Source organism: Podarcis vaucheri (genome assembly GCF_965113315.1).
Source record: "Podarcis vaucheri genome assembly, chromosome: 11".
NCBI classification, from domain to species: domain Eukaryota; kingdom Metazoa; phylum Chordata; class Lepidosauria; order Squamata; family Lacertidae; genus Podarcis; species Podarcis vaucheri.
In genome coordinates, this window is record NC_138749.1 from 54,618,311 (window position 1) to 54,690,399 (window position 72,089).

The following is a 72,089-nucleotide window of genomic DNA, read 5'->3' on the forward strand; positions in this document are numbered from 1 at the left end:
GGATCTAAGAGTTGAGCCAAAATTTCTCAGAACAAAATTTCTTAGATTTCCCTTTTTCTCACCCTCCTAGATACAGATACTGTCAGCATCGCCCTTGAGCCAGTGCCACCGACTGGACTCATCCACTTCAGCCCCGACTGGGCCAGGCGAGCTGGGGCAGCACTTCCAGAGACCTTCTTCTGCAGGAACAGGTCTAAGTGCTGTGGACTCACAACTCAGAGTTGTGAGCACCAGATTCACTCCAACAAGAAGACAATCATCGCACAGCAGAGTATAGCAGAGCATAAACGACTCGGAGAGCAGCTCTGTAGAATATCTTCTTTATTCCATCTACAACTATAACACACAACTATGTACAGAGCTAAATGAGGTCTAAATGAAAATGCTGAACTGCACTGAGTGTCTGCAGCTGCTCTTAGCAGCAACCTTATCTATACACACGATCTCTCTCTAACACTCAGTCTCTCTCTCTCTCTTTGATGTGAGGCTGGAGCGGAATAAGTAGAGAGCAAAAATCGCCCCCTCCTCTCTGGAGAATCAGCAGAGAACATCAGCAGATTCTTGGATATGGGAGGGGTGAAATCTCCTCAGATACTGCTTTGCAGAATTTCCTCCAATTATTATCCCCCCCCCTTTTGTGGTGGCCACCGTCTTGGGGGATACAAAATGGTGTCATGCCACCAAAACGCTTGCTGCAGTAGCGGAAGCATCGCAGCATCAAAAATGAAAACAACTGCAAATGGGGAGCCTCGCTACTCAGAAATCATTGAAGAATTCCTCCTCCCCCTGGATAAATCTGGAGAAATGGTTTCCCTGATTTCTCTGTCCCCAAATAGAGGGAAAGTACTCAGGGTTGTTTGTGCACAGCTCTAGTTGAATCTGAATTGACCGTTCTGTAAGCAAATGGACCCTTCCATTCACAGAAGGCAACAAGATTCAGCCCAGGCTCCCTGTTGGAGGTGGGGGACAATGTTTAAGATATTCTCCTCCCTGCAGCTCCTCTCATGCTGGTCTAGAGGACTACCCAACCCTCTAGAGCACCTTCTCCAGAGGCACTGAGGGCTGCAAGGCAAGACCTGCTTCCTCAATCTATCCAGTAAAAGTGGAATTCCATTGAGTGGGTTCCACCTAATGTTATATCTGGTAATAGAGCCTAGGAAGTGAGTGATGGGTACCTGTTTTCCCAATCAGTGTATCTATTGAACTAGATCAATTAGTTATCTTAGTTATCTAAATCAGCGAAATTATTACATTTGTGGAAACTGTATATCTGTCCTATTTAATTCTTACCTACACGTATTCTGCCAAGGGTGGACTTGGGTCTTTTGATTTCAGTGGTGCCCTGTGCAAGGCCAAAATTGGGCGCCCCCTGCCTCTTGCCCCTTGTCAGACTTGAGGGACTCTTTCCTCCCCTGGTAGCCTCCAGGATCAAAGAAGAAACAAGGAAGTTTGTTTTTATGGTTTTATTCAGCAATCGTGGAGCAGAACAACGAATCTAGACTTGGACGCCATTATGACATTGCTTCCTCTGAGCCCCTACTTTTCCTTCCCAGACAACATCCAGTGTCCTTATGAAAAGTGTCAGGAGTCTCTGCATTCTTTGCTCCTGAATCCTGATTGACCGGTGTGTCCTTGGAGAAGTGGGGGCGGGTTGTGAGGAGAACCTGAGCTTACAGGGTTAAACAGCTCAGAGTGTACGCCCTGCCTACTGTTGGGAGGGGGGAGGTTCATCATTTCCGAGAGCCTCAAGCCTTTGTTCTCTCTCTACTTTCGCTTTTGAGGAGAGTGGACGTGTTTTCACGATGCTGTTCACTGTGATAGATAATGGATAGTCTGCTGTAAATAAAACTGCTTTTAGCTGCTAAGATCCTGAGTGGACTTTATTTAAGCACACTGAAGCATGCACTGGAGTTTTTTGCAGCTTTCTCTTACCGCTGTTGATCTCTGCTTTGCTCAGAGCATCAGAATGTGGAGTTTGGAATGCAGAGGCCTGGCAAGAGCTACGCAGCCGAAGCGGGCTGGACTTCAGGATTTATCTGAGCAATAAATCTCCCTTTCAGATGGGTTCCCAGGCTCTCTAGAGCCCGTGTGGTGTAGTGGTTAAGAGCGGTAATCTGGTGAACTGGGTTCGATTCCCCGCTCCTCCACACGCAGCTGCTGGGTGACCTTGGGCTAGTCACACTTCTCTGAAGTCTCTCAGCCCCACTCACCTCACAGAGTGTTTGTTGTGGGGGAGGAAAGGAAAGGAGAACGTTAGCCGCTTTGAGACTCCTTCGGGTAGTGATAAAGCAGGATATCAAATCCAAACTACTCTTCTTCTTCTTCTGATGTGTCTGCTATCTGTTCTCCAACTCCCCCTCCTTCTCTCAATACCTCAAAACTTGGCAGTTCTCTGTCCTGTCATAAATCAGTCCTGTCTCCGTCGCTTCTTGCAGTTACTGGAGAATGGGGGAGGCACTCTTCCCATTCCCCCGCTTCCTCTGAAAGAGGCAGAGGGGAAGGAGAGGGCATTTTGCAGACCCCCTCTTCAGACCACTCCCTGACACCCCTTAGACTAAGCATCCAGTACAGCACAATAGGTTGCACTGCCCTAAATCCACCTCTGATTCTGCAGGAAGGATGGAGCAAGAAGAAACACTTATTACGAACCTCTTTCTATCCAGTCATATGAACAGGTGACCTTGTGGAACTTACGAAAAGGGTGGTGTACCTCAAACTTGAAACTTCCCTCTGCCAAGCTCAGGTTGGCTCAGGCAGTAGTAGCCTCACAGGGGTGACTTGTTGTTGTTGTTTAGTCGTTTAGTCGTGTCCGACTCTTTGGGACCCCATGGACCAGAGCACGCCAGGCACTTCTGTCTTCCACTGCCTCCCACAGTTTGGTCAAACTCATGCTGGTAGCTTCGAGAACACTATCCAGCCATCTCGTCCTCTGTCGTCCCCTTCTCCTTGTGCCCTCCATCTTTCCCAACATCAGGGTCTTTTCCAGGGAGTCTTCTCTTCTCACGAGGTGGCCAAAGTATTGGAGTCTCAGCTTCAGGATCTATCCTTCCAGTGAGCACGGTGTAAGGGGTGACTTACACAGGCTTAATTTAAGTCAACCTAAGTTCCTCTAACTTACTATACTTAGGAAGCATGTATGCATACTAAGAACGGATTTACGTATAAGCTAAACAAGCTATAGATTAGGGCCCCACTCTCTTGGGGGCTCCCAAAAAATTTAAAGGAAAAAAAAACCCTGGATGTGCATTTCCAAAATATAAGATAAAAAACAAATAAAATAAAACTTACATACAGCAACAGTGTTTTGTGTTGTGTAGGCTCCTTTGATATATGTAATGGGCCCCGCCTGCTAGCCTGCTCCCTAAAATATCACTGGTTTGCTCATTTCTGTATACAGCGGTACACAAAAAACAGTGACAATTTGTTGCTGACAAAGGACAGCTGGACATATAAAGGGCCCCATTACCTTCAGTAGCTGAGGGCCTCATCAAACCTAAATTTGGCCCTGCTAAGGACTACAATACAGCATTCAATGTCATTCTGGAGTGTTCTGACTTTCAAAATATTGCCTCAAACCAACAAATTACGCTCTGATAATCTGTCTTGCTCAACTGACACACACAAAAGCCATACCTCCCCATCCCATTTTTCTCATCTCTTGCTTCTTTTTATCCTTGTCTTTCTTAACTATTACCAGGTAACATTTCCCTGAAAACAAACACAGAATTTCCATAATTCTACAGAAACTGCAGTCTGTAAGTGCAGATACATAATGTAGTTATTAGAGGTATCTTTTGTTCCAGACAGATTTTACCCACATGCTGCACCTGTTTTTCAATAGTTTTCGTTCTAATTTTAGTTTTATTTGTTTTGTGGCTATCATTATAAAAACCTGGGGGGGGGGGATACCAATAGAAAAGTAAAACCCACACAATAATACAAAAGATCAACAAGCTTTTTACGGTGGTTCTTTCTTAAATGCAAAACAAGGTATACGGAATAGAAACGAGGAAACAGTATTAAATGGGACAGATATAAAGTTTCCATAAATGTAATAATCTCACATGTCATTGATATGGATAACTCCTTCATTTAATTACCTTATAAAAGTTCTTCACTTCTTCCTGATGAAGGACTAAGAAATAGCAGACATTGTAATAGAAGCATATGCCATAATAACATTTGTTGGTCTTTACAGCCCCCAAAGACTCTTAGTTGTAATAGTATCAGCTGCTATATATTGACTTAATTACAGGCTCAAGCTGCTGCCTTGTGCCCTTATCTCTGCAAGTTTTGCTAGCAACAAAAAAGTTAATAGCATTGGAGAATCAATGCAAGTTACCTTTTGTCTGCCTTGAGGAACCCCTACAAGATCAGAGGACCGCAATACAGAGGCCCAACTGGCCTCAAAAAGTGCTTCCTTGCTTTTCACATTTTCTTGCCTGTTGAAGTCTTGTTTGTGATGATAGGCATGAAAAGGTTGTCATTTTAAAGTAAAGATTGTTCTGTCTTGTTTTTATGTTTTTATATTGCTGTACTCTATCCTGATATTTTATGACAGGGCAGTATATAAATACTGAGATAGATTAAAGACGGGTGTTATCTAGAAATCTTCAGACTGAATTGTTGGTTAATGCCACATTTTGAATCTACGTTATTGTTGTTTAGTTGTTTAGTTGTGTCCGACTCTTCGTGACCCAAGGGACCAGAGCACGCCAGGCACTCCTGTCTTCCACTCTCTCCGAAGTTTGGTCAAACTCATGTTGATAGCTTCAAGAACACTGTCTAGCCATTTCGTCCTCTGTCGTCTCCTTCTCCTTGTGCCCTCGATCTTTCCCAAGATCAGGGTCTTTTCCAGGGAGTCCTCTCTTCTCATGAGGTAGCCAAAGTATTGGAGCCTCAGCTTCAGGATCTGTCCTTCCAGTGAGCACTCAGGGCTTGCAGACCACGGGACTCTCAATAGTCTCCTCCAGCAGTCCAATTCAAAAGCATCAATTCTTCGGCAATCAGCCTTCTTTATGGTCCAGCTACATACATCACTACTGGGAAAACCATAGCTTTAACTATACAGATTTTTGTTCTATACTTCATTTCATTAATCAGACAGATCAGATCAGGTACACTTTTCCCTCTCTAATGCTCTTCAGAGAGAAAACTCTGGTGATGCTTGCTCATTTTATTGTTGGATGCCACCTTGAACATTCTTTGCATTAAAAGATGAGGTAAAAAAACACACCCATAAAAATAATGCTGCCGTATATCCCTGGTAACTCACTGTCTTTATTGCTCATTTCTCATATTAGATGTGCATCCTCTGAGCACAATTCTCCATACTGTTGGCTTTTTGCAGTATAGTAACACTGCAGAGAGCTTGCTGGGGAGACCATGCATTAAAAAGAAAGGACTCAAAAAGTACTTAAAGAAGGTTTTAATAAGAAAAACAAAAACTCCATTTACACTAAATATATTAACAAACAAACATGACCCAACCACCAACCCATCCCCCAGGGTCATGGGAGAGCTAGGTGCTGCTCCTTATATACTACACCCAGATGCTGACACACCTTAATCAAATACAACTCAGCAGCACCTGCTATGTTTCACAGCTGTAAAGCTGGGTCTCGTTATCTTGCTCTGGCCCTTGCTCTGGCCCCTTAAAGACATACACATGGAGTGGAACAATGATGAACCTTTACATTTAAAGAAACCATTCAACATTTCCCCTGCGGTTCATCATTGTGGAACAAAAACATAAAGCATACTTTGTACATGTTTTTCATGTGTAACCTTTGGAAGTGCTTTTGTAAAAATGTCTGCAATTTGATTGTCACCTGGAACATATTTAAATACAACAATTTCATCAGCAATTAGTTTCTTTACAAATTCTAAACGTAATCTTAAGACTCTAGTGCTCTGCGTATTGGTCTCTGAACACAGGATAGCAAGTCCACTCTGGGAATCAAGGTAAACTTTTACTGGTAGTGTTACTTGCATCTGTAGGTCTGCAAATACTTGCAGATACCATTCTACATCACGAGTGGCCTGAACGCATGCACATAATTCACTCTCTGTTGTGGAGAGACAAATAATGGTTTGTGTCTGGGACTTCCATTCAAATGGACAACCGTTATAACAAAACACCATACCAGACACACCCCTGCAATTATTTTGTTCTACTGCATGAGATGCATCGCAGAAAATTTCAAAACCTTTGTCAATACTTGTTGTAAACTGCAACCTATAATGTTTGGTATGTTTAAGGTACATTACCACTCTCTTAAGAGCAGAGAAACATTGCATAGTGGGCTTTTCCACAAATTGATGCATCTTTTAACAAAAGCTTAACTGTTTCATATTTTACACTTGGTGAATAGCACAAATCATAATCTTCGCCTGGAATTTGTTGAAAGCCCCTAGCAACTAGTCTTGCCTTGTACCTTACAACTTCATTTTTGTCATTCATTTTAACTCTATAAACCCATTTTGAATCAATAAGTCTCATATCTGGGGTTTGTGGTACAAGAGACCAAGTGTTATGCTCTTTTAAAGAAGCTATCTCGGAGTTCATAGCTTTATACCAATTTACAGCTTGATGCTTAGGTAAATTCTGAACATCATTGTAGCTTTTTGGCTCAAAAACCGTCTTATTGGCATACACAGTATTAAAATGTTCATCTGCAAAACGTTGTGGCTTCTGCCTCTTTCTATCTGAACATCTCAGTCCAGAAGGAGAGTCAGACTCCTCAGACTTAATGGGACTAAGTGAACTACTAGTTTCAGGTTGTAAATCATCATTGTCAGATTGAAGAGGTGCCTGTAGGCTAAGCTCACGGTCAGAAAACTCAAGAGAATCTAACCTCCCCTCGGGTGCCTGTGACTTTAAATCCTCAAACAAATTATCAGATTCAACAGGCTTTTTGTCTTTTCCCATTAATTCAGAAGCACCATTTCCTGCTCCTGCTGCTCCTGCTTCCTCTTCTTCCTCAGTATCATTTATACCATCAGTATCTTGGAAAACAGCAACTCCATTCCAATTTACAGTTTGTATCATGCTTCTGGTAATATGAAATTTGCCAGTTGCTGGTATGTAAATTCTGTACGCCTCCTGCTGGTAGCCCATTAATTTTCCCTGGACACTACGCTCACCCAATTTCTGCTTAGCAGGATAATGCATAATTACATCTGAACCCCAAATGCGTAGGTATTTCAGATTAGGGCGTTTTTTAAACAACTTCTCATAGGGGGTGACATCTAAACCAGAATGATAACTGCGATTTCTAACATAACAAAAGGCATTGAGTGCTTCAGCCCAAAAGACTTTGGGCAGATTAGCATCGTGCAGATAAGTTTTAACCCCTGCCTGCAGGTCACGCTGCACAACTTCAACAAGCCCATTTTGCCAGGGACTTCGGGGGCAAGATAACTCATGAGTAGTCCACTGCGCTTCCAGGAATTTCTCAAAATCCTCAGAGACAAATTCCCCGCCCCGGTCAGAAAACAGGTTCTTAATAGGTTTGTTAAAGTGTGTTTTTACCCAGTTGCAAAAAACCTTGTACTTCTCAAATGCCTGGGACTTCTCAGCTATTGCATAAGTCCAACAATATCTACTATACTGGTCTATCAGGGTAAGCCAGTACTTCGAACCTCCTAATGATGGTGGGAGTGGCCCAACTAAATCACAATGTACACGCCCAAATGGCTCAGTTACTTTCCTATCTGAGCACCTACCCTTGCGTGCAACCTTGATCTTATTCTTGCAACAGGATAGACACTGCAAAAAGAATTTACATGGTTTTACGTTGAGGCCATTAACAATATTCTTTGTCTTAATTACATCAGCAAAATTCAGGTGTCCTAAAAGTCTGTGCGCCTGAGGGACACACCCGGATTGTGGCCTTACATTCCTCAACCTCTGGCTTGACTGTGCTACTCTGCAATTTATAGGCGATTGTGAGTAGGTGCGAAAATACAGTCTATATAAACCATCAGATTCCCGGGCATGCAATAGACGTTTGTTCCCATCGAAAAACTCACACATTGACTTTAAGAAACGCACAGTTATGCCTTGACGAGCAAAACCCCTTACTGAAAATAAATTGTCCACTGATGGGCAGTAAATGCAGTTCGCTATTGTAATGTTTAAAGAGTCAAGTTTAACAGTACCCCTGCCAAGCGACTGCAGGACTTGTGAATTGGCTAAATGTACATTACCAATTTCCTCTTCGAAAGAAATAAACAAGCTTCGCTTGTTGCAGACGTGCTGAGATGCTCCTGAGTCAACAATAAAAGAATTCCACTTGGCACCTTTAATTCTTTTATGATCTGTAGTCCGAGCGTGAAAAGCTCGCGGTTTGTTTCTGTCCCTACTATACGATGCCGGCTGCTGGGCTGATGACCGTGATTGACGAACAGAAACAGACTTTGCTTTCTTTTGGATCTGCAGTCCTTTGCAAAATGTCCTTGCTTATTGCAGAACCAACAACGCTTTGCAGCTTTAAATGCAGTTGTATCACCACAGGTTTGCATATGGTGTTCCTCATTCTTTCTGGAAACAGGAGTGCTTATGGCACAAGCCTCCCTTCTATCCAACTCGCCCATTAATCTTGCCGTTACCCCTTCCACAGTTAATTGTGCTGGTGGAACGGCAGATATCTGGCTAGCTATACCATCAAAGTCATCATTAAGGGAACAAAGGATGATAAAAACATACTGAATATCAGGTACCTCCATGTCCCTTCGAATTAACTCGCCGCGTATTGCCTCCAGACGTCTCAAGTGTGCTGCCAAATCACCACCAGGCTGCAACTTCGTCTGGTACAACTGCTTGAAAAACGTCAATGCAGACGCTGACTCTTTTCTAACATGCACTGCTGCAAGACTGTCCCACATTTCTTTGACAGTTTTCTTATTTCTTATATAGACTACTTGCTGGTCGCTGACTGCCAAATTAATTATCGCCCTGGCTTTTGCATCTCCTTTCGACCAAGCATTAGTTACAGGGTCAGGAGGGTCATCAGTTACATAGGTCCATACTTCTCTAGAGGTCAAAAGCGCCTCCACCCGAAAAGACCATAAACTATAGTTCTCATCTGTCAGCTGTGGGAAGACCAGAGCCTTCTCACCTTCAGGAACCCAGTCAACCATTCTGGAACTCTTCCAGACTCACAAAAACTATGCTAACAGGAGAAGGAGTTTTCAAACCTTTCTCAGAGTCCAAAAATATGCAGTCATCCACTCAGCAGCTGGGCCCATAACCAAAGATGTTGGCTTTTTGCAGTATGGGAGCGCTGCAGAGAGCTTGCTGGGGAGACCTTGCATTAAAAAGGGACTCAGAAATAACTTAAAGAAGGTTTTAATAAGAAAAACAAAAACTCCATTTACACTAAATACATCAACAAACCAGACCCAACCACCAACCCATCCCCCAGGGTCATGGGAGAGCTAGGTGCTGCTCCTTATATACTACACCCAGATGCTGACACACCTTAATCAAATACAACTCAGCAGCACCTGCTATGTTTCACAGCTGTAAAGCTGGGTCTCGTTAGTTTGCTCTGGCCCTTGCTCCGGCCCCTTAAAGACATACACATGGAGTGGAACAATGATGAACGTTTACATTTAAAGAAACCATTCAACACATACTAGTCAGATCCTTTGGGCAACCTAAAAATTTCAGGGAGAAAGGGGACTTCCGGGTTGGTGCCTCCAGCAATGGCGGATTTCCTCTGACCGGGAGGAATCTGCTCCGTGGAAATTTGGGTCTGGCCGCCATGGTGGAGGTGGAGACCCGTAAAAATCACAGGCGGGAGAAGCCTGTGAATATGGGATTCGGCGGGCACCTTTTGTGCCTCCCCTACTCGCGGGGAAACTCGGTTTCGGGGATCCGGAGTGACATGGGGTGAGCGGCGCGGTGCTTTGAATCGTCTGCTTCTTCCACGGAGCAAAGCCGCATAGCTGTTGCCGGAGAGCATTGACTTTTTCCTGTGGACAATTTGACTCCAAAGTAATTACCCGTGAGTAGAGCTGAGACGGGAGAATCGGATTTTAAACGTTTAATTTGGCATCGAAACGGGGAGGTTCAAAACAGGAAGTCCGCCTTCCCTATTTGTAAACAGACTGAGGCAAGGAGGCTGTAGGCTGAAGTCTTGGAAAACCTTTTGTAAAAGTCTAAATTTCCATCGGTAAAGAGCATAAAAACCCCCTTGGAGGTAGGAGAAGGGGGGGGGAGTTGTGGACTGAGTATGCTTGCAGGAGAGAGTGAAGGGAGTTAAAATACCACCGCTCTGACCCTGGAAACAGGCTGCCAGTAGGACTGACGTTTTGGAATGTTCATTGACAGCACTTAGAACGTTCCTTGACAGCTAGCAAAGGAAGAGAAATACATTGTTTCTATTGTCTCCGGCTGCTTCTAAAAAGGAGTAAAAAGTAACTGAAATCTGAAACTAACTTTGGGTTGTATGAGTTGCGTTTAAAGGGGACATTGTTGACTATTATAAATAGAAACTGTTTCCCCCTAGTGGAAGTCTCTGAAATTGGTTACTTTATAAGAGCTGGGCTAGGGGGACTTCCAGCTGCAAGATAAAAACTGTGAGACTCTGAGATTGACCTTGAATCTCTCAAGTGTTATGCTAAATGGAAAGGAAAAAACAGATGAAATGTCGACAGAAGAGGCCTTAGTGGTCGCATTAGTGAAAATAAACGATTCGCTGGAACAGCTTCACAGGAAAATAGACAATCTGGGACAAAAGGTGAACACCAACACAGAAACCATCCAGAGATTGATACAGGAATTTACCTTGACACGGCAAACTGTGGATGAAGTCAGGGAGAAAACCCTTGCTGCTGAATGTAAAACAATACAACTGGAGTGTGAGAGAGCCCCATCCATTCAAAGGCAACTTGATGTGACATCTGTTATGATGGAACTTAAAGAAAAGCAGATGAATTTGAGGACCAGAGCCCTACCTGAATTGGGAAAGGAAAGCTTGACAGAGCTTCAGGAGGAGACAGGACTAACATCGGTTGAGAAAGAGAGGCTTTTGGGGGTCAGTATGACCTCCAAAAATGTGAATTTATTTAAGGGTAACTGTGAAGGACGTTGGATTGAAGAGAAGGGGGATTAGGAAATATGGACAAATCTGAAGTTGTTATTGTTGGGCCGAGCTGTTGTGGTGGGGATGAGGGTTGCTGTGTTGCCGGGGATGTTGCTTTTGTTCCAAATATTGCAAGTTTTGGATGGGATGGATTGTTTCAGGAGGTGGCAGAGGGATGTTTTTGGATTTGGTTGGCAGGGCAGGAAGCCTCGAGTAAAATTTAAGATATTGACGGATGCTAAAGAAGGAGGTGGACCTGCCCTGCCAGACCCCTAAACTTTGTTGTGAACCATCTGCTTTTTGCTGGCTGAGAGAATGGTTGTCTCTTGGAAGTACTGAAGTGTTGGATAATGGCAGATGAAGTTGATGGACTAGATGGAATTGGCGGAAAAGACTGGCAAGATCCGAGACCAGGGAGAAGAGTCGGTGGAAGAAGACTGGGAAAGTTTAAAGATTATTTATAGAAATATTGTAAAATTAATGAATGTTAGAAGAATGTTGGAATGAAGTTATATGGCTTCAGTAGAAATGTTATAAGGAATTAAGTATAAATAGATTAAAGGAAAGTAAGTATTAAAGGAAAATAAGGTTAAAATGTGTTAAGATAATTATAGGATAGAAAACAGGGGAAGATGGAAAGGAATTGCTGAAATAATTAATAGAAGTGGAATACGAAAAGGGAGGTGTGAGGAGGCCGTGGAAATATGTGAAAGAAAGATAAGATATTGGAAGTTTCTTTTTTCCCCCTTCTCTTTTGATGCGTTTTTAAATTGTTTTTGTTTTGTTTTGTTAATATTTATGTAGTGTTTTTGTATTGTAATGTACTGTTTATTCTTTCTCTTTTCTGTAAGTGTTTAAATTGCTGTAAAAGGAATAAATATTATTATAAAAAAAAATTCAGGGAGAAAGATTCAAAGAGATCTTTAAATACAGAACAGGACTGTGGAGACCAGAGTCAAAGTGGCTGGAGGCTCCTTGTACTGGCACAAAATGGGATTCTGCAGAACACTTCCTTCTAAACTATCAGTGTCCACATGCAGACTTTCTGCAAACAGTTTCACACAGACAAAATCTCTTGTGTGTAGCAGTAGGGCTGCCATACGTCTGGATTTCCCTGGACATTACCAGGATTTCAAAGGTGGAATTGATGTCCGGAGGGTAATTTCCAAAAGATGGCGCTTTGTCCTGGATCGTAGGCAAGTCAATTGAAAAATCACTCAACAAGTTTCAGGGTGTCTTGGTTTTTAATTTTTGAAATATGGCAACCCTGGAGCAGGGGACCATTTCTTCATTGGCATTATGATTATACAATGGAATGCAATTTATAGTTATCTAAGTGTATTGATAACTATCTAAGTGTATCTAAGTGTATTGAGACTCTTGAGAGTCCCATGGACTGCAAGAAGATCAAACCTATCCATTCTTAAGGAAATTAGCCCTGAGTGCTCACTGGAAGGACAGATCCTGAAGCTGAGGCTCCAATACTTTGGCCACCTCATGAGAAGAGAAGACTCCCTGGAAAAGACCCTGATGCTGGGAAAGATGGAGGGCACAAGGAGAAGGGGACGGCAGAGGACGAGATGGTTGGACAGTGTTCTCGAAGCTACCAGCATGAGTTTGACCAAACTACAGGAGGCAGTGGAAGACAAGAAGTGCCTGGCGTGCTCTGGTCCATGGGGTCACGAAGAGTCGGACACGACTAAATGACTAAACAACAACAAAGTGTATTGATTTGTGAAAGGATAACATCTCTGGAAAGGAAGAAACTGCAAATGTCCTATGGTAAAAACTGATTTGTAGAATATTGGTATTCACAGCTGTATTGAGGTCCATTGTGAAAAGAAGGAAGGGCTACAACTATCCATGAATAAATAGGTACAGGGGGCTACATTTAAAATAAACCTCAGTGGTCTGTTTAGCATGTCCATTCTTTCGCATATAGTGCCAAGGTTGCAGTAAGAAGGTTTATTTAGCAATCTATATAAATATGTACTTTTCCAATATGCTGCACAGTTTATACTGTTATGACAGGCCATGAAGAAAGACATAAATGCATTTTGTGGGTGGTTTTTGTCCCCCTCGTTTACATTAGAAGCATTTTCATAATGATGAGAAATTATATAATAAACCTAAGAGCACCAAGTTGTTCCATTCCAATCAATGCTTTATGGTGGGAAGGATAATTTCAGAGAAACAGCAAAAGGAATGGGAGGGGACTACTTACATTATCTTAATGGCATGTGTGCATGGTCTTGTCTACAGAGTATACAGATGGACTGAAGGTGTTTATCTGACATCATTTTTATGGTTCTGCATTATGGCAAATGCTTTTGCTCCTGAGTTTCTTTCTGATTTCATCTCAACTTGTTGAAATTACTTGTAATAAGACCTGAGTTTTCAGAAAAAAAGGCTGAGGAGGGAGAAGGGTGGTTGCATTGCCTATACTGTAGGTGAGAAATCTGTGCCTCTCCAGCATACCCTCAACATTTCTCCAATGAAAATAGGGACCTATTATTATTATTATTATTATTATTATTATTATTATTATTCCCTGCCCATCTCACTGGGTTGCTGCAGCTATTCTGGGCAGCTTCCAACATACATAAAAACAGAACAAAACATTAAACATTACAAAATTTCCCTATACAGGGCTGCCTTCAGATGTCTTCTCAAGGTTGTAAAGTTACTCATCTCATTGGCTTGGGGATCACTTAACTCCATACCCTCCAACATTTCTCCGATGAAAATAGGGATGTCCTAAGGAAAAGCAGGACATTCTGGGATCAAATCAGAAACTAGGACGCCTTCTGTTTTCTCTTAAGATCCTATAAATCTTTCACCTTAACATAGAGGTTAGGTTATTTGTTGTGGTTGTAGGCCCAACAGAGCAGCTGATCAATGTTGCCTGAATCTGGACCATTGTACTCAAAGCTGGCAAAGATATGGAAAATGCCAAATTAATTATACTGATTGAATCTGTTGAATCACTTGGTTCTGCAGACTTCTTTCTTTTCATTTTCCTGCAAGTTTTTACTGAACTCTCTTAAAATTTATCCATTCACTCACACTTTGCCTCCATTGCTTCTACTGAAAGCTCTGAATGCCTATTCCCCAGATTCCTAAATTTCCTTCTAAAATGTCTAAATAGTTCTTCGCTTTTTTCTCAGTTGTAAAAAAACAAACAAAACCATCTTACAGTAGAGAGAGACTAATGAAGTGCGTAAATAAACTCAATATCCAATCTTCATCTGAAAAACTGCAGAGCAAGGAAGAAATAGAGGTGGCCAGAAGTGAATTATTTGCTTTATGCGGCTGTTGCTCAGTAACTGAGGGGGGGGGGACAACCTTCATTGAATGTGAGGGAGGACCTTACATTAGGCAGGAGTCTGTTTATGGCTTTTGAAATCGTAGTTTTAATCGTAGTTTTAATTATTAATCAGAAACTTCAGCCCAGCATTCCTAAATTTGGCGCATTAACTGCGGAAAGATCCTTAGCCAAAAAGTCTAAAGACATTAACACATTTTCAGTTTCCCTTCAAGTATTCGCCGGCAGCTTTGCTGGCTATACAATGTTAACATTCACATCAGTCGTTTTCCTTATGTTCCGCTTGTAATGAAATCTCTAAAGGTGTCTAACCGTGGCCTCTAGATGGTGTCTTACATATATCTAATTGGAATGGCATTTGATGTTTATTATTATTAACATTTCTATACGGCCTTTCCATTGAACGACTCAAGGTGGTTTATGTTCTCGTTATGACAAAACACGCAGCCTTCCAATCAACCGCCAACAATATGGAAAAAGTAAAATTGTGTGCATATTTAAAAATGAATGAAGCCAAGATTTGTGTGTGTGTATTTCAAAGCTAAGCTCTTTTAAAGAAGAAAAAGACCAAAGAGCTAAAAGGTCTGAAAGCACTGAGTAAGTAGAAATGCTTTAACCTTGCTAGTGGAGGTATTTCAGCACCTCTGCCACTGCAGTCACTCAGCGGTGACTGCCTCACTGCCTCGCCTCTTCCAGTAGGCCGCAGTGACATTTAGCAGACCCAAGTCAGAGGAGCTGTCCACTCTCAAAAGGGGATGAATCAATACTGTGATTGGTGCTGATCTTTGTGAAGTGGTGCTGATCTTTAAAGCCCTAAACAGCCTCAGTCCTGTATACCCGAAGGAGCATCTCCACCCCCATCGTTCTGCCCGGACACTGAGGTCCAGCACCGAGGACCTTCTGGCAGTTCCCTCCCTGCAAGAAATGAGGTTGCAGGGAACCAGGCACAAGGCCTTCTTGGTAGTGGCACCCAACCCGTGGAACGCCCTCCCGTCAGATGTCAAGGAAATAAACAACTATCTGACTTTTAAAAGACATCTGAAGGCAACCCTGCTTAGGGAATTTTTAAATGTTTGATGTCCAATCGTGTTTTTAATATTCTGTTGGGAGCCGCCCAGAGTGGCTGGGGAAACCCAGCCAGATAGGCGGGGTATAAATAATAAATTATTATTATTATATTATCATTATTTTTATGTGAGTATTTACCTGCTTGCATATGTCATGGTTCCTGCTGGATCCTGCCTACATACTGGGGTGAAGTATGCAACAGATCTTAGGGCGGCATTCACTGATAACTCTTGAACATGTCAATTTATGAAAATCCAGTTGAGCAAAACTAGCAAACATTTCTTAGTTGGAAAATAGGGACTGCTTTCTAAGTTTTGCCAGCTTAAATGTGCTCTGATTTTATTTATGCTGGCTTGCTTCAGCCCTAGAAATCAGAATACTTTATTCTGATTTTGTGCTCTTTAATAATGCATATCATATTATAGCACACAGTTTATTCTCTTTTCAGCTTAACTTTTGTTTATGAATATTAAAACACCCATTCATTTTTCTGCTGTGACCTGAGAGACCCCTTCAATTTACTCTTTGCAGCGTATGCCAGAAAGCTGTCCTTTGAGATAAAGTGCTCAAATGCTTTGGGATTTGTGTAGTAATTCGGAAACCAGGCAGATAACTAGACCTCGTGACACCCCCTCTTTTTACAGCAGCAGGAGTTTGAATAAGGCTTAGCTCTTTCTGAGTGTGAAGAGGCCAATACGATTGGCCTCTGCGACAACAGACTTCAGTCAACTTTTTCTGTTTATTCTCATGAGGACTGCTTGTGATCAGTGTCACCCCCGTCATGAGAAGCTGATTCACTGCTGCAGAGACAGCCTGCTGAGCAAAAACCGATGGGGCAGCTTCAGTAATCTCATTATTCTGTAGCTCCCAAAAAGAAGAAGGTAAGTTCAAGATATTAGAGAATGGAACTAGCACTGCGGAAATCTCAAGGCAACCTCTGAGAGCTTACAGAATGAGGAATGCTGTTGTTCCTTTTAATCAAATCAGACACAGTATCTTTGTACAGCTAATTTGCTTACTTTTTTTAAAGGTAGCACTGGGATGTTAAAATTACCACCCTACGGAATCGGTGTGGCAAATGTAATGATAAGGTTTCAAAATGCGCTTTCACTTTAGCATTGATAGGGCTTAGTGCGGTTTGGTGGTACATTTTGAAAGGCAGGAGCACATTGTGGCAGCCACTATAGCCACTGTCCTCTGCAGCGCACTGTGTTGGTCCATTTAGGCTCAGAAACCTATATCTCTGCACATACCAAGCAGCAACAGAACATTGCGGGATGCTCAGTTTATTAGAATCAGTGGATAGTCGCAATAGAGAAATCTACCAATTTCGGTTCTTGGCATTCCTCATTTCCCCACTCTTAAATTCACTTCTGCAGCTATTTATGAAATCAGTGTGGAAATTCATCAACGTGTCCTTCAGATTTCTCTTGATAAACACATTTTATATATATATATGGTTGGACTAAAAGGCATATACTGGCAAATGCTGAAGAAGCACTTATTTATCCTGGCTGAGATGGCTGCTCCGCTTCCCTGTGGGATGGTGTTGCAGGCAGGCCACACACCCTCCCTGTGCACAGCAGGGGTGTGGCAGTGTCCCCGCATCAGAGGGGAGTCCCGGCCATGTCACACCTCCAGCCGACCAATCTGGTTGGTGGGGGTATGTGTGGCTTACAGCATTTAAGCAGCTGCACGGCCGGGGGATCATCCTCTTGTTCCTTTGTCCACAGATCTCCAGCCCTCCCGCCCTCTTGTCATGTGTTCAACATCTTGGCCTTGATATGGACCTCCGTTGGTCGCCTGTTGAGGGGGCCTGGTAGGAATGTGATTTGGTTTTCACCTACCTCGTAGCAATCCTCACAACTTTGTAAGGTTTGGCGGTTAAGCACTGCTAAAACCTGGTTCATGGGAGGGGAGATTGTGGCCATCACCTGTCCCTCCTCTTTAAGGGTATTCCGTTAAAGGGATCTGGGGGTGTGGATCTCATCCAAAGCCCGGGTAGGGGCTAGGACCATCAGGGACCCTGGGGGAGCTCTCAATTGAGGCACATCAACAGGGCTCCCCCTACTGGTAGTTGACCCTTACTGGACTCCCTGCAAGGCGGACAGGAGTCAGATATAGTCTGTTGATGCCAATGCCTAAGCCAATACCACTCACATTCTGTAACCAATAATTAGCAGGCCTTAATTAGCAGATTAACCAAAAATACTGGTGTCCATTTGTCTTATTCAACCACGTAGGGCATCATTTTAGTGGGAATCAGAATATAATCTGTCAGCAATTTCTAGATCAACTCTGTATCACCAAATGGAAACCAGAGTTGGAGGTCATACATTTTCTATTACTGGGGAATGATCAGGAGCTCATCAAGTTAGTGGCAAAATATCTCTATTTGGTTTTTTGTCATCGAAATACACTGCAGACGTCTGATCTCCCTGGAGACCTAGAGATGTGATGATAGACTGCTCTGCCTCCTTTCTTTTAGCAAATGTTTTGTGCCACTGGGGAAGTGGTAATTCTGAACTGATTTGTTTTGAATGTTTGTATGTGATGCCAATAAAAGGTTTGATGATGATGTGTCTTATTATCCATCCAATGGGGAGGGCTTGGGGCCTTGACAGGCAAGTATATATTCAGGAAGCACTTTTAAAAGCCAGTGAAAATAAGGAGGAAACAAACAGGAAGCTGGGAACTCTGGGTGGAATGGCTTCAGCTGCCATTGGCTCTGGCTCTGGCTCCGCCTGCTTTTGAGCTCCCTGCTTCCATCTCTAACTGCCCCAATGGGCACCAGGCACAGGTGCAGTTAAATGAATGAGTGAATGCAACATACAACTGGCCACGGACAAGAAAAGGCATGGCGTTGGGGATGTGACAAAGCCTCTCCTCCTTGCAGAAGGGAGGAGTTGTGAGTGGGAGCTGTTTCCCGCCTTGGCAGGGGGCGTTTCGGCCCCTGCCCAGCTCTCCCGGCTGCTGCGCCATGCCCCCAGGCAGCCAATCAATCAGGGTGAGGCTTTAGCCACTCAAACGCAGCCGCAGCAGCGCTTCCTGTTCATTCTGCTGCTGGTTTTCATCAGATCACCCACCCACCCTCCCTTTACTTCATTGCTTGGCTCTTGACATTGCTGTGGACCTGTGGTTGATCGCCTTGGTTGGCCAAGGGGCCTGGTAGGAATTTTTATCCAACTGGCAAATTGGCACCGGCCACTTGGTTCTTCGTCTGCCTCGTAGCAAATCGTCACAACTTTTGGTATTGGTGGTTAGGCATTGGAATATGTTTGTGTATTGGCAGGCAGGGCATGGCCATCGCCTATCCCTCCTCTTTATTCTGGTAAAGGAATCTGGCGGTCGTGGATCCTGTCCAACGTCCTTGCTGGTGGCTAGGGCCATAGCACGACCCCCAGTGACATCAGGGGGAGCTTTCAGTTGTATTTGCATCAACAGGCTCCTCCCACTGGTGGCTAACCCTTGATAGACTCACCCCTCCCCGAAGGGGGTGGAGTCACGCTCTGTTGTTTTATCCAATGCCTAAGCCAATACCTCTCACATGCTGTAATCAATAAAGTTGTGGCCTTTTTTAGCCCATTAACCTAATATACCATGCCCATGTGTCTTTCTTATTCAGAAGGGGATGGCAGGTCCTTGAATCACAAGGTGGGTTTCTTATCTGGTGGTTCCATTAACCATAACCACTCATAAACATTGATAGATCTTTTCTCCATGGGAGCTATAATGAGAAAGGAAGGACATTTATACCCCAGTGGTGTGAGGTCATTAGACGAAGGGGACTAGGCCAGTCTCCTAAATGTCCCCCTGGTGATGCCTCCCCAAAGCCTGGAAGGCTTCTGCCTAGCTTAGGGAGGGAGGTATGAGGCTCTGATGGGTCCAAGATCTGTCCTTCCATCTTCCCCAAGCCCATCCAGCTTTTGGAAGGAGGCAAGAGGGCTCCAGCATATTGTCAGAGCTCTGGCACCTCCTTCCCAGAGCCCGGGAAGCTCCTGACCGGCTTAGGGAGGGAGACGTGATGCTCACGTGCGCAACATCAGGACGTCACAATGTCACATGCATGACATCATCCCCCTCGCAAGCTGTCGCCTCTCTCCCCTATGAAAAATTTCACTACATTCCACAGCCACCGCTGTAGCTAACACATTCTGGAAAGTCTGGATTCCTATATTTCTTCTGTGTTTCCCACATTTGATTTGTGTAGAATTTCCTCTTTTTTTTATTGGCGCTGATTAAAGTGCAAATTTTTTTCATGCATTTTAACCTGTGAATTAAATACATACAGGACACTTAATAATTGGCAAAGCCGCAAATGCATGAATGTCAGGTGGACTTGATGACATTCGGGTGATCAGCTTATACTATGTTTAGCTGAAATAAATGAGAAACATTGAAGTTCTCAGTTCTGGGAAGAATTCCAGTCAAGCCTATTAATTCTACATAATTCTTTTAAAAAACTAGATAAGTGGACAGATACTATGAAGACCGTTCACCAAAAGGAACTTTTGACATGGATGCTGGAAGCTGCCAGGATCTCTATAGCACGACATGGGAAATAGTTTAAAGATCTGACTACATCCTTACGTTCTAAAAACCTCTGGAATTTAGTTACTGCAGGGGGGTGGAAAACACTTAAGTTACAGGTTTCCAAGAGACAGGAAGATTCTGATCATTTCTACACAGTAGGGTGAGTTTTCATTTCAGGTACAGTGGAACCTCGGGTTGCGAACGTGATCCATGCAGGAGGCACGTTCGCAACCCGCGCGTGACACAAATTGGTACTTCCAGGTTCGGCGCATCCGTAACCTGAAAACGCACAACCCACAGCGATCACAACCCGAGGTATGGCTGTAGTTTAGATTCAGTTTTAGATATTTAATATGTTTAGGTTATTATTTATATGTCTCCATGGTTCTATAATAATTTGAAAACCACTAAAAATAATCTTAAAAAATACCCTCAGTTGTAATGTTTAATATATCATTACAGAAGGCAGCATAAATTTCTGGGGTTTCCCCCTGCATAAAGAGCTAAGCCATTTGAAGGATGTATATAAAACCAATATTTCAGGCAGCATGCATAGTCAACTGCCAATATTTTGTTCCTCTAGCAAAGTTCTTCATAATGTTTCCCCACCCTTAGGCAGAACGAGATATTTGTCTTAATTAAACCCACATTACCATTCGATAGACACAAACATGACTGGTTTCCAGTTGATTAACCCTGCTTTGGGGATTATCCTGCTGTTCAAAATGGTTCTTGCCTTGGGGTAACATTGATGACTTCAGTCAGCTGCTGACTGAAGTACCAACGTGTACATTCATTGATTAACAAACAAACAAACAAACAAACAAACAAACAAACAAATAACTATATCTTTTAATACTACTTGCACTTTTTTTGTTCTTCATGCGACAAGAAGTTATGGAAAAATAAAAATCAAGGGATATATACAGATGTTGCTTTCTTTTTTTAAGGTTGAGATGGTACTTCCTAAAGTTCTTTGTATTTAAGCATGTAAAGATTTAGGGATTGGGAACTTGTGGACCTTCAGATGCTCTTTGACTATACATCTCATCGTCTCTGACCATTGGTCACGTTGACTAGCACTGGTAGAAGTTGCAGTTGAACAACATCTAGGAGGCCACAGGTTCCTGATCCCTGATTTTTGTCTCCCATACAAATGTACCTGACACTTTCAAAGCATGTCCTAAAGGATCTATTATATAGTCCTGACACACAGAGGACTTTACCATTTGGCTTAAAAAATCTGTTAACCAGCATTTGATATAATTGCTCAAAATATTATTTCTCCATCAAGCTGACAAAAACATCCACTTCTGAGGGGGGGGGGGGAAGTGAGGAATAGCATTTTCTGAATTCTGTTGTTTGTGTGGATGTCTTTAACACATGGTGCCATAAATTATATTTTCAAAATTACTCAGGTATTACATATTAGCTTTGAAGGCCATTAAAGAATGTCAGGTTCACCATTATCTGAGGATTCAAGAAATGTTCCCTAGCAAAATGTTCCCTGCTTTTAAACTAAGACTGTCTGTGTATGCACACACACACATGAACCATGGAATTCATTTTTATTTATTTCCAATATTTATAGACCAGTTTTCACCACAGGTGGTCACAAAATGACTTACATGACAAACCCTTGTTGAGTTAGAGACTTCCCCTGCATGTGAAGGCAGGCTTCAGCAGATGAGACCAATAGTGTTTCCAAACATCAAGAAGGCGGTTTCTGCATGTGCTGTAGAGGGAAGTGATGGGCAGATGGGACTCTTCAACCTGGGAAGGTAATCCATCTAAAAGAAGGTAAACTCTGATTCTAAACTTCCACTCCCTTGTGGGATACCTTCGGGAGAAGAAAAGGCTAAGTAAACTCTCCACAAATCCAGAGTGGAGTCTTTAACATGGTTAGGTAAAGGTAAAAGGTAAAGGACCCCTGGATGGTTAGGTCCAGTAAAGGTACCCCTTTTTCTAGAAACATAGCACAGGATAGGGTAATAATAATCTCAAATGTTTACTGTGGGCAGATCTACACTCATGGTTTTTAACATTAAGAAACATTAAGGAATGGTTTGATAGCATAGGGGGAAAGGGAAATGACCCCTGGACGCTTAAGTCCAGTCAAAGGTGACTACGGGGTTGCGGCACTCATCTCGCTTTCAGGCCGAGGGAGCCGGCATACAGCTTCCGGGTCATGTGGCCAGCATGACTAAGCCGCTTCTGGCACAATGGGACACCGTGATGGAAACCAGAGGGCACGGAAACGGCGTTTACCTTCCTGCCATAGTGGTACCTATTTAACTACTTGCACTGGTGTGCTTTTGAACTGCTAGGTTGGCAGGAGCTGGGACAGAACGATGGGAGCTCACCCCGTTGCGGGGATTCAAACCGCCAACCTTCCAATCAGCAAGCCCAAGAGGCTCAGTGGTTTAAACCACAGTGCCACCCACATCCCTAAGATGGTTAGATCATGGGTAGGCAAACTAAGGCCCAGGGGCTGGCCCTGGCCCAATTGCCTTCTAAATCCGGCCCATGGATGGTCCGGGAATCAGCGTGTTTTTACGTGAGTTGATTGTGTCCTTTTCTTTAAAATGCACCTCTGGGTTATTTGTGGGGCCTGCCTGGTGTTTTTACATGAGTAGAATGTGTGCTTTTATTTAAAATGCATCTCTGGGTTATTTGTGGGGCATAGAAATTCATTCATCCCCCACCCCCCAAAAAAATATTGTCCCCCCACAAGGTCTGAGGGACAGTGGACCAGCCCCCTGCTGAAAAAGTTGGCTGACCCCTGGGTTAGATGGTGCCTTGCACACCTCCTTCCAGCAACTCTTACAGCTAAGCAGGTGCCAAATGCTTACCTTCGGACCACATTAGTAAGGCCGAGATGGGGGGTCTTGTCACCTGGGCAGCCCAGTGCCCCCATATACACTGCCAAGGTCACTTAGGTGCTGCTAAGATGTGGTTACACTTCACCCCTTGAGGCATACTCAGTTTTCTCTTGAGACATATGGATGACAACTACAAAGAGGATCCATAGCTCGCACGCAGCATTCTGGCACACATTTTCAAAGGGAACAGCAGCCGGGATCCTCTGCACATCCAAGTGGTCCCTTGCAGGAATAGCTTAGCTTCCCTCCCAAGTTGTTTAATGTAGTCCTTTATCCGAGGTGACATCAAAGAGTCAAATTTGAACAGAGAGAGTTCGGCTAATAATACCTAGACAAATTAAAGATGGATGTGGCGCTACATTCTGTATCCAACATGCATTTGGTCACTTCCCTATCCAGATAGCACATTATTCAAAAACATCGTGTTGAGCATAATTGAAAAGCAATCCCAACATACTCATTTTTAAAAAGTGTAGTGGGAAAATACAAGTTTGGCTCTTGATAAATATTGGACGAGATAGACAGCAGACCCTAGAAACATTAGGGTTCCCCCCCCTTGCACTGAAACCAGAAACCTTACATTTTTAAAAGAAATTTGCCAGAAGTTAATCAGCATTGTGAGTAATCAGGGCTGACAAGCATTTTATAATTCTTCCTCTTGGTATTAGGAGAAATGTTCCTGCAGGAAGCAGATTTCAACACACAATGGATGGGAAACAACCTTGGAAACTTGTGAAGTATCTAAGCTTACAGCTATTGGAATCATTTTGTAGTGAGAGGGCATCCATGTGGCAGCAGGGTAGTTATTTGTTTTTAATTTTCAGTTTTCCATGCGTGTTTGTCTATCCATATCCATTCTCATCACTGCTAGATTTTAGCATACTGTGTCTGTCTGAGACAACATCCAATGACCTGCAGTCATAACAATACTGGAAGCAAATGAGTTAGCTGCAGAAGCCTGGAACGGGTGCCTCTCATTATTTTGCTCTGCTCCTGATTAACTTCAAGCAACATTGTTTTGTACTTGAACTCAGATGTGTTGCCTTGTGATGCCAGGCATTGTAAAAGCCTGTTTGCTTTCTGGTTGTAACCCGGAGGCTGAAGAAGCAAACGAGCCAAAGAAGTGCTGCTGGTCTTATTTGGTGTGATTAGTTTTAGAAAGAGATGTTAATTATACAATGCACTCTATAATGCATACTGAGTTGCTCTGATATTACATTGCGTCGACAGGCGGAGTCCCTAGATCCCGAGTGGTCCCCCCGTCATGTGGAATAACGACTCAAGACAACGTGCTATGAGATTAAATTGGCCACAACTTTATTAAATTTCAAATGTGGGTAGACCTTGGCTCAGGCATTGGGCATTCTCCCTCCCCAGTCCCCAGCTGGGGACCTAGGGAGCATCAGGGTTATCCAGTGTGGGGGGGGGGGATGGGCCGGCTCTGGAGAACATATGTTCAAGCAGAGATAGCTGTCCCCGTTACACCGCCGCCACAGGGGAGAGCAATGATGACCTTTTGGTGTACGGTCAAAGCCTCCCTTCAGAAACTCCTTTAACGGGGAACCCTGGTATCGCCGCCGCAAAGAGGAAGATGGACTAAAGGATTCCGCCTAAGGCCTGATACCGCCAAAGTTGTGGGGGGGGGGAGGGACACGCAAATTAGCAGCACAACACAAAACACAGGGGGAGGCAAATTAGCAGCGCAAAAGGAAACACAGAAACAGAAGACTTGAATTACAATGGGGGGGGTGCAAATTAGCAGTGCAACGGGGAACACAGGGGGCTGCAAAAACAGAGCATGTTCGGCTTCCAAAAAAAAGTTCAAAAACTGGAGCACCTACTTCTGGTTTTGCAGCGTTCGGGTTCCAAGTTGTTCATCAACTAAGCTGTTCGAAAACTGAGGTACCACTGTATTGGGGAGAGGAACAGCAGGCCCAAAGGCTGAAGTGCCTCCCAAGCCACTGTCCCTGGGCCAAACACTGTTGGATCACACATCCTATGCAACCATAACCTCTCTGCTGCTGGTCAATGAAGCCTTGCCATATCTTCCTCCTTATTCGTCTGTGACTCCTGGATTCATAAAATAAAACCACAGAACAGCAGCACATGTTCAAACAACTCTGTCAAAATCCAGCACTGTATTATACATTGCCAGAGTCAACATAATCGTATCCTCATTGCCAAAGTAATCATTCTCTGAATGCCCAGCAGAATGAGGTTGGAAACTTTATGATTGAAGGCAGGGTCTCTTCCCATATTTTTGCCTGGACATAACTCAGAAATGCAAATAAACAGGATGGAAACAGAGTGAAGGAATCTAAAGTATCTGCTTTGCCCCAATGGGCTATGTCAAAGTAACCAGGCAGTTCGAAATAAGGAGACGTCCCCAAATATGGAGGTGCCCACAACAGATGCTCCCCAAAACATAACACAAATATTGTTAAATAAATAAATGAAATTAATAATATGTGCAAAACAACAACAACAACAATTTTTATTTGTATCCTGCCCTCCCTGGCTGAGGCTTGGCTCAGAGCGGCTAACACCATAAAAACAATACAATAAGCATAAAAACAGACATCAATTAATTAAAATACATCTTAAAATTAATTCAGACAAGTTAAAATCCGGACAGGTGGCAATTATCAGGGTGGAATTGAGAGTGGTTAATAATTGCCAGGACCAACTGTTTCCACTGATCATACAAGGACCTGTGAGCAGGTTGGGGGCCTCCTTCGGGCTTGTTTTAGACAAAGGAAAGTAAGTCAAATTGCATCCTGCCCAAAGGCCTAGCGGAACAGCTCCATCTTGGAGGCCTTGTGGAAAGATGTCAAATCCCGCAGGGCCCTGATCTCTTGTGGGAGAGCATTTCACCAGACTGGGGCCACGGCCGAAAATGTGCTCCAATAATTTAAACATTTCTGCCAATACAATGTCCTTTATCTCATTGTCCTTACAGCAAACCTGTGAATAAGTAGGTCAACTTTTCTTCCTGTTTGCTGAAGTCAACAACTACTAATGCCCAGGGCAGAGCAAAAAAGAGAACACAATTGGGTGTAGGTTCAAGGCATGTGACAAATTCCTAGATTGTCAAGCTTGTAAGCAATCAAAGGTCACAACATGCACATACCCCAGGTCAGAGAGAAGGACCAGCAAACCCTTTGAACTGGTCCATGCAGATTTGTCAGGGCCCATGCCCACACCTTCTTTAGCTGGGTCGAAATGGATTCTGATTCTGATTGATGATTTTTCGAGACACACCTGGCTGTTTACGCTTAGATGCAAATCAGAAGCAGCTGCACTGATCAGGGATTGGATCACAGCGGTAGAGCTGCGTTTCTCTACCAGGGTGATTTCCTTTCAATCTGATCACGGGGGGGAATTCACAGGTTCTGCGCTGCAATCGTTTTTCAGGCAGAAAGGTATCAGTCATAGTTTGACTGCCCCCTATTCTCCGCAACAGAACGGGGTGGCGGAGAGGAAGTTTCGCACTTTACAGGAATCAGCGAATGCTATGTTGGCAGACTCGGGTTTGCCACAGCACTTTTGGGCTGAAAGTTATAAGACAGCATGCTTTGTGCAGAACAGGGTGTTCAATTCAAGTGTAGGAGACACACCGTACTTTCTGCTTCATGGGAAGAAACCGAAGGTGGACTTTTTCCACATTTTCGGTTCGCAGGCTTATGTTTTGGTTCCAAAGGCCATGCGCAGAAAGGGTGAGCCAAGGTCTAGGAAGATGATCTTTGTAGGCTATGAGCCGGGTTCAAAGGCGTGGCGTTTCGCATACCCTACTGGCAACCAGTCTAAGCTGCTTATTAGCGGCAGTGCTGAGTTTTGCGAGCAGAGTGGGTGGAAACGTCTTCACGGGAACCCAGATGTTCTGTTAGACTCAGGTGATGAGGAAGAGGAGGACGAGGCTGAACCTGTTGCTGAGGTGCACGGTCCACAGCCACAGAGTCCAGAGCAGGGATCTCCAAGGCGGAGGCCCCAAACCTCTCCAAAAGGGAGTCCCAAGACCCCTCCACAGGTCTCTGTCAAGTCTGAGCCGAGGAGTGAGCCATCCTCGCCAGCAGAACCAGCTGTACGCCCAAAACGGCGCAGCAGGTCAGAGGGGGAGGTTTCTGACACAGGAGATGGTAGGGCTGATCCTGGTGAATCAGGCGCAGGTCCAGAATTCACGCTGAGGAGGTCAGCTAGGTCAACCAAGGGTAAGCCTCCTGAAAGGTATGAAGCCACTAGTGTTTGGGTTGGTGTGGCTAGGTGTGAGCCTGAATCCTTTGAGGATGTTCAGAAGTTGCCTCAGGAAGAAGCTAGCAAATGGCGTGAGGTGATGCAGAAGGAGATGAACTCAATGGAGTCTCTTGGTGTGTTCTCACTCACACAGCTACCGGCTAACCAGCGAGCTGTTAGTTGCAGGTGGGTTTACCGGCTTAAACCCACAGAAACGGGAGAACCACAGTACAAAGCGAGATTAGTGGCACGTGGATTCACACAGAAAAAGGGTGTCCACTTCACAGAGGTCTATTCGCCGACCTCAAGAGCGGAGACTTTGAGAATGCTTTTAGCGATAGCAGCACAGAGAGGTTGGAAGGTGAACCATTTTGATGTAGATGTCGCCTACCTGAATTCAGATCTCCAGGAGGAGTTGTACATGCTTCCTCCTCCAGGGTTTGAAGTCAGTGAACCAGGTATTGTGTGGCGGTTGCACAAATCCATCTATGGATTACGCCAATCTGCCAGGAATTGGAATATGTGCCTACATGAAGCCTTAGAAGAGCTAGGTTTTAAGAGGTCTGTTGCAGACAGTTGCCTGTACCTGAAGGGGTCAGGAGAGACACAGGAAGTGATTCTTATCTTTGTTGATGATATCTTAATGATGTCACAGACTAGTGAGCAGGTGAAGAAGTTTGCTAAGGAGCTTGGAAAGCGGTTCAAGTTGAAGCAGCTTGGGGATGTCAAATCCTACTTAGGTGTTCAGATAGCGAAGACTGAGGATGGTAGCTTTTTGCTTCGCCAGAAAGGAAGATTGAACAGTTGCTTGAGAAGTTCAGGATGTCTGACTGTGCAGGTGCCAGGTCACCCATGGAGGCTGGATACGTAAAAGAATGTCAGCAAGCAGAACGCGCTGTGTTCGAAAATACTGAAGTGTTTCAGTCAGCCCTAGGGAGTTTGTTGTACTTGTCTCAGTGGAGCAGACCAGACATTGCGTTTGCTGTCAATCTGCTCAGCAGAGAAGCCTCAAACCCTAGTGTGCAAGCCTGGAATGGCGTCAAGAGAGTTCTGAGGTATTTGCAGGAAACCAAAGACTTTTGTCTTAGGCTGCCAGCTCAAGGAGAAGTAAAGCTGACTTGCTTTGTGGATTCGGATTGGGCTAACTCTGAAGACCGCAAATCAGTGTCAGGCCTAGTGGTGAAGTTTGGAGACTCAGTAGTTGGGTGGAGGTCCCAGAAGCAAAGTCTCATAGCGCTTTCATCTACTGAAGCCGAGTTCAGTGCGCTATCAGATGCTTGCAGAGAGCTGGAGTTCTATGTGTGTTTGGTCAAGGAAATCTGTGGAGAGAATTGTCTGCCTGTTGTGGTGCATGAGGACAATCAACCTTGCCTCAAATTGGCTGAGACAGGGCAATTCAAGGCGAGGACCAAACATTTGGACATACGTTTCCGGAATGTATGTCAGAGCGTTCATGAGGGGCTAGTTGCTCTGAAATACTGTCCCTCAACAAAGAACCTCGCTGATGGTTTCACAAAACCATTAACCTTCCAGAAACACGAGGAGTTCTGTGAGGGTCTGTGTATGGGGAAAGCATTGTTGACTGTTGTCTCCAGATGCAGGACAAGAGGGGGTGTGGAGTTTGGAACTGACAGGGTTAAAACTCACTGGTGTCCTGTATCTGGATCTGGGAGGAGCTGGGAGGAGCTCCATGCAGAGAAGTGCGTCACAGGATGTTGTTCTGACGCTCTTCAGATCTGTCTCTGCAACGGACAGAGAAGCAGCTCAACTTAGAGGCTGCTGTGAGAAAGTGCTTTTGGAAGCACAAAGATGCCGGAATGCTCTGATGGTGTCTGATGGAAATTTATTGCTCTGTAAATAAAGCTACTAGAGATAAGGACGGACTGTCTCTGGACTGATTTATCCCTTTTTCTCACACGGAAGCAGGACCGCTGCTACTCTGCAATTTCTTTGGCCAGGTCAGGGTGATAGCAGAGCCTACGCCAAGGGAGCGCTGCCTGGACCCAAAGATTTATTTCTCCAAATCTTTATCTGCTAGATTGTCCAAGGATCCAAATTGCCTAGATGCAAAACCATTATATTTTAAGACAATTTTGATGGACTATAAAAGATGACACACACACAAAACTTAATGGACTTCTGGGCACGTTGCTGGTGCCCTGAATTATTTGGTAAGAGGCAACGTGCTGCTTGGAATCCATTGTTAATATGGTGGCACAACACCAGAGTTCCCATACGTCCTCCTGAAGTCATAGTAATTCATCACAGCAAAGCTAATCTGAGCCAGGTATCCAAATTGGGAAAGAAAATTGATGTTAGAGGGAATATTCCCCCCCAAAACACAGCTGTTTCTCAGCTGGAGCATGGACGTTGGCATTCAGCCCCAAGGCTACTTAGAGGGGAGAAGATCTGGAAAAAGGCAAAGAGAGAAACAGAGGAGAACTTTGGAATTGCAGGTACCCTGGACTTAAAGATGTTTTTGGATTTTCTTTGTATTGCTAAAAAGTGTGTGTGGGGGGATTATTGCACTAGATGGATCCGGGCTAGTCTGCCTGATTTCAGAAGCCAAGCAATTCTGCTATTGACCCTAAGCATCTCAAAGTTGTTCAAAGTTGCACAGTGAATCTTCCCACTGAAGAAGTACTCTAAAACAATGTTCACACATGCAAGGCACGGACTTGTAGCAGCAGAAGTGGGGCCTTGATATGGTGCCCCCATCACCATACTACCTCCAACCTTTGCATGTTGAGTACAGATATCCAAAAAAATGAACCCTTTGTGTGCTAACAGCTTCTCATATATACACAAGCTCCACACAACCCGAACACCTCTACAAGGTTCCCAAGGGCTTCACATCACATTATCTTAAATGTGTAGTATGTATCATCATCAATAATGATGATAATGATAATGATAATGATGATACAGAGGGGTTATTTGGAGGGGGGATTTACCCATGCAGCTATAATCTGGAACAGGCATAGGCAAACTCAGTCCTCCAGATGTTTTAGGACTACAACTCCCATCATCCCTGACCACTGGTCCTGCTAGCTAGGGATGATGGGAGTTGTAGTCCCAAAACATCTGGAGGTCCGAGTTTGCCTATGCCTGATCTGGAACCTGCTACCAATCTGATTTCAACCCCCTGCACACAATCACTTCCAGATGATTCCACCCTTCCCCAAAGGATGCTATTTGCAATAAATGAAGTATTTGGGTGCAAATCACAATGGGGGCTTTTAAGCATGAAACTGGCACTGGACCTTGATCTGGATTGGGAGCATCCTCCAAACCTGGGGCTGCTTTTTCATCAAAGTATTAATGGTCTGTCTAAGCACACTTAAAAACAAAATAAAAAACCAGGAGTGACAGAACATGTGGATTGGCCTCTAGAATCATGCTTTAAAGGCTAGACATCAACAATTTTAAGATGCTGAACAGTGAACATTAGGAGGGTTGGGAGAAGGGATCCCATCCTTTATCGTTGTTCTCAACCATCCAGTATTCATTCGAACCTCTAGAAATACGATTTGTATGTACAGAAGCAAATCTGTACTCTGCACTTGTAGGCTTTAGCAGTAGGGACAGGTCTACACATTCCCTGCCATTTGAATAAGTCCTTAGCATATTCTATGAAGACTGATGGACAGCAGAATTCAAGCATGCCATCTTTTACTGAGTAGAAAATGTTGTGTTTGGGGCTGACTGCAGCATATTCAGCATTAACAGCTGCTCTTAGTACTTTGTAGGACTACATAAGACTACTTCCTTAAATGGCTATTTTGCCATTGACACAATTGCATTGACTGGGACCTGTAAATCCTCAACGATACGTTTTTATAAAAATTACTTTGAACATCTGCATAAGTGATGGATCTTCCTTCGCAAACCTATATGGGACTCTAATCAATCAATATTGGTTGCTAAGAATTAGCTGGTGTTAACCTCAACCACGCTCCCTTAAAGGTGGTGTATGATAGTCAAAGTTTTGTGAAAAGTGAAGATAGGAGAGTTTAATGGAAATATGCATTCATGCAATAAATGAAGATGTTAGGAAAACCTAGCTTCCGCTGAAGTTATTATTCACCTCAGTGGTTTCCTCATCTCAGATCAATGGAGACACCCTCTGACTGAACAGCATTTAAGCATTATAGATAAAATACATGTATAAGATTTCACAAAATATCCATGACCAACCTATTCACTTCCTATCATTCTCCAGAGGGGCCTCCTCAGTCACCTAACACAGTATAAGAAACAGCCAGGCATTTCTAAAAGGTCAGTGAGCTGGGAGTGTCATTCGAGGCCCTGAGAGCCCGTCGTCAAAGATCCACAGATACTGCCTTTCACTCAATGCATGGATGCCTATGTTTTCAAATGGGAACAGTTTATCTTCCAAATTGCATTTAATGGTCTTAACTCCAGAGTAGATAACAATAATTCGGAGGATTTATCTGGATTATCTGACTGACCTTTTCCTCTCATTGCTGTGTAAGACTTGTTTTCGCCACCGTGTCAAAGTCCTTGCTACAGTAGACCTGCAGCTGTGTTGCTAATGTGATATTCCTCATATAGGTTCTGCCTTCTATGTGCCCCTCTGAGCCCGGAATGTCCATATTCATCAGTGTGTTCCAATGAGGAGCTGGCGTTACATGGTTAGCTACGCAGAAATATTGTCCTCTGGTACCAACTGGACGATAGTTACATAACTCCAGGGAGTTGGCTCGACAAAATTACAAAGTGAAACTTTCATCAGTGTTCCCAGTTGGCTGCATTACTTCACCCAAACAAGCCTTGATACTCATACTCTGAGCAGCTACCTGGGAGAAATTGGCTACATCGCAGAGTCTGCAGGCATTCAGGCAAGATGGAAGGAATGTAGCAGAACTACTGAACAAATTGCAAACTGTTTAGCAACCTGGCATGGAAACCTGATGGCTTTCTAAAACCGAATATTTTCCTAGAGACAAGCCATTACCATCCACAATGAAAACAATATCTTTAAAAGTCTTGTGAAATGCACTGGAAAATGTATCAGTGCGAGTCCCAAAAGAGCTTTGCGTGGTCAAATGGATGGAGAGGAAATGTTTTAATTGTTCATATAAATACATATATAACGAGCAGACATTAATGGCTTAGGAGAAGCCATGAAACGTTCTGAAAGTTAATTATCTGAAGTGTGTGGTTACAGAAGAGCTCTGAAGTGCCTTTTAAAATGGCAATCTTGTGTCTGGCAGATTATGGCCCAGCTGCCCTCGTTCCATAAAACCCCTTTTCTACCCCTGCTGTCAAGGGCTTTCAACAAAACTCCATTTTCAATGAAGAAGCAATATTCTGCTAATGAGTTTCTTCTGATATTGCCTACTGTGTATATATCATGTGGTGGGATGATGGATGATTAAGAAAAGAAATAGGTGTGTGCTGATAACTGTCTACATTCAAATAAGATTGCAGACAGGCTGACTGAAAACAAGGGCTGTGGACTGGATTGAGTTGAGGCCTGAACCAAACAGGGACTTGGGCATTGGATGAGTTGGGTTCAGACAGACACAGATCGCTATGGATTGGGTTGGATTGCCCAGAGCCGTTTGCAGCTGTCGGGGTCAAGCATCAGGCAGGAAAGAGAGGCAGGCAAGGCAGGAAAACCTTCCTTTCCAGTCCCTCCCTGCTCTCAGGATCTCCTTCTATTGAGGAGGGGGAGATCATGTGGAGGGAGGCACCCTAGGATGCCCCCAAATGTAATGGGTCCTTTACTGCCCCTCTCTTAGCTATCTGGTTAAGGCTATCCAATCATAAGGGGGAAGATGCAATCCTGCATAGCATGTGGGTGGCGTTGTGGTTTAAACCACTGAAGCTCCTGGGCTTTCCGATCAGAAGGTCAGCAGTTCAAATCCCTGCAACGGGGTGAGCTTCCAGCTCCTGCCAACCTAGCAGTTCAAAAGCACACCAGTGCAAGTAGTTAAATAGGTACTACTGCAGCGGGAAGGTAAATGGTGTTTCCATGCGCTCTGGTTTCTGTCATTGTATTCTGTTGCACCAGAAACAGTTTAGTCATGTTGGCCACATGACCCGGAAAGCTGTCTGTGGACAAACGCCGGCTCCCTTGGCCTGAAAGCGAGATGAGCGCTGCAACCCCATAGTCACCTTTGACTGGACTTAACTGTCCAAGGGTCCTTAACCTTCATCCCACCTAGTGCCAGTCACCACTCCTTTATGAGCAGCTTTTGGGTACCCTGCAGGAGGAAATCCCACCCCACCCTCCGCTTACCAACTGGAAAGCAGGAGGACCCGATCCTTCATGAGTAGCTTCCATGCATACCGAGAAGACCCTTGTGAAGGAGCAGTACCCTACAGGATCGAACCTGCCTACTGTAGGTTAGAAGAAGTGGAAGAGAAACAGCCTCTCCCCTTTCCCTCACCTCCTCCTGACCATATGTTAAAATACTCCTGCCCCCAAATTGCTTGGGACTGGGTGGGGCAGGTTGTTCCCATGGTGGCACAGGTGAATTTGCCCGATTCAGAGGCCACAGGTTGGGGCTACAGGGTGGATCACAAGGCTTTCCACAGCCCTGGTTTATATGTATTTTGGTGGGTTTTGGTTACATGCCTTCATCTTTCTTCAGTGCCCATTGACAGGAATACAAACTGCAAGGAGCCTGAGCCTATCAGAAGCTGCTTCTACCATGCAGTCACCTAATATATCAGTGTGGAACCATGGTTTGAAGCTCTGGATGCAACAGCCACTCAGAGAGTTTAACTGTGCATATAAGAAGGAGCATGATAGAAGCTGCAGCCCCTGTATTTTCATTTGAAGGTCAACATAGAATCATTGTGCATGCAGCTGGAGACCTCTGCTTTGGGCTGCCTTCCCCAGGCTTTTACATGTTCTTTCACATATGCCTTTCTGAATTGTAAAGATCCCTTTGATGCTGGCATCCTCTAAATAAAATCTGCCTACAGGGACGAGAAAATGAAATAAGTCAAAGAGAAGAGGCACATTTTCATATTTACCTTGTTATACTGTACTTGCTTCCACAAGTTGCTATGATGTAATCCGAAAAAGAAGGGGAACCAATTATCCGTAAGGAGCCTGCAGCGTGCTGAGTCAGCGCCTCTCTTTGATCTTATCATAATGGCAAACGCCAAGGGAAGAGGTGCAAATTGGTATCGTTTTGAGATGTGAACATTTCAACAATTTGCCTCTGTTGCTTCAGAAGCCTTTACCCCTACTTGTTGCTAGGATGCTCAGCAAAGGTGATGAGTTTTCAAATGGAATGTACTTAAAAGTTTCTCATTTGCTAGTATGAAAGCTTCTCTTTTGTGTTTCTTAAAACCGCAGGAGCAGTTAATTTCTCATGGCTTGAAGCAAGGATTCACAACTGCTGGTAATCGCTATTATGGAGGATGTACAGGGAAAGTTTGTTTTGACTGTTATTGATCAATGCTTGGTGAAAATAAAAAAATAATCACTTGAGTCATTGGTCTGTTGAACTGCACGATGATGCCACCTGCCTTAAGGGGGAAAGAAGACCTGTGAGATTGGATTGTACAGGCACAGTTGTAAATTGCACTGATTTCAATCCTGTGCATCTTAATCAGGGCCGGCCCACACATGAGGTAGGTTGAAGCAGCTGCTTTGGGCAGCAGAATCCTTTGGAGCAGAGAAATCTCACGGGAAACCATGCCACAACCGCAATAAGCAAGGCTTTGTGGGGTACTTTCTGCATCAGCTCAGGCTGTGAAGCAGGCCACGTCAGCCCTGATTCTAATGGGCACATAGATCCCTGAAACCTGTGGGACTCATTTATGTATAATTGTGCACCGGGTAGTAGTCCAGGTATGCTTTCTAGGCAAGAGAATTTCAGTGCTGGAAAGATAGATAAGGGAGATGACTCACACAATAATCAGGCCATGATTCTTATCAAGGTATGATTGCAGATGCCATGGACATCCAGTTGGCCACTGTGAGAACAGGAAGCTAGACCAGATGTCCACTGGCCTGATTCAGCAGGCTTTCCTTATGTTCATATGGGGTCTCTATAGGATGTCCAGATTCAAAAATGCACAGAAAAGCTCAAGATACACGTTGATCTACCCACACTTAGTCGTTATCTCTGAGAAACGTAGAAAATAACAGGATATATTTATACGAATTCTTCAAACTTACATGACCCCATAAAATTAGCTGATGAAGGTGAATACATTGAAACAGGGCCCTGTCCTGGTTTCTGATCCATAGTTGACTTATGACTTCTGTTCAATGTTTGAAACTAAGATCTTCACGTCAAATCTTACTATAGACTAACATGAACATCTCTACTCATAAACTCTTATTTTTAATACTGTAACGAATTATTGTATTATACATATCCTTATGATTTTGAGTTTGTAATCTCTGTTTGAGTTTGTAATCTCTATCTGAGTTTGTAATCCTTGTCAGAATACATAATTTTGAATGGATCAGTTTTTGTTACAACTGACTATCGATTTGCGAGTAGGGACCGCTCCCACTTTTGAAACGTATATTGGCCAGAGTTCTTGGTGTGCTCTTGGCAGATTCCAAAAGGGACAGGATTCAAGGACCTTGACTAGTTGTGTAGAAAATGGCATTGGCACCGGGCCACAATAGCAGATGCTGAAATTCCCAATAATAAGTTAAACGTGTTGGAACACAAACCCGGGCCCTAGGAGCACATATGCCTACCAGCACTTGAAGGACATAACATGGTCCAGTATTCACCATTTCCTCTATTTTTGATGTTCAGCCCCAAGAATGAGGCATGGGAGAATCCCAAGGTATGCAGAAGTACGTTTTGTTTTTTTAAAAAAAGAAAAGATGGGGGGCGGCTAGGTGTAGCCCTAAAGCACTGCTATTAGGTCTGAGCATACTCAGTGTCCATGAAATGTTGATTGACTGCTAGGGAGGGGGATTGGAAAACTGTATCACATGGGAAACGGAACGGCATATCTCGAAGGAGGGCAGTATCCAGTTCTATGCATTTTGTATGCATTTAGTTCTCACTTCTTACATAAGTTTTGCAGTTATAATGTAAAATACACTTTTTATGAATTTACCAGTAAAATACACATTTTGTGTGTGAACATTTTGTGCAATGAGGATGCATTACAAAATCCAGAGAAATGCACAATAAAACTAGGAATTACATTTCAATCTGCAAGCAAGGAAGTTGAGGAACACCAGAGAAGACTGCTCCACAACACCACCACCAGCAGCAACAACTAATGATAATAATAATAATAATGAAATAAATTCCTACTCCATCCCGCTTCCTGCAGTGATGGCCAAACTGCTGGTGTGCTCCCATTTCCACCTTCTTTTGTCTCCATCCCTCCACATTCCCTGCAGGAAGTGATCCATCTCAGCAAATACAATATTTGTTCCAGCCTTCCTCTGATCCCACTTTTGGCTATGTCTCCACTATGCCTCTTCCCTCTTCATTCTGCAGCAATGTGGGGGCACAACCAACTAGTTGCTCTGATGATATCTCAGGTGCTTAGCTGGTGAATTGTACCTGTTTAAAACAATTGTGTTTGGAGAAGGTGGGGAAGAAACCTGTGCCAGTGGAATTGGATCTGTGCTGGCTACATCACATATGCAAGTCACCATTTGATTCTTCACTTATTGAGGGATGGTCATGCAGGCAGAAACAACCCCGCTGCTGCGAAAGCTGCAGCCTAAGCATGACAAGTGGGTCAGAGCCACTCAGTTATTTGCCATTGGCTAATGAAGCCATCTGAGAGGTTTTGAACAGCTTCCCTGTAACTTGGCTTCTCGCAGTGAGGGAACCGCCAGAAGGCCCTCAGCACTGGACCTCAGTGTCCGGTCAGAACGATGGGGGTGGAGATGCTCCTTCAGATATACTGGACCAAGGCCATTTAGGGCTTTAAAGGTCAGCACCAACACTTTGAATTATGCTCGGAAACATACTGGGAGCCAGTGAAGATCTTTCAAGACCGGTGTTACTGGTATGTACTGGTCTCAGCGGCCACTCCCAGTCACCAGTCTAGCTGCTGCATTCTGGATTAGTTGTAGTTTCCAGGTCACCTTCAAAGGTAGCACCACATAGAGAGCATTGTAGTCCAAGCTAGAGATAACCAGAGCATGCACCACTCTGGCGAGGCGGTCCGTGAGCAGATAGGGTCTGAGCCTACATACCAGATGGAGCTGGTAAACAGCTGCCCTGGACACAGAATTGACCTGTGCCTCCATGGACAGCTGCGAGTCCAAAATGACTCCCAGGCTGCGCACCTGGCCCTTCAGGGGCACAGTTACCCCGTTCAGGACCAGGGAGTCCTCCACACCCGCCCACCTCCTGTCCCCCCAAAACAGTACTTCTGTCTTGTCAGGATTCAACCTCAATTTGTTAGCTGCCATCCATCCTCCAACTGCCTCCAGATACTCACACATTACCTAACTTTGATGCAAAACCATCAAGCTAACTGGCCTATCTCTCATTTCCTTCAATTTCAGGCTTTAGCATTGCATAAACTAGCCATGGGGGGGGGCTGTCATCCGGGCAAGCTCTAAATGGTTTGGATTTAGTGTGATGTAGGACAAATGCAATAGCTTAGTTAATACCCAAGGCTCGGTTTGCTTTATAATGACAACATCTTATAATGCACATTGGCAAAATATTCTGTTTGTCCATTCCATTGGAACACAACTTTAGTTAACCTGGTTTCCCCTCCCTAACATTACAGATAATTCCCTGGTTGCTACAGTTCCATCTCCTCAAACAGACATCAGTCACACCCCTGAAAGTGAACTGAAATTCCTTTTAATAATCTGATGGCAGTAAAATAACTCCAGAAGATTAACCAAATGGCTTTATTAAACAACTGCTGTTGGGTGAAAATGTGCTCAATGATCCACTAATCCCCAACTGCTTTAGAGAATGTTCATGTCCCAGAGTTCCTAGTATGAAGACAGTTTTCCAGCACATCTTAAAATATCTGAAATGTTGCCACAGATGTAGGAAAGGTACTGCTGAGGTATATTAAAGCTTGCAGTTTAAATTAGTTCCACATTAGACAGAATTAAGTTAATCACAAATCCCTTGAACTGTTTGATATGTGGACCACTTTAAAACCATATTGCTTGCATGTTTTAGCAAATCTATATGCAACAACTTTATGAGTCCCCTCATAAACCACTTCGTTTTACAGGCTGAAATTCCGTGCACACTTAAAAGGGGAGCAGGTCCCATTGAACAAAAATCTTACTTATGACTGCAGAGGCATAACTGTGTTTTGTGGTACCTTTTATGGTGCAATCTTTGTTTGGGGGGCAGTGTTTTTGTCTTTTGAGGAGCCACGTGATATTATCATTGTATTGATTTTCCACTGCTGTAACAAGACCATCTGAAAGAGCTCTCTATATGTGTATATAACTCTGTTAAATATGGGGGGGATGCTAAGATGTACTGAGGATGTTATTAAATACATGAAGAGACTCAAAATGCCCAGGAAAGAACTGTTAAAAAGGTTAGGCAGGAAGAAGCAAATGGAAATATGCTAACAAAGGGGAAGTAGAGTACAGTAGGACATAGAGGGTGAAAAAGTGATCCGTAGGATGGGGGCAGCAGAATGGTGAAGTGCTCATTACTAGAATGCACAGTGGGAGATGGGACTTTTCACTGCACTTTGTGAATCCAAGATGCTAGGCTTCTGTGACAGAATGGCAATTTCATTCTGTATGGTCCTGAAATTGTACTTCATTGGTCCCAAACAGCTTCGGGGTGAAAGTATCCTTGCAATCTTTTATGCAATCGCTCGGATGCCCTGTGTCCTGCTTTACAGAAGACAGTACTCTATTTGACTGAATCCTCTGTTTGGAGGGCTGTCTACTCCAAGTCCAGTTTAAAGATAAAGAACCATAAGAAGGGAGATCAAGGGCTTTGAAGCTGGGCATCAGCAGAGGATGGAGCTGGGACCCTGGTGAGCAGATCACATTTGCCCTACTAGGATGAGCTATATTGTATTTCTGCTTGCAATAAGTGTTTCTAAATTTGCAGCTCTCCATACAAATTAGCGCATGCAAATTTTATGCAAATCGCTGGCGTCTTTGGGTGATATATTTCTTCTTTCCCGGCAATGCATTTAAAAAGCAACCCACTTTCTTTATTTTCATGACAATTTGAAGCATGATCTTTTCCCTTTAGTAAATGACTCTGCATACAGAGAATAGATCCAGACCTATTCTGTTCAGATAGAAGCACCTGACTCACATGCACAATGACTCAGAGCTAGTGATATTCCCAGTCATTCCCCAACAAAATGAGAGCCAGAAGCAGCTCACTGAGTGGAATAGAGCTGCTTTGCTTGCTTCCCCCCAGGTGAGTCACTGTTGGTTACCAGGAGGGGTGATGTGTCCTGGCTCCCACTCCCAGACACAGTACCTGGACTCTATAGGAATACAGGAAGCTGCCTTCTACTGACTCAAACCATTGGTTTATTTCATTCTAAGGGATGCAGGTGGAGCTGTGGTATAAACCACTTGGGCTTGACGATCAGAAGGTCAGCGGTTCGAATCTGCTCGACGGAGTGAGCTCCCGTTGCTCTATCTCAGCTCCTGCCAACCTAGCAGTTCGAAAGCACACCAGTGCAAGTTGATAAATAGGTAACGCTGCGGTGGGAAGGGAAATAGTGTTTCTGTGTGCTCTGGTTTCCATCACAGTGTCCCATTGCATCAGAAGTGGTTTAGTCATGCTGGCTATATGACCCGGAAAGCTGTCTGTGGACAAATGCCGGCTCTCTCGGCCTGAAAGCGAGATGAGCACTGCAACCCCATAGTTGCCTTTGACTGGACTTAACCATCCAGGGGTCCTTTACCTTTTTACCTTTACAGTGGTACCTCGGGTTAAGAACTTAATTCATTCTGGAGGTCCGTTCTTAACCTGAAACTGTTATTAACCTGAGGTACCACTTTAGCTAATGGGGCCTCGCACTGCTGAGGTACTATTTCTGGGTTAGCAGAGTCTGTAACCTGAAACGTCTGTAACCTGAAGCGTCTGTAACCAGAGGTACCACTGTATCTTGTTCTGCTGGAGGAAACTAGAAAGCTTTATTCAAGAAGTCAACAGATGGGCTCAGCATTTAGGTACAGTTTACAAGATTCATAAGTCTACAAGTAGGTCTCTTAAGACACATGACTTACCATGAGCTAAGATGTTGTTCTATCACCCAACATGCCCCTCTCCTACTTTCCTTTCGAAGAATGAGGGTGCCCCAAGTGGGTGGGTCAGATCTCCCCCACCTCCTACCATGGATCCTTCTCTGACAGATCATGCCAGTCCTGCCATACTTAATACTGTACAAAAGCAAAGCCAGAAACATAAAATGTTCAGTTTCAAGAAATAAACTGCAAGGGATCATGAGTAATGAACACTGCAACCTATCAAGGGACAATTGAGAAGACAGCTGAAATGCTTTAACCATATGTCAGTAACTATGTCTCTTTCCCAAAACCTTTAAGAGTTGTTTGCTGTTTGAGCAATAATTCAGAACTCATTGCTCTCGCAAACCACTTACTTTAAGGAAGTCCCACGGAGCGGGATAGAGGGTCTCTGATTGATGCTTTGTAAACTGCAAACTTGGAAATTTGTACCGTTCTGTTTCACGTTTTAAGACATCTTCCGCATATTTGTGGAATTTTTCATTTTCCTTTATTGTACCCCAAAAGCATATTTTCAGGATCCAATTACAGTTTTAAAAAGTAAAAGTTACCTTTGAAGAAGATGAGATTAAGAAGTGAGAGCAGTTTCTGAAGTCTAATAGATTGCAGCAGCAGGCTTCAGTACCAAGGGAAATAGTAGCTGAAGGCTACTACTTATAGTTCACCATGCAAATCCCCTTTGGGAGTAGCTTAGCAGCTTGATAACATTTTAAGCGTCTATAGCTGTTGGTTTCTTTAAATCATAATAATGCTTTTCAAGCTAAATACATTTAGTAAGTTCAACGCAGTGTCACAAACGTCTGTCATTCATTTTAATGCCTCTCTTATGTTCTATTGAGTTTCCAGCAACTTTGTTTAGCCTCTGAGGAGAAATGTGGAAAGTCATTTGACAATACCCCCCAATTATTTTATCGAATAGAGTTTCAAGGTGGATCCACACAACCTGTATTTCATGAAATAATCACAAGCTATCCTGACTGTTTGCTTTGAGTCAGCTTTCATAGATAGGGTAAATTCACACTGTGGTGTTGCATGTGATGAAGGAAACCTGAGGCCATAATGGTGGAAGGGAAACCGGGTGGTGACCTTTAATCTTCTGTTGATTTCATCCAGGTAATACTCCAGCCACACTCCTTTGGCACAAAAGGGACTGAGTTAAAATATTCAGTGAAAGCAGAAGCAGAGAAATTGTTGTGGTAGTTCTTTGTTCAAGCACCTTCCGTCAAAACATGTACAGACCCCCAAGAGTTCCCTATATGCCAGGGACAGTCCCAGATTTACAGATTCTGGAATGTCCCTCTTTTCCATGGGATGTCCCTACTTTCATTGGAGAAATGTTGGAGGGTATGAAGCTATGCGTCCCCCAAGCCAAGGAGATAAGTAACTCTAGAACCTTTAGAAGACATCTGAAGGCAGCACTGCGTAGGGAAGTTTTTTAACGTTTAAAGTTTTATTATGTTTTTATATATGTTGGAAGCCACTCAGAGTGGCTGGGGCAAGCCAGTTAGTTGGGCAGGGTATAAATAAATTCTTCTTCTTCTTCTTCTTCTTCTTCTTCTTCTTCTTCTTATTATTATTATTATTATTATTATTATTATTATTATTATTATTTTCCCCCTTCCAGAATCTGTTTTTTTTGGTATAATATTTTTATTGATTTTCACAAAAACATTACTTTTAAGGGGGGAAGCATAAAATAAAACATTTAAAACAACTATATATACAGTCCATATTGAATCCACAGTATGGGATTACTTGAATCCCTCTTCCTTGGTTCCTTTATAATATTTTCATTCACGAATGCCAGTAAAATCATTATCTCTGATTACTTCCAATTTCTGTACTACAAATATTATTATTATTGTTATTATTACAGTGGTACCTTGGTTCACAAACTTAATCCATTCCAGAAGTCCATTCTGAAACTAAGGTGCACTTTCCCATAGAAAGTAATGCAAAATGGATTAATTCGTTCCAGACTTTTAAAAGCAACACCTAAAACAGCAGTTTAACATGAATTTTGCTGTCTAACGACACCATTGATCTATAAAATGAAAGCGATAAACAATGTACTGCAGTCACACAATCAATCAATCAATCAATCAATCAGTAGCTGAACTGGGTTCCACACAGTCACAAAACCAAAACAAAAAGAGCCGCAAAAACAGAAACGCAAAATAAATAGCAAAAACAGATAGACCTCAAAACGGAAGTGTGGCACTCAAAACAGAGCACGTTCAGCTTCTGAAAAAAGTTCGCAAACTGGAACACTTATTTCTGGGTTTGCAGTGTTTGGGTTGCAAGTTGTTTGAGTACCAAAGTGTTTGAGAACCAAGGTACCACTGTATATACAACCCATATTGAATCCATAGTAGGGGCTTCTTTGAGTCCCCTGACTTCCCTCCACCCTCTCCCTGTTACGATATAGAAGCAATGCGGCCGCGAGCTGCTGCTAGCTTGGAAGCAAAACATAATGGGAATGTTGGAACTGTTCCGTGGGAAACAAAGGGACAGTCTTTTCACAGTGCGAAGCACTGGAATTAGCTCACAGTGTAATATGAGCTGTACAGGAAGTACAGGAGGAGTTTGTCTCTCTGCTGTTGGAGTTTGAAGAGAGCAGACGTGTTTCTCTGTAACGCTGCAAAGACAGAAATAAAGGCATGTAAATACGTTTCTGTCTATCTCTTTCCCCTGCCCCGGGGGGGGGCAGGAAAGAGTGGTGTGTTCTCCTCACGCTGGGGAGGATCGCCGATCGCGACCTTGCCTGTATCCTGCCGGGGAATGCAGACAGGGAGGTCAACCGGTGATTCAAGCTGGGTGCCTGGAGAGTGGCCAGTTTCTCCTGAAGGCAGGCTTGAATCCCGACACTCCCTTGGTTCCTTTATAATATTTTCATTCACGCATGTCAATAAAATCTGTATCTCTTACTTTCAATTTTTGTATAATAAATTATTGTTGTTGTTGTTGTTGTTGTTGTTGTTATCTTTATTGCGGTCCAATGACCCATAACATGGGTTCTGAATAAAATACAAATTCATACAGACAACCCCCAGGGGAAGGAGACTGAGGCGTTATTTGTTTAGTCATGGGTATGTTGATCTTTGATTCGTATGACTACTGAATAATAATAATAAATAGGACTTGCTTTGTCCTCATGTCACTTAGGCTAGGTCTTAGTTGTAATTTTGTTTGATGGGGAAAGGGCTAGGATTGCCAATGGGACCTGAAAAAAATATCGGCAAACCTTTGATGTTGTCAGGGCATGCACCAGCCAGCCGTAGCTGGATTAACTATGTAGTCTACTCGGAAGAAAATCCTAGCGAGTTCAATGGGACTGACTCCCAGGTCTACAGCCTTAATGTGTGAATGGATTCACCCAAGGTGAAATTAAGCTTGGCCTGTGGATTTGAAACCAATCATATTCATGCAAGACTAAAAATACGGTGGTTTCAGACTTCTCTAATTAGTAAATCATTCTTTGTTTCTACTGTAATTGCTGTTTACTTAACTCTTAAAGTTATTAGCACACACCCTGCACCGGAGTTCAGGAGGCTATTAATCATGTTTCAAGCAAATCTAATGGCAGAATAATAAGCCTATTGCGAAAGCCCCTCACAGCTAGTTATTAATTGATTATGGAGTGCTGTTTTAAATGTATGAGCTGCTTTGCAATTCTGGACAAGTATCAAATAATTTTCACATCTGCCTGGAAAAGGTCATTCTGAATGCTCATGATCTGAACAATAACAATAAAATACATCTTTATCTACTGCCGTCACAAACATATATATTGTGGGAATGTTCTGGGGTGCAGGAGAGGATATATTGACTAATTATATCCTTATCCAACTTGTGCTAACAAGTTCCCAAAATATCAGCAGAGTTTATAAACATTCCCCTTTAAGTTCGCAACGGTAACGTGTGCACAGGTTCGCTAGAACCTCTATAATAATTACTCTGGTAATTTCCCCTCTGTTCCCTCTTAAAATACAAGACACAACACAGTCTTTATAAAAGTATAAAAGAGTTTACTCACGATCTGTTCACAATATGATCCCAGAAGGCAGACAGGCTTAAAAAGGTTACATACATTTAGAATCTATCTTGTAGCAAGATAGTCCTTATCTCCTCTCTTGGCTGGGAGCCAAGAGAGCATCCTTAGATGTTTCCTCATTGAAGAAAAATGGCAGAGAGAGGAGATGGCTGCCTGCCCTGTGCTTTTGTCATTACCTGCACAGGTGAGGCCACACCCAGCTCTGGTCACATGTGGAGGAAGTCCGTCCCCAGGAAGTTTACCTGCTTGCTGGACAGACATCCCTCCCCATGTTATAACATGTACACTCTAGGAATGTTGTCACTGACTGCTCCTGTGTTTACATCCCACATATATCACATATGATTTGATAATTTATCACATTGGACAAGGATAGGCAACCTGTTTTGCTTTTTGAAAACCACATTGCCTCAAAGGCAATCAGTTGAGGGCCACACACAGACTTTGGGGAGGGACTAAAATTAGCAGTATGTAAAGATAGACAGGTTTGTCAATTTTATTTTCTTTCAGTTTCTCATCTTTCCAATGCTAAGTTCATTTCTTCACATTTCTACATGCATTTGTGATTTTGAAAGAAACAAAACTGCATGGAAATTCAACAGCATTTTAATGTGAGTTTTCTTCTAGCAAGCATGTTTCTCTGCAACGTCTCCTAATATACACACTTTTGCAAAACAACCATCCCCTAATATAAAGCATTTTTGTATGTTGTTTTTACTGATATATGCCATTAATTTTTATTAGATTATTATTATCAATCTATAGATAGATCACAAGGCAATGGGTGAAATATAATAAAAGCCACTTTAAAAAACCAGTTAAAACAACACCCCAAAAACCCAGGATATGCTTTGAAAAATACAAAATGAACACCTACGACAAAGACCTGTTCATTCAAGCGAGAAGCCCTGTTGACTTATGGTCATTTTTACGCTAGTATATGCATTTTTTCTAGACATTACATGGCTGGATAAATCCCATCTTCAGCTCAAGCTTCACAGAGGAGTGAGGAACCTTTTTTGCCTGAGTGCCCAATTTTTATTGGGTTAATCCACTGTGGGTCAAGTGGGTGAGTCCAAAGGATGGTGCATTAAACACAAATCAAAGTTACCCGTATTTTCCAGTGCAGAAATCACACATGCAAATCACACATACAAAGATAATTACAGTGGTACCTCGGGTTACATACGCTTCAGGTTACATACGCTTCAGGTTACAGACTCCGCTAACCCAGAAATAGTACCTCGGGTTAAGAACTTTGCTTCAGGGTGAGAACAGAAATTGTGCTCCGGCGGTGTGGCAGCAGCGGGAGGCCCCATTAGCTAAAGTGGTGCTTCAGGTTAAGAACAGTTTCAGGTTAAGAACAGGCCTCCGGAACAAATTAAGTACTTAACCTAAGGTACCACTGTATATGAAATGGGGGGTGGGGGTGGGGAGAGATATGAATAAGACACCCAACAAATTATTCACTGCCACTGTAAAGAAACAAATATTTATGCATACACAGAGAACTGCAAAGGTCCCTGTTTCAAAATATGAGTGAATAAGGGTCCTTGCCAAATTAACAGTAATAGCTATCCAATTAAGCCCATTTCAAATCATGCTTCTTCAGAGAATGGAGGGGGAAATGAGTAAAGAGCTGTCAACGATGCTTTAGTACACCCAGGGTGTCCGAAGTAACACCATTAAGCCCTTAACTATGGATGCTCTTGAGGGAGGAGTAATCGACCGTGGTGGGGAGTTGTGGAGGGAAAATGAGAAGTGCCTGGCCGAGCTATTAAACCCATTCTTTAGCCACAGAGGGGATAATCAACATCAAGCTTTGCTGCAGCAAAACACAAACAATCGCTTAAGCAGGTGACACCGAAAGATGCCCCTTGATTGACAACTTTTCTGACACCTCCTGCTTAAAACCCAAAAAGCCAGAAGGAGTGTGAGACCCCGCTGTCGTGGTCTGTATTCGTACTGAAAATCAAGATCAAGCAAGCTTTTGCCCTTCTGCTCTGCGGGAGGTTTCTGTCCTCCCTGAGCTCGCCTCAGGACACCTGTGTTACGGTTTTACTGCCCCAGTCAAACTCCCCACCTGATGCTGTCTCCAGAGTCTGGCCCTGTGAAGAGACATGAGAGGTGTAGAATAAGTGGGAGACCCCCAATTCCAGTCTGGCTGGCAGACAGCAGTCCTGAACACTCTTCAGATATTGGGTTTTGCCCCTCAGGCCCTTCTAAGTCTGGGGTTGGGCCAGGCAAAAGCTACGGTCAGGCAAAGAATCATAGACACCGAGAGACAACAGGACTGCTCAAGGTGCCCAGACTATAAAATGGGAGAAATCGAGAGAGAGAGAGAGAGAGAGAGAGAGAGAGAGAGACGCACCGGCAGCATATCTCTTCTTTCTCATATCCAAAAATGCAAGAAGGGCTTTTACACTCGCCAGAAGCTGGGCTTTGCCCTCGCTGGTCCTGGAAGGATCCTTTTAAAAAGTCACATATGCTCAGAGACTTTGCGCCTGTTCATTGGGGGAGATGGGAAGCCCAGAGCACTTGTTCTTTATGAAGAGGCTCGTAGTGAGACCATTGAGCCCCTGCTGGTGAGGCTCACCGACCTCCTGGAAAAGCAAAAATTTGACCTTTTCCTGTTAGGCAAAGATCATAAGACGACCCGGATGGTCGCCAGATTCTGTGTACAGATCTGTAGGCATAGACCATCCCCCAACCCAAACTAGTTTGTTAAGAAAATCCCCAAACTCGGTTCCATGGGTGACTGTGGGTCATCGCTCTGCAGCAGCTCATCTTAAAGTTTTAAGGGTCTATACACTTGTTGCATTTATAAATTTTAAATTTATTGTTGTACATTGTTTAAAATGTTTGTTTTCCTTCTGGGATTGTACCCCCAAGTGTGTTTTATAAGCTGGTCTCTGACCGTAATAAATTATCTATCTATCTAGGTGGGAGGCCTGTCTGGGCCGCCGGCGAAACATACCACTACTCTGATGATTTTTTCACTTACCCGGTGAGGCGGGGGGGGGGGGCAGAGCCCCAAGGGGCTCTCACTTCTGACTGCAAGTGATCCGCAGGTGTCCTAAAGCAAGCTCAGGGAGGACAGATCTTGATTTTCACCTTGATTGACAGGTTTGCATGGTTTGGCAGAAATGGCCTGGCCAGCCAAGATTGGCACAAAGGCTAAAGTTCCTCACTTCTGCTTTATAGCATGCAAGGAAGTCCAAGATGTGTCTGCATGGGAAGGTTGGGGAGAAGAGACAATAATAAATAATAATGATAATTTTTTATTTATACCCCGGCCTTCCCGGTTCAGAAAACTGGCTCAGGGCGGCTAACAACAAATTTAAAACACTTAATTGATGCAACAAAAAACAGCATAAAATACAGTATAAAATGTGAATAACAATACATTCAGAATTCAAAAATCAATTTGGGGGAAAATCCATCCAATAAACATTAGCTGATCACCACGGCTAGCTGGCTAAATTAGTTCTATTTGGGCCAGCAAGGAGACCAGGGGAGAATTAGCTGTGGGATCCCAGAGCGGGTAATCTTTATAAAAAGGGGAGGGGGAGGGAAGGAAGGGGAATAAAAGATCAGGCTAAGTTCAAATTGAAAGCCGGGTGGAATAGCTCTGTCTTACAGGCCCTGCGGAAGGAGGTTAAATCCTGCAGGGCCCTGGTCTCATGGGACAGAGCATTCCACCCGGTCGGAGCCATCACTTAGAAGGCCCTGGCCCTGGTGGAGGATAATCTGACTTCCTTAGAGCCCGGGACTTCTAAACTATGATTATTCATGGACCTTAAGGTCCTCTGTGGGGCATACCAGGAGAGGTGGTCCCTTAAATATGAGTGCACCCCAAATAAGAACCACCAAAAGCTTCTTGCAAACACCAAAGCACACATTTTTATGCAACTGCACATCAAACATACAATTTTGAGAGTGTGCAGTTGGGTATAGAGATGCATTTAACGGTGAGAGATGTGCTTCGCTTCCCCCTCCAAACCACCTTTCAATGGGTGCTCCTCTCTGCTGAGTTCCTCCACCTTTAACAGTGAGTTAAATCCACCTTTAACAGTGAACAGAGCGTATTCACACATTCTGAAACAATATGCGAAGCAAACACAGCGTTTCTCTTAAATTCACCCACCTCTGAATTTTGCAGTTCTCCAGCCACGTAAAGTGTACAAAAATGTATACATTAGGTAAAAGTGTGCATTTAAAATATCACATGTATTAGTGAAAATAGCAAATCTGTCTTGAATAAACACAAAGAAAAACTTAGTTATAGACTCCAAATTGCAACGTGAATACGTAAGCGAGGCTGCGTAGAATCCTGCAGGCGAAGGAAAACTCTTTTGATTTCTTTCTTACTGGAGCAAAGTTTTCTCTTTGCTTAGAGAATGTCCCTTCCATTTATAGGCATGGCATCAATACATGTCCAAGAAAAGGGCAGCCTGAAACAATCAACCAGTATCTTGTTACCCAGCTAATGGCCAATAAGCCTTATTTTTTTGACTTTTATAAAGAAACAGCGCAAAGGTTATTTGTTTCTTACTTTCTTCACCCTGCATTTTTCTGGCAATTTTCTTAATGTTCGAGCCCTTAATGTTCTAGGACGACCTGACACCAGAGTATCACACCTGAAATTAGATTTCTCGAGTCTTAATGTAATAAAACTCACGACAAAGCATAGCCTCTAATCTTATTGGACTGTCTGGTGCGTGTATGAGAGCAGTGCTTATCGTAAATGATATATCCAATGTACAATAGACATTTCTCAAACTTTCTATGTTTCTGAATTAGACAGGGATTGAAGCTTGAGCTTCCTGTAGACTATTCAACCAAAGTTTCAGTACCCATGTTCAGTCATGGACAGGATGGTGGGATAGATTAAAGTGCGGCTTATATTCGCGACCTTACACTGCTGGCAAAGTGGCGTGGCTCCCCACACCCCCCAAGAGCAACCCGGGAGCACAGGGCAGTGGCGCGCAGCCCACCCGCCGCTTCCAGACCTCCCCTGAGCTGCTGTAAGGAAGGGGAGGAGTCCATGACAAAACAGCGTGGCTCCACCCCGCCAGAAGCAGCCTGGGAGTGTGGGGCAACAGCGAGCAGCCCGCCTGTTGCTCCCAAGCCTCCCCCAGGTAGTGCAGAGAGGCAGTAGTGCCAGGATTTTGAATGGTAAAGGTGCAGCTTATTTGCAGGTGTGTCTTATATTCGGGCCAATACGGTATTCCTTGAATCATGTTGTCATGTTACTACATTCTTCCATGTATAACACACCCCAGTGTATCAGATGACCCCTATTTTAAAGGTAAAGGAACCCCTGACTGTTAGGTCCAGTTGTGGCTGACTCTGGAGTTGTGGAGTTCATCTCGCTTTATTGGCCGAGGGAGCCGGCGTACAGCTTCCAGGTCATGTGGCCAGCATGACTAAGCCACTTCTGGTGAACTAGAGCAGCACACAGAAACGTTGTTAACCTTCCCGCCGGAGCGGTAACTATTTATCTACTTGCACTTTGACGTGCTTTCGAACTGCTAGGTTGGCAGGAGCCGGGACCGAGCAATGGGAGCTCAACCCGTCACGGGGATTCGAACCGCCGACCTTCTGATCAGCAAGTCCTAGGCTCTGTGGTTTAACCCACAGCACCACCCGCATCCCTAGTGACCCCTATTTTAGGGGACTCCAAATTAAGGAAATGTGGGGAGATTGTCCAGAGTTGTTGAGCTTTTTTAAGGGGGATTGCATAGAGTTGTTGAGCTTTTCTTGGCGGGGGGGGGGATTGCCACCAATCACCAATCACCCACTCAATCGCCGCTGACAATCTCCTGCTCACGGCTGCCAACAATCGCCTGTCCCCCCCTCTGAACTATCCCTGTATAAAACGACCCCCACATTTTAACATTTATTTATTATAATAAAAAAAATGCCTTATACACAGGAAAATACAGTATCTCTGGAAGGAAAATAATTGCTTCTTTAAACATATGTGTTGTCCATACTCCTTCCCAAACACCTTCGTTGCTCTTTCTTTTCTTTTCCTTCTGTTCCCACCTCCCTCCCACAAACTGTTCTGTTCTCCATGTGCCTGATGAGCTGCACTTTCAGGCCAAACTGTATTCCGATCACACTCACCCAATTACGACGACACTGTTTTAAAATAATCAAATGCGGGGGGAGGAAGTATTCCAAATCAACTATCAAGGGAAGGTAAGCTGCTGAAAGCAACCGTTCTCAGTTAAATGAACAGAGACCATCTGGAAGAGCTTGTGCTTTGTGTGTGGCTTAAGCTGGAAGGAGAAGGAGAAGAAAGCCACCTGACACTTCTAAGAAAAGTGACTATCATGCAGCTGCTGCTGTTTGCCTTCTCAGTGCTGCATTTCAGAATTGCAGGCATGCTTCCAATCCATAAGTCACACAGTTCAGATGGCTGTCACGATAAGAGGGATCATGTCCCCAGATAATGTGACGTGCACAAACACACCTACAGAAGTTGGAAGGGTTTGCTTTCAAGGAGCTGCAATCGATCCAGTTTTTCATACCGGCCCAAAGTACCTTGTGTCATTATGTACCAGAGCAAATAATGATGATGATGATAATAATAATAATAATAATAATAATAATAATAATAATAATAATATTTTTTATTTATATCCTGCACTGCCCAGCTGAAGCCAAGCTTAGAGCAGCTAACAACAGTAAAATAATACAGCATTCTAAAATCAATTCATTATAAAATCAGTTCAATATTCCACAAGACATTACACCAGGAGTCAGCAAACTTTTTCAGCAGGGGGCCAGTCCATTGTCTCTCAGACCTTGTGGGGGGCCGGACTATATTTTGAAAAAAATAATGAACAAATTCCTATGCCCCACAAATAACCCAGAGATGCATTTTCAGTAAAAGGACACATTCTATTCATGTAAAAACACACTGATTCCCTGACCACCCACGGGCCAGATTTAGAAGGCGATTGGGCCAGATCCGGCCCCTGGGCCTTAGTTTGCCTACCCATGCATTACACACTCTGCAAAGGGGCTGCATGATCTTGGGGGCAGGGAATCCTGTACTGGCGGACTTGCAAAGCCTTCCAAGTCTTTGTGAGTTCATCCACTTATTCTTAAATGTTAGATTCAAAGGGAAATGGGATCCCTCCCTAACTGGCAGTGTGTGGTGTGTGTGTGGGTATTATTTGACTTAGGAGAACTGATTAACAGCATTTATTTTATTTCTCGTTGATACTAATATTTTATAAATATATATAAACTTCCAACTCATAAAAATCACAATAAAAATCATGAAAACATCATAAAATGATAAAATCATAAAAATAGAAATTATGAAATGCAGCCAAGTGACAAACACAAATTAATTCTCCGAAATTGCTTAGTGAAACAAATACATTTTCAGAAGGCAATGAAATATCAGGATTGTAAGACACCTGTCCAATTTCCATAGTAACAGCACTAGTCTCACTACACTAGAAGCCTTGGTTCACACTGAAAAGAAGCAAATATGAGATGACTGTCCGGAGAGCTTCTCCAGATGATCATAGTGATCTGGTCCATGTATGAGGGACGTTTAATTAATTAAAGCTATAGTCTTACACTAGGGACGTGGGTGGTGCTGTGGTCTAGACCACAGAGCCTAGGACTTGCCAATCGGAAGGTCGGCGGTTCAAATCCCCATGATGGGGTGAGCTCCCGTTGCTCGGTCCCAGCTCCTGCCAACCTAGCAGTTCAAAATCACATCAAAGTGCAAGTAGATACAGTGGTGCCCCGCAAGACGAATGCCTCACAATACAAAAAACTCGCTAGACGAAAGGTTTTTCCGTTCGCGATTTGCCTCGCAAGACGAATTTCACCTATGGGCTTGCTTCGCAAGACGAAAACGTCTCGCGACTTTTTTTCTTTGACTAAAAACAAAGACATGTTTTGTTTATAAAGTTAATTTATTTTCCCTTAAATTTTTGAACTGCTCTTTACAGTATGTGTGACTTTAAAGAGCAGTTAATAAACTGTTGTTGTACCAAATTTGGCTTTGTTTGGACTTTTTTTGACCATAGGAACACATTAATTGATTTTCAATGCATTCCTATGGGATTTCGTGCTTCGCAAGACGAAAAATTCGCTAGACGACAAAAATTGCGGAACGAATTAATTTCGTCTTGCGGGGCACCACTGTAAATAGGTACTGCTCTGGCGGGAAGGTAAACAGCGTTTCCATGCGCTGCTCTGGTTCGCCAGAAGCGACTTAGTTATGCTGGCCACATGACCCGGAAGCAGTACGCCGGCTCCCTCGGCCAGTAAAGTGAGATGAGTGCCGCAACCCCAGAGTCGGCCATGACTGGACCTAACAGTCAGGTGTCCCTTTATCTTTACCTTTATAGTCTTACACTGGTTTTGCAAAATGGCTGATTTGCTCTGCTTACATAATGACACAAGGTATTTTTGGCCGGTATGAAAAATTGCTAACATATTACAAGCATTATTTTTATTGAATATTGCTCGTGTGTTTTCTTTTTGAGATTTTGCTTCTGAAGGACTGACCTATGTTACACCATCAGAACAATCTGTTGTGTTCAAGCACTCTGTTGGACCTACCTGTGGAGGAAGGAAGTTCCAGCTTAACTCTGAAGTGGCCAGTAAACACACCTGCCCTTTCGTTCTTCTCACTGCCCATAATCACTACGAATGACATATTTCATAATTTCAGGGTTGTCAATGGCACAATAGCAAACTGATCTGAAAATTGGCCAGAGGAAGCATAGGTATCTTTTGAGGAGTGAGTTGCAGGTTTAGCTTGCAGTGCTCATCAATTACAACAGTATGACATATTTATTGTCATTAATAGGTTTGTTGCTCATCTAAGAAGAATGGCTAACTAAAATTGTATCACAGAATTAATTACTACAATTGATCTCACAGGTTTTACTTTCCAGTAAACAGTGGCATACTGTTAGCACAATTTATGCTTCTGAAACACTGTTCCTCTTTGTCTATGGCTTATTTACATGAAGCATTGCAAATACATTGGCCTGCAATTATGTCTCTGCAATGTAATGGATTTTTAGTTAGCAGTCAAATGGGGAGCAGGTAGCTAACACTATCACTGACAGGCGCATCAATGCAGTAAGATATTAAGAAGAACAATATTACAAAGGCTTAAAAGACTTCCTCCCTTCTGTTTGTTGGCCAAGATAAGTTTTTCAATCAGCTTAAATTTGTCCAAGAAAGTGAGGCAAATGTCTTCTAATGTAAGGTTGTGATTCGAGGACCCGATCCCCACTTGGGGAATAAAGACACGTGGACACAGTATATTAGGTTAATGGGCAACAACTTTATTGATTACAGCATGTGAGAAGGTATTGGCTTAGGCATTGGACCACGGACAACGACTCCACCCACTCGGAGAGGCGTGAGTCTGAAGAGGGGTTAACCACCAGTTGGGGGAGCCTGTTGATGCTAATACAACTATAAGCTCTCCCCTGATGTCACCGAGGGTCGTGCCATGGCCCCCTGCCACACAGGCATCGGACAGGATCCACGACCCCGGATTCCTTTAACGGAATACCCAAAATTGAAGGGGTAGGCGATGGCCACACCTTGCCCTTCCACACACCAACAACACATTCCGATGCCTAACCGCCACCCGGGCCCAAGAAAATGAGAGCGCAATGGCGTGAAATGGCTGGCGCGGCCGCATTTGAGCAGCAAACCACGCCCCCTCTGCGCCTCCCAATTGGGTGCCCAACCGGGGTGCGTGGCACGCCAGCCATGAGGATGGGGCAGGGGGCAGAACGCCCCCTGCATGACGCGGGAATCGTCTCCCGCTCACAACACCTCCTCTCCAGGAGAGGCTTTATCATACGTCTGGACATGTCCAGGATTTAGCAGGTGAAAATAGAGTCAGGGGGAGTCAGCAAACAACTTTCGGTTTCTTAAAACAAGAAAGCTCATCAACGTTTGTGTCCTCAATTTTACTTCTAGAAATATGGCAACCCTATCTAATGGAGTTGCGTTGTGAGAGTTGTGAGAGGAAAGAGTGAGGCATTATTAAGTATGATTATAAAGAGGAGAAAGCTCATTAGTATTAAAATATTTTTTTAAAATTGGGGAGTTTCAGAAATACTATAACTACGGGAAGCAAAAGAACAAATAGAGCCTTTTTCAACTGCGTGTCAGAAATGTTAAGCTGTTCCATAAATAGTAATGCATAAGGACAAATATTCCTTCTGTAAGGTGCTGGGTAAGGGATATGCATTTCAAACGGTGACTCCCAGCTGTCATGCTCTGCCAGCTTATCTTCAATACTACCAACGCTTTGTTTACACAGCAATCTTTATGGACTAATCTAGGCTATAGTACCACCGCAAGTGAATACTCATTGCTACTATTTCCAAAGGAACCTATAAAGTTCTATAGAGCTTCTTAGTCTGAGCAAGCCCAGCATTCTGTTTTCTACAGATCCTGGGCTCGACTGCACTGGATGCCAGGATCCATGCCCTGTGACTGGTAGGGCCTCGCAGGACTGGGGCCTTCCTGAGTTTGGCCTGGAAGGGCAAGGAACGGCCGCACAGGTGAGGCTTAACAGAAGACTCGGAGCATCTGGTGGTAAGGGCTGGGAGGGGTATATAAGACCAGCATTTCCCTCTGGCTCTTTGCCATAGCATCATGCTACCCACCTAGCTGTGCTTTGGCTTCCTGACTCCTGGTATCCTCACCCTTGGACCCTTGGCTTCCTTACTCCTGGTTTCCTGACCCTTGGACACTTGGCTTCCTGATTCCCTGATTCATGGACTCTTGGCTTCCTGACCCCTGGACTGCTGATTCCTGACCCCTACCCCGGTCCCAACGTACCAAGCCTGGACTCTGATTGCCCGTAACCCAGACTGTGACACTCACGTCTCTCTACAGCATGTACAGTAAGCACCTTCTTGATCATTGAAGCCACTATTGGTCTCATCTGCTCAATCCACTAGATCAGGGGTCAGCAAACTTTTTCAGCAGGGAGCCAGTCCACTGTCCCTCACACCTTGTGGGGGGCTGGACTATATTTGGGGAGGGGGGAATGAATGAATTACTATGCCTACAAATAACCCAGAGATGCATTTTAAATAAAAGCACACATTCTACTCATGTAAAAACACACTGATTCCCGGACCGTCCGTGGGCCAGATTTAGAACGTGATTGGGCTGCATCCAACCCACAGGCCTTAGTTTGCCTACCCATGCACTTAGATCATGTCTTTGCATGAAGTGGAAGTTCCTATCTCACTGAGGGTTTGGGATCCATCAGCTGCCCTCACCTGGTTTAGCTGGCCTTGCTATGAGGAAGGACCAGTGAGCTTTTAAATATATTTAAGCACTGCCATAGCTTGGGGAGGGGAGGGGGGCAGCTTCCCCAAAATCAATTAACTAAATGAAAACTAACTAACTGACCAATTGTGTCACAGATAACTTGGTTCTGCCCCCCTAACATAAAGCCTGAAAACCCCTCCCCCCAAAAAATCCTGGCTACGCCCATGTATTTAAGCAACCTTTCGCCACTTTATGATCATAGTGATCAAAACTAATTTTATTTCTGTGGTGCTTGGTTTCTTTACATGAAACAAACAAGCGACTGAGATTCCAGGCAAAGTCCACAAGGAATTCTGGCATCAGCTCTGTCAGCAACAACAACCAAACCAAACTGTACAATGAATTACATTGAAATACAATATTAAAACCTGTGATTTAAAATGGGGAAATGTTCTTAGTGAATAAGCAGCACCTGGAAAATAAAAAAGAGGGAAAAATAGGGAATAGAAACCGAGATCCAGAGAGTATTAATTCCACATTCCATAGCAAAATCTTTATTTTTCTGTAATGGGACCTAAATCTGTTTGCAGTGCCTTTGTTTGAGCTGGCTGTTTATTGTCCCCAGCACAGCTAGAGGCCGATCCGGACATATAAATTGTAAGCACATCACTGCACAACAAAGTTATTTATCTCTAGATGATACAAGTCTGCCTAGCAAAGACGCCAGTGCAATGCGTATTTTCCGAGGAGTAGGCTCCATTGAACACAGGAGGACTTCCTTCTGAGTAAACATGCATAAAGTTGCACTGTGAAACTATTTTATTCCATTATCAGCTGTGCTCACTACATCAGGCTAGGCTGGACTGGGTCTAAATACTACAGGGTTATCTTGTGTGGTGGGAAGTATGGTTTCAGCTTTCTTTAAAAGAAGCAGAAGCTGGGTGTAGGGATCTCTCAGGTAGTGGAGGGCATCTAGTTGCAACTGGGGGAAAAACTTATACCCAGTGACTGCAAGAAGAAATTATATATGTGGGACACGGGTGGCACTGTGGGTTAAACCACAGAGCCTAGGACATGCCGATCAGAAGGTCGGTGGTTCGAATCCCCACAACGGGATGAGCTCCCGTTGCTCGGTCCCTGCTCCTGCCAACCTAGCAGTTCGAAAGCACGTCAAAGTGCAAGTAGATAAATAGGTACCGCTCTGGCGGGAAGGTAAACGGCATTTCCGTGCACTGCTCTGGTTCACCAGAACCAGCTTAGTCATGCTGGCCACATGACCCAGAAGCTGTATGCCGGCTCCCTTGGCCAATAAAGTGAGATGACCGCCGCCACCCCAGAGTCGGTCACGACTGGACTTAATGGTCAGGGGTCCCTTTACCTTTACCTTTACATATATGTGAAAGCATGCACACACAATTATATTTGAATAATAACATATATGCATACACACATCGTGGAGGCTACAGTTTTGAACAGAACTGGCTGCGCTTACACAACCTAAGCCTTATTGATTTGAATAAGACTTCAGTTGCATCATTTTAGCCATTTGCTATGAGCATTTTTTAGTTATTTTGAGTAGTCCTCAGCTTTCTCCCATAGAGCTGATATAAACTTTTGGTTCTTTGAGTCAAGGTTTAAATGTGAAGAAAAAATAGGTAGGTTCAAGGGCTGTTTTTTTGAAAGGAACCGATGAAGCAGCAGCTAATATATAACGGTGCTCTGCAGACGTTAGAAACTTGCTTTCCTCTGTTTTACAATCTGCTGAGAAGACCACCCACAAAAATTATAAGTACTAAAAACCATAAGCCAGCTAGCAGTTCTTTCTGATGGTATTTACAACATGATGGTCAGTGCAAGAGCTGTAAAATCAGTTCTTTCTACATCATAAAGTTATTTTGTATACTGCAATGGAAGCTCACAAAAGGCATTTACAACTGCAATAAAAAATACTTTTTAAGTTCTAAAAACTGTGAAGATGTCAACATATAGTCTGAGAGAGTGGCTGGAAAAATCACAACATATAGGGTATGTAAGGGAATTAATATTTGTACCTCGCATGAAACGGACCGTGTCTTATTCTGTCGTGAAATTTGTCCCATTGGTCAATTGTTGAATTATGAGGTATCTTAAGCTAAGTCCAAACTGATAAACTTTGCACTTGATTGCTCAAACAGGTGTACATGCTATAAGGCTCAGATTGCAATCCTGTGTGTGCTTTTTAAAAGTAATTTATTGGGAGCTATTTCTGAGCTGCATCGTGTGTAGGATCCATAGCTGGGTGGGTATCCTGCCTCTCACTGGGTCGTGGGGTGCTGAGAAGTCATAGCACCTCCTGGCTGCGTGAGGGGATTCTCTAGACCAGGCATAGGCAAACTCAGCCCTCCAGATGTTTTGGGACTACAACTCCCATCATCCCTAGCTAACAGGACCAGTGGTCAGGGATGATGGGAATTGTAGTCTAAAAACATCTGGAGGGCTGAGTTTGCCTATGCCTGCTCTAGACTGATTCATGCTAAGATGGGCACAAAGCTTAGGATGGAGCAACTTCCCATTGGAGGGTCCAGCAACTCAGCTAGGATGGGGATATTGGCCAGCAGATTATGGGATCCTTACCCTATGCCACACCAGACTGAGTGCTTTCTAACGAAACAAAGTTGTGGCTTTTTGCTAAACTCACACAAGCCTCTGAGTTGAATGAATGAATGAATCTTTATTTCTGTCAGCCATCGGCCATAGCAATAAAACAACAATACGATATGCAAAGAACAGAAATAAAAAGTCCATTATATAAAATACATTTTAGGCTTTTGAATCAATAGTCAAATAGTGGATCTTATTCCAATTGCCCCAGCTAAAAACCTTGCAACCTTTGCTCTCACCTGCTCATCTTGGTCTGCCAAGAGAAAGGACACTGTGGCAGTGGTTGGGCAACCCGGAATGGACAATAAAAGAGAGGTGATAATCTCATTCATCTTTATAAAGAGTGCAAGCCAGGAGGGTATGTGCCAGGAGGGTATGTGCCACAAAAACTTCCCCAAACAGGGCTGCCTTCAGATATCTTCTAAATGTCAGGTAGTTGTTTATCTCTTTGACATCTGATGGGAGGGTGTTCCACAGGGTGGGCGCCACTATCGAAAAGGCCCTCTGCCTGGTTCCCTGTAACCTCACTTCTCGCAGTGAGGGAACCGCCAGAAGGCCCTCGGCGCTGGACCTCAGTGTCCGGGCAGAACAATGGGGGTGGAGACACTCCTTCAGGTATACCTCAAGTATAGCCGAAGGCAATACATTCAATCTTGTGGGAGTAAAAGCACGTATATATTTTAGAATTGCTAGGTTATGCAGCTAGGGTGCCAGAGAATTGAAATGGGAAGGTGGAAAATAGTTATACCATGGGCAAAATTCTCTTATTGTGGCCAAGCCTCTGAGTTGTTTATTGCTCCTAGACCCTGCATCTTAACTGCATGGAAACATAAATCTACCAGTTACCTAACAATGGCAGGGGCAAATGACTGCATTTCTGTCAGCATTCCAAAATGGCAACACAAACTTGTGATGATTATACCCTTCTGCTTCCAACACACATGCATGTTTTATCTGGCGCATCAGTTTTATATGCTTCAGCTCTTAAGAAATGGTTCTTCAACAACCAATATTAGTCAGTCATGATCAGAACCCTGTTTTGAAATAAAGCTTAAGGGTCTTGCAATACTATGAAAGTCTGGACTCCCTCTGAGCAGTTGTAATGCTGATCTCATTAAAAAGCTTTCACACAGAACAAAAATTTGCAATATTGCAATAATTGCAGCCTCAATTATTTTCATTACATTGAAGGCTATTTTGCATAAGCTGTTTTATTCATGGTTTTACAAATTATTGCACATCACTAACAATGACTAGGTTGTTTAATATCCTACTTCCCATTCATCTGTGACTGATTACTAAAAGCACATTGCATGGTTATGCATATGCATTTTGCAGATTTTCCCATTAGTTTGCCTTTCAATCCTCTATGTGAATAATATTTCAAGTGCATGATTGTTAGCTAATAATCACACTTTCCTTCTAGATAAATAACAGCAAAAGTAGCGATTTTCCTCTACTCATAAAACTGGTTAGCTGTAAAGGGAAAGAGAGAGAGAGAACAGGGAAGAAAAGGACAGAGGCATCATCGCAGGTCTGTTGTTTTGGCAGACTCGATCAAGGTGGCAGGTGATAACAGGAGTCTCTTTTCTAAATGATTTTTTTTTTTGAAGAGTTTCAAACAAAGTTTAAAAAAGAGCTATAAAAGGAACAGGATCTATTCTCTCTCTGCGGTACATGCCAAATCGCCAGGGTACATGCCAGATAGCAAGAGCCAAACCACTATTGATCTGAGAAAGGGACAAAGTAGAAAGAAATTCAATACTGTAACAGAGCAGGGCTACTGAAGTTGTTATTCAATACAATAAAGGGCAATATCCCTTGAAAGGCTTTAATCCCAAATAAATTTGTTGACAGCTGGAAAGCATAGCTTGATTCCTATTAAAGATTTGGTTTTTCCACGCCTATCCCAATAAGAAGTTGGGTCTTTAAAACATTTTTCATTGGCATTATTGAAGTCTCTATTTGCTGCCTTTATGTCTTTTGTGCCTTTCCTCGACATGCTCTCAAACTAGTCATTGATTTGAAAGAGATTTTCTGCTTGTTAGGGCCCTGTGGATGCTATCAGTCACGCTATTAGTTAGTCTCAAAAGTAACCATGACCTGTTTTTAGCTTTCCTTTGTTTGTTCCCTTTGATTCTCTCATTCTCCTTTGTTTTTGTTTGGCGGAATAGTTCCACTGCACTTTAGATGCCCGTACATATCCCGTTCCCGGCTTTGTATGAGTAACTAATGCCTTGACTACATTTCTTTCTCTTTGATGTCATGGCTTTTAATATACCATCGCAGGACATTTGGATGGCCTCTGGGGTCTGTTAGTTTTGCAAATAATGTCCATTTTCGAGGCTGATACAATCTGTTATACAATCACGAGGCCATTCATCCTTGAGGCTTTTGGAGGAGAGAGGAATAAATGAGGATATCTATGCAATTATTAAGTTTTTGCTTTCATAACAAATCCATTAGAAAAGCTGCTTTATCTTTCATTTTAGGAGGGAATCACTCGAGCGTAATGGTACATTCATGATCTATTCGATTCTTCCTTAAAAACTGTTGCCTTAAGTGACATTACAGAAAACGTTGCTGGTGTTTTAACACGGGATAGTTGGTAGTTGTTGAAGGTCTATCAAATGAATTCATCAAGATCTTTCCATAACAGTGTTTTATATATTACAGTTGTTTTACTGATGGTTTGCTAATTATTCTCTATAATTTATGCTGTGTTTGTGATGTTCTGTTATGCTCTATCATGTTATTGTTATTTATTGTTTGTAAGCCGCATTGGGATTCATTTGAATGAAAAGTGTCATAGAAATCAAATCAAACACACATTTAAAATGACTTATATGAAATAGGAACATAGGAAGCAGCCTTCTATTGAATTGGACCATTGGTACAGCTAACTCAGTATTGTCTACTCTGATTGGCCTGGGCTGCAGACAGAAATCTGTCTTTTCTCTGAGCTATGGTCTAAAAGGTCTACACAGTTTTAGCAACCCATGAAGAGCAGTCACCCCTTTTGCACATTCACACAATAACTAACACATTGGTTCCCAAATGTTTTCCATTACGGAACAGTTGAAAATTGCTGAGTGTCTTAACAGATCACGTAATTATTTTTTCCTGCTTTTTGTAGCCACTGTAATTCCACAGAATTCAAATTGTGATATAATGCAATTAGATAGGGGAAAATAAAGCCATTCTAAGTGAAGAGTCTTAAGGAACGATACAACAAATAATACAATACCCAGCAAGACGAACCAGCAGGAACAACTTCTCTAATCTCTATTTTCTGGTCAAATGCTCTGGAAGAATATATGAACTCTCCAACAGAGAGAGGCTCTTGGAATAATCTTCTTCACAGTCTCTCTAGAGCTCCAAAAATGGTGGCATAGTTGAATTTAGGAGTATGTAAACTGGTAGGACAGCATCTGTGTAAAGTGTGAGCAAACATATACTCAGGAAGACAGCACTGAAGGTTCTACATTCATCTGGGTATTCTATCTGAGTCACAACCCCCAAACACATTAGACAGGTTCATAGTTCTGTGCACACATCTGTGTGTTTGTTGGAATTCTGCCTGGGTCAGAGGAATGTGCCACAGCGTAGGCACCGGCAGATATTCCTGTCGACCTCCCCGTGTCTCCACTCTGCTGATAAGCAGGCGAGGTCCCGGCGATTCATCTCAGATGTGTGAGAGGAACACACCGTTCATCCTCTCTCCCCTTTGGTGTCCCCCAGAGAGGGGAAAGAAGCAGACAGAAAACTATTTACATCCTTTATTTCTGTCTCTCATATCAGTACAGAGAAACACGTCTGCACTCGACAACAGCAAAAAGAAACTCCTCCCATGTACTTCCAGTACGGGTCATATGACACACACACTGAGCTAACATCCGGTGCTCAGTACAGAATGGACTGCCCCTTTGTTTCCATGGCAACAGTCACAAACATCCTGTCTGGCTTTCCAGCCACAAGCAGCTGACTGAGCTGCTGGAGCCTTTGCTTGCTGCAGCATTGGTGCTTTATGGTAACATACTCCCCCTAAAGTATCAATGCGTGCTGCGAGCAAAGCGTCATCCAGAGAAGAAAACAAACAGTTGTTATACTTATAACATTCCCCTGTTGTTTCAGTTCCACCCTTGGAACTACCCGCCACTGGTTTTACCAATGTACCTCTCTGGTTGTGTGACTTCACATTTCCTTGGTTAACAACTCTCTGTTGTGCCTTTGTCTCTGACTCAGACACAGCTTCAATCTGTCCTTGATCGTTTACAACAGCAACATATGCAAGGTTAGCAAACTCCTTTGAATACCTCTTGGGTGGTATACCCTTCGTTGCTCTCTCAGACCTTCGTAAGAGCTGCTGCTCTTCTCTGCTTTCTGGTTCAGCCTCTGAACTCTCTGGAGAACCAGTGCTAAGCTTAATCAGTGGTTTATCTTCCTCTTCTGAGGGTCTAGTCATTATTTGAGATTTCCTCTCAATGACTGTGACAACTGAGCTGTCTGAGCTATCAGTGTCATCATCATCAGTACCACTGAACTCAATAAGATCAAACTCATCATCATCATCATCATCATCATCATCATCATCTGTGGGAAAAGTTTGAACAATCACTCTCTCCCGTTCAGGAGCACTCTCTAGAAATTTTGTGAGAATCACCTGACCAGATTCAGACAAAATTACTCTGTAGAGACCTTTTTCATAACCCACAAAGATGCCTCTGGCATTCTTTACCCCACTTGGAGCTTCTGTTCTCACATGAGACCCGAAAACCTTAAAATAGGCAACAGAAGGTTTTCTATTAAACAGCTTCTCAAAAGGAGAACATCCCAACTCTGTTGAGACTTTCCTCAACCACACATGAAGATAGGACGCTAGAGATTCGGCCCAATAATCATGTGGTAAATGTGAACTTAGCAATTGCGCATGCATCCCCTTTTGCAATTCTTTGTTCACCCTAACACAGACACATTTCTTCCATGCTTCTTCGGAAGTGGCAAGTTTGTGTCTTATTCCTTTCTCATCCAGGAACCTCTGGAAATCCTGTAAAAGAAAAACTGGCTTGTCATCTGTGAAAAGACAATCAATGTTAGCATCATGCATACTTTTAACCTTGTCACAAAACTCCTGAAACTTTTCTAAAGTTTCCTGCGGTTTCTTCATCATATAAACCCAAGAATAATTAGTGTAACAATCAACACACACAAGGTAATATTTTGCACCGCCTCTAGATGGTTCTAAAGGACCAATCACATCAGCATACACCCGCTGAAAAGCTCTGTGGACCTTCTTGGCCACCTTCTTGGTGTTCACACTGGTCACACCTGCAAGAGAAATATCGTTAGAATCAGAAGTATTACATTTCATGTAATCACTTTGATCAAAAGTCAACAAATACAGTCCATCTTTCTCTTTGGCAGTAAGAAACAGTTCTCCATCTTTGTAGATTTTGCATCTTTTAGCATCATAGTACAGTTTTAGTCCCTTCTTTGCAATCTGCGAAGCACTCAGCAGACTAAATTTCAGTTCTGGAACCAGGTAAACATCGCTTATAGTCAAGTTCAAACTCTCAAGATACACAGTTCCAATCCCGGTCGCTTCCAGCTCTTGACCGTTGGCTTGTTTCACAGTGAAGCTTTGCTTCTTCAACGTCGAAAACAGTTCTCTGTGGGGGCAGAGATGCTTCGTGGCGCCCGTATCGATTATGAATGCGTTCCCAACATCTGGCGTGGTTCCTTTCGCCATCATAGCCTTTGCAGGTTTCACCTGGCACTTGGTACGGCTTTTGCTTGACGCCTCAGGCTTCGTAGAGCTGTTCTTGGCTCCTTTTGACTGTCGCGGCTTCTTACAGTTTTGCTGTAGATGCCCAGTCTGTCCACAATTGTGGCATCGGACGGCACTCAATGCTACGGCATGCTCTGCAGTAGATTCAGCAGTGGGAAGATTTGAACTCTGTTCTTGCCTCCCTCTGTCCTTCACTTCCAGTGCAGCAAGTCTGTCGTGTTCGTTCAGGACGACGGCACACACTCTTTCCGCGGTTAGCTGCTGAGCAGGTAGCGAACCAAGCTGACTGGCAACAACCTTGTAAGTCCGGTTCAGGCTGTTTATCATCATGAAGCAAAACACTTCCTCCTGTAGACGGAAATTGCGTACCACCATCTGTTGACGCAGATACTTCATTTCTGTCAGGTGCGCTTGAACATCTCCATCAGGCGCTAATCTCAGATTGGTCAACTTCTCAAAATACAGCAACGCTAAAGAACCGGCATCTCTCTGATGCATTGTACGCAGCGTGTTCCAAACCTCTTGCGCAAATTCCAAATGCTGTATATGCACAAGCTGCTCATCTGAGACACACAGAATTATAGCAGTCCTAGTCTTCACATTCTGTGACTCCCAAGCACGCGTTGGTGCTGCTGGGATGGGATTCTCAATCACCCCAAACAGTCTCTGATTCTGCAGCATAGCCTTCATCTTTACAGACCAAGATGAATAATTGTCATTGGTCAGGAGGGGTGGAGAAGGCAAGCCTCCCCCCTTCTTGGCATCCATTTTGAGTCCTTGCATTGACTCTTAAAACACAAGCCTCTAAAATCCAATAGCTGGCTTGTTTATTCTCTTGACACCTGGCAACTCTGACACTGGCTGCGTTGGAAAGTCCCTTCCAGCAGTTCGTGAGGACCTAGTCAAAACAAACTTTGTTTTCGCCTCTCTGAGGCATAGACTGACTGTCCAGCCCTCTCGAGTAACTTTCCATTTCTCCTCTCTGAGGCACAGCCTTCACTGAAGGACGTTGCCTAGCAACAGCGCATTCCTTTCCTCAGACAGGAAACCACAAAAATGCCTGGTATGCAGGCCTCTTCTAAGTTGGAGCTGCTTTCCCACACACGCTCTCCGTGAAGCAGTGAATGAATCATTCTGCATTCACTCTTCTAAGCCCTTAAAAGTCTCATACCTTGAGCATCGGCTTGGCTGTCAGCTTCTTCTGGTCAGCTACTGGCTGCAGAGAATCAGTCTCTCTCATCAGGCTTCCATGGAGCAGAGGAGGACAATGCACCAGCCTCTCATGCAGATGTCCGATGGATCGAAGAAAACAGCAACCATCCGAAGGCTGCCACTGTTGGAATTCTGCCTGGGTCAGAGGAATGTGCCACAGCGTAGGCACCGGCAGATATTCCTGTCGACCTCCCCGCGTCTCCACTCTGCTGATAAGCAGGCGAGGTCCCGGCGATTCATCTCAGATGTGTGAGAGGAACACACCGTTCATCCTCTCTCCCCTTTGGTGTCCCCCAGAGAGGGGAAAGAAGCAGACAGAAAACTATTTACATCCTTTATTTCTGTCTCTCATATCAGTACAGAGAAACACGTCTGCACTCGACAACAGCAAAAAGAAACTCCTTCCATGTACTTCCAGTACGGGTCATATGACACACACACTGAGCTAACATCCGGTGCTCAGTACAGAATGGACTGCCCCTTTGTTTCCATGGCAACAGTCACAAACATCCTGTCTGGCTTTCCAGCCACAAGCAGCTGACTGAGCTGCTGGAGCCTTTGCTTGCTGCAGCATTGGTGCTTTATGGTAACAGTGTTCACTGTGGGGGGAAAAGGTGTAACGACAGTGTACACACATAGGGCACCTATCTGCCACACAAAGTATAGGGATGCCTCCATATTGGAATCCTTGATGAGTTGACATGTTGAATTCTAATCATTATACCATAACATTATTTCACTGTTGTTTGGGGAAGCTGGCATTTCCAGTTAGCTAACTTTTATGCCATAGTGTTTTTGCATTTAATTCATAGCACAGAGAAATCCCTTTCTCGTTTGCTTTCGTTTTTCATTCTCCCCTTAAAAATTAGACCTCTTCTAAAATCCTTCTTGGTTATAGATTTCAAAATAATAAAGCCACAGATTTTATTCCCCTTGGACTGAAGTGCCAGTTAAGCATTCCTAGTTCAACACACACAGCAGGTTGATAAGATGCTAGGTCAGCATTTTAACTTCGGAATATTTATCCTAGGTGTATTTCTGAGCAGTTTCCAGCAGAGAAGTAAGAAACTGGTAGCAGGAGATGCAGGCCACAAGTCACTTCCTCCAAGATGGATCCATTGAAGTTAATGGGACAACTTCAGAGGAAAAGATTTGAGTGCTGCAAGTGTTAGGCTTGCTTGTTTCAATGTAACAGACTATCTGCAAATGTGAAAGCATTGCTTAAAGTGCATTTCTCAGCACTGCTTCAAACCAGTAGTAGATACTGTCACCAGGACAGATGGGACAATTTCAGTTCACCTGATTCATTAAGCCTTAAAGATTGGGAAGCTCTGCAAATCTTATGTCTTAAAAGTTCTTCTATACTCTCTCAAATCCTATTATGATTTTTACCTAGATACATTCTGGAGGAAAGATCAAAGTCATAAAGAAAGCATTGTAAACATATCTGGGGGAGAAAGAGGCAGGCATTCAATCAGGGCAGATCAACTTGCTGCTTCCTTGCTCATTCCCTTCCGTAATCCATTGGATAATTAGATCATCCACTGATCAGCTTTGCCTTTTTGCCAGTTCTACTTAGTGGTAGTGGTGTCCTTTGCATTTTAGCTTGGTTTCTCTTAGTCAATGGTGGCCAAACCTGCCCCTCCAGCTGTTTTTGGACTACAACTCCCATCATCCCTAGCTAACAAGACCAGTGACCAGGGATGATGGGAATTGTAGTCCCAAAACAGCTGGAGGGCCAAGTTTGGCCACCACTGCTCTTAGTGATCCTTTCACAGCATCACTCATCACTTCACTCATGACACAAGGCATGATCCTGTGTATACATTACAACCTGCTGCAATGCATTACTTCTGGATTACTCCATCAGGTGATGGGTGTGTACATTTACGTCCTTTCTTTTGCATAGGAATCTAATCGAAAAGGGGGTGTGTGATTCACATGTCTCTGTTGGCTTGCTTTTGGTGAAGCAATCGTGCTGAAGGTACAGCTGTGCTAATGCCAGTGTACCCAAACCTACAGAGGTAGGAATTAATGATAAATTTGTAGACCAAGAAACCCCACAAGTCGTAGAGGAGAAACATGATGCTGCCTTGGGACAAGGTGCCAAAAGGCAAAACCACTTCAAATACAGATGCAAAGTTTAACACATGGCCTTACACACACACACACCTGCTGTCTACTTGGGCCTGGTGTCACTGGGTAGCATGTTTGTGTCACTACCTGAAGAAACATCTCCACCCCCATTGTTCAGCCCAGACACTGAGGTCCAGCTCTGAAGGCCTTCTGGCGGTTCCTTCACTGCAAAAAAGTCAGGTTACAGGGAGCCAGGCAGAAGGCCTTCTCGATAGTGGCGCCCGCCCTGTGGAAAGCCCTCCCATCAGATGTCAAGGAAATAAACAACTATCTGACTTTTAGAAGACACCTGAAGGCAGACCTGTATCAGGAAGTTTTTAATGTTTTAATATTAATATTAATATTCTGTTGGGAGCTGCCCAGAGTGGCTGGGGAAACCCAGCCAGATGGGCAGGGTATACATTAATATTAATATTGACATTAATATTAATATTGACATTAATATTAATATTAATATTAGGGTCTGCTCATGTCTACAACTGCCATTTTGATTTCCTATATTGCCTCCAATATCACTCCAGGGCATTATGTAAAATTATAGTGGTGGCCCCTCAGCAACAGTCAATGGAGAACCACTGCCAGCAAGCCCACTGGGTATAGGAGGGGTAAACACTGCTGTTGGAGGGTCCCCACCAGAGAGCAAAATGCCCAAGGCCTTCTCAAACCTGGAGATGCCTCTGCTTCGGGAGGCCAGAAGGTTGTGCTACTTGATTAGGTGACTGTAATTATGCTTATTATTTTACTCTGAATTTCACTCATCAGCACCAATACACTTTCATTGTTCTTTCTCTAGGAGCAGAAAAATGGTGGCTCAAACCAGTGTGGTGCCAGCAGCTTCTGAAACATAGTGAAAGTTTCCACAGCCCACTGAACCATGAGAGTGATCTTTTCTGCACATCTCTTACCTTGAAAGTGAGGAGGAATTAAAGAACCTTTTAATGAGGATGGAAGAGGAGAGGGCAAAATATGGTCTGAAGCTCAACGTCAAAAAAACTAAGATCATGGCCGCTGGTCCCATCACCTCCTGGCAAATAGAAGGGGAAGAAATGGAGGCAGTGGGAGATTTTACTTCCTTGGGCTCCATGAACACTGCAGATGGTGACAGCAGTCACAAAATTGAAAGATGCCTGCTTCTTGGGAGAAAGGCGATGGCAAACCTAGACAGCATCTTAAAAAGAAGAGACATCACCTTACTAACAAAGGTCCGTATAGTTAAAGCTATGGTTTTCCCAGTAGTGGTGTGTGGGAGTGAGAGCTGGACCATAAAGAAGGCTGATTGCCGAAGAATTGATGCTTTTGAATTATGGTGCTGGAGGAGACTCTTCCCATGGACTGCAAGAAGATCAAACCTATCCATTCTTAAGGAAATCAGCCCTGAGTGCTCACTGGAAGGGCATATCCTGAAGCTGAGACTCCAATACTTTGGCCACCTCATGAGAAGAGAAGAGTCCTTGGAAAAGACCCTGATGTTGGGAAAGATTGAGGGCCCAAGGAGAAGGGGACGACAGAGGACGAGATGGTTGGACAGTGTTCTTGAAGCTACCAACATGAGTTTGACCAAACTGTGGGAGGCAGTGGAAGACAGGAGTGCCTGGCGTGCTCTGGTCCATGGGGTCACGAAGAGTCGGACACGACTAAACAACAACAAACTTACCTTGAAGAGGTTACTGGTTGCCTGAATTGTTGCAGTGATAAATTAAACCAGCCTCTGCCAACCTGATACTTTGCAGGTGTTTAGGGCTGCAAACTTCCATCAACTGTACTGACAGGAGCTGATGGGAGTTGTAGTCTGATGTAACCTTAGGGACTAGGCCTGATGGGCAAAGACTGATCTAAGCAACATTTGTGGTCACTTTTATAATACCATTCTTGGCTTCATGCCATCTTCCTCCATTTCCTATTTCTCTATTCCGTGCCGCTCAGTGATTTCCTGGTGATGATATATAAACATGTCAATAACAAACATACATTAAATTCTATTTAGAAATTAATTGTAAATACCTGAGGGTCTGCAATAGCATCAGACTACACTGGGAACATTTCAATATAACAAGGTCCATGACTGATTAATGATAAAATAACATTTAATGAACAGGTACTCTGCGCCCTAAAGAACCCTAGCTTAAAATGAATTATGTTAAGATAAAACATAAGTTTTATCTGAAGGAATAGTACACTTTTGATGGTTTCCTTACTCTAATAAAATCTTAAAGATTATTAAATATTTAAATTAAAAAACCCTGCCATGCTCCTACCGACTGTTCCCAAACTGAACCCTCCTGCACTTTGTCTGAATAGTAGTGATTTTGTTAAAAAATGGGAACTGCCAAAGGTCAGTCCTTTGAGGCAAAAAAATGATCACAGTAACATGCTAAAGCTTTTTCCTAACTAGGCTGCCTAATCTGCGCTATGGAAATGGCTGCAAATCAGTCCAGAATCTATGGGTGTGCTCAAGCAATGATTTAAAATGGGAAGAAAATGTATTGGCTGAGCTGAAAGGGAGTCTTGCAGCAGCAGAAAGCGTTGTCACTTGAACAATGCAGCTCCTCTGAATTATGATGATTCCCTATCCTCCTGCAACCCTCTGTAGCCCATCCCACGCCATTCTGCAAGTTCCTTCAGTCCTCAGTTGTTGCTTTTGACTGGTCGTGCGTAGGGTTCCTGTGGGGAGAAGAAGCCAGGAAAGTCTCACTGGGTGAGCAGAGTTCTTCTCCTGCTTCCATAGATCCAACCCATTATTAAAATTGTTTCCTTTCTTATTTTTCCACCACTAAGCATTTCTTGTGCATGCACAGATATGGTCTTATGCACTTTCGAAAGAACAACAAAACGTCACTGGATTGGCTGTGTGTGAGGCTGCAGTTAAATAACAATGCCACAATGGCAGATGACAAACGGATCTAGTGAATGGATCAAGTATATAGTGATAGAGAAATCAATACGGCTGAGATTTCTGGATAATTGACAAACGAACTTTGCTCTAGTCAACCACTGAACTGAGTGTGTGACAAAGGACGGGGGTCAGGGTGGCATTTGCCTGATTCGTACTCTGCTCAAACCACAAGAACCAAGCTGTACAAAAATGTTCTAACATGTGTAACCACAGACTGCGGTATGACGCTAAACAAGCTGATTTAAAAGGACAAACAATTATTTTAGTAAAAGGCCAAATTCATTCTGTAAGCTTTTGCAATTTCCCACTATATTTGAGGAAGTACTGTATAAATATTTTGTACCATGTTCAGAGAACTCCCAGTAAATCAAATATCAAATACAGTGGTACTTTGGGTTACAGACGCTTCAGGTTTTCGGGTTGCACACTGCGCCGAACCCGGAAGTTCCAGAATGGTTACTTCCGTGTTTTGGCACTCGCGCATGCGCAGAAGCTCTGAATCGCGACCTGCGCGTGTGCAGATGCGGCACTGCGGGTTGCAAACTTGCCTCCCGCACAGATCACGTTCGCAACCCGAGGCTCCACTGTACCTTCATTGGCATCAAAGTATAAAACATTTAAAATCCCTGGGATAATTAAAAGGACAAGGGTGAAGCTGTCGAAGGTCATAAGGTCACACTGTGATCATGTGCACTTATATATTCTGCTTTGCCCTGACTTTTCCCTGAAGGGATAGTTTGTTAGGAACCCTTTTGGGTAAAATTGTGGCTAAAAAGGGAGCTACTGGAGCAGTGATATCATTGTCCTGATCTGCCAGGAGAAACCTCGTTTGGCTTCTCCTTGGAGTTATATGCCGGAGGTCCAAATTTTGCTCAGCATCAGTTGGTCAGGTCTGCTGTGTAAAGAGCAATCCATCTAAGAGAATGTGGTCCATTGAATCAGGTACTCCTTGGTTGCAGGCATACAAATCGGGTTAATATGGAGTATGTGTGAATCTGCCTTTGGTCACTGCAGGGAAAGCGCTTCGATTGGAGGGGAGTAGTAGATCCTTTAGATATTTGGCACAGGTTCCGTAGAGTGTTGTGATACCTAAGGCCTCCAGAGAACAAGATCTTGGAGTATGAGGTAACAAGCGCTGTCTTTCGTGGTTGTAGAGCCAGTACACACACTGGAAATAAAGAGAAGCTACTGGCTTTCATTTGAATGATTATCTCATGGTCTCATTTCCACAACAATAGGCAACATACGAAGTTGTCTTGTATGAAGTCTGAGCCTCGGTCCATCTAGACCAGTCTACACTGACAGGCAGCAGTTGCCCAGGGTTTTAGACAAGGGACAATCCTACCAGAGATGCCAGGGATTGAATCTGGAAGCTTCTGTAAACAAAGCAGATGCTCTACTAAAATTTACAGGACAATTCAGTGTAAACAAGTGTAAAATGATGCATGTAGGGGCATAAGAATCTTGATTTCATGATATGGGATGTGAACTGGCCATGTCTTGGCCAGGAGCAAGACGCTGGGGTCACAGCAGATAGCTTGATGAAGCTTTCAACCCAGTGTGTGGCAGCTGTGAACAAGCAGATTCCATGCTAGGGATTGTTAGAAAAGGAATTGGAAACAAAACTGGCAACATCCATAATGCTACTACAAAAATATAGCGTGCAACCATATTTGGAATACTGTGTACAGTTTTGGTTGTCTCACCTGAAAAGCAATATTGTGGAGTTGAAGAAAAAATCA

The 72,089-nt window shown here is 43.5% G+C and overlaps 1 long non-coding RNA gene across 1 annotated transcript; it reads right to left on the minus strand.

Moving 5' to 3' along the window:
• Positions 1 to 21,639: 21,639 nt before the first annotated feature.
• Positions 21,640 to 50,656, minus strand: LOC309542794. Its single transcript, XR_014224440.1, has 3 exons — positions 50,513 to 50,656; positions 34,143 to 34,643; positions 21,640 to 21,809 (listed from the first exon to the last, which is right to left on the minus strand). It is a non-coding gene; the product is annotated as an uncharacterized lncRNA (long non-coding RNA).
• Positions 50,657 to 72,089: the final 21,433 nt, after the last annotated feature.